This window comes from Lacerta agilis, chromosome 7, assembly GCF_009819535.1.
Source record: "Lacerta agilis isolate rLacAgi1 chromosome 7, rLacAgi1.pri, whole genome shotgun sequence".
Lineage (NCBI taxonomy): Eukaryota > Metazoa > Chordata > Lepidosauria > Squamata > Lacertidae > Lacerta > Lacerta agilis.
Genome location: NC_046318.1, coordinates 45,572,608 through 45,627,800, shown reverse-complemented (window position 1 = coordinate 45,627,800; position 55,193 = coordinate 45,572,608). Strand labels below are relative to the sequence as shown.

The 55,193-nt window shown below is 40.1% G+C and overlaps 1 protein-coding gene across 1 annotated transcript; it reads left to right on the top strand.

The window, feature by feature from the left end:
• Nucleotides 1-34,247: 34,247 nt before the first annotated feature.
• Nucleotides 34,248-54,453, top strand: LOC117049814 (desmocollin-1-like). The gene is made up of 17 exons (XM_033154787.1): nucleotides 34,248-34,328; nucleotides 39,115-39,199; nucleotides 39,588-39,790; nucleotides 40,339-40,464; nucleotides 41,458-41,613; nucleotides 43,221-43,365; nucleotides 44,447-44,622; nucleotides 45,040-45,174; nucleotides 46,100-46,285; nucleotides 46,895-47,151; nucleotides 47,280-47,419; nucleotides 48,585-48,797; nucleotides 48,899-49,171; nucleotides 50,147-50,298; nucleotides 51,037-51,558; nucleotides 52,943-53,261; nucleotides 54,377-54,453. Exons 1-17 carry the CDS (start codon nucleotides 34,248-34,250, stop codon nucleotides 54,451-54,453), a joined length of 3,246 nt encoding a protein of 1,081 aa, XP_033010678.1.
• The last annotated feature ends 740 nt before the right edge of the window (nucleotides 54,454-55,193 follow it).

The window sequence follows — 55,193 nt, the reverse complement described above, 5'->3', positions numbered from 1 at the left end:
CACCTTCTCCATCATTTATGAGTCTTATCTTCTGCATGAAGTTTCAGAAACTGGGTGTGGAGAGTGTGCACAGCAACCCCTGGGGTGTCATTAGGTACATCAAGGAAATTTTAATAAATGAAAACTCAAAAGCTATCAGTTATGCTCATCTTATAGCTAAATAAGGATAATAATGAGCTACTATTAGAATAAGCTGTTCCTCCTTCCGTTAACGTATGACCTTTAATCTTGAACAAGAACTACACCCAGATAAAAATCAATGTGCTAGGACTACCTAGGTGAAAATGACTTCTTTCTTTCCCATATGACTTTTGTTCCTTACAAATCTCCTTGTTTACATTTCAAGAAGTTTTAGCACCTGATGCATTTAAATTTGCTTATGAATGCATTATTGCCTTCTTCCTTTCCAGAAGCCAACTGTTAATAATGTGCAGGAGTATTTGTGGTAGATGGACTCCTGCCATATGTATGTATTGCCACTAGAGAGTTATTTGTGTTGATGGATTAAAGATTTGCCAAACAGAGAGAATGTCAGGGATGTGGCTGAATCGAATGCCTGGGAAGAGTCTGACTCAGGAGATGAAGGTTTGCCAGTACAAAGAGAGCCAGAGTCTGATTCTGGAGACGAAAGAATGCAGACGGAACAGGAGTGAGTGAGCTCAACCCCCTTTCACAAAGAGTTCCTAGACTCAGCCAGAGCAGCAGACTTGGACAGGAAGCGGGAGGGGGAGAGAGAGAGAGAGAGAGAGACGGCATTCAGGGGGTTGATAGGCAACCAGCAGAGAAACAGCATGCAGAGAGTTCTTCTTTTGAGAGTGGGAAGGGGGGGGGGGAACTCCACCCGCTTTCTCCCTGAGCCAGAAGAGCTGAAAGGGTTAAAATGCAACAGAAGTGCAAAAGAGGAAGGACTGGACATTGGCACCCTTCTTGCTGTGACAGGCGTGGAGACTTAGAATGACCAACTCGTATCAAAGAGCGGCAGGCTAGGAGCCACACTCTGGGTGTAATTTGTAAATAAACGTAACATAAAACTGCTGGAGAACTGTTAATTCTTATCGGGACTTGCCTGCTTGCCTGAGATCATTACAGAGAAGCTGCTTTGGAAAAAAAAATATCCTTGTCAATAAAGGACTCAGTTAGGAATAGCTCCACAGCATATTGCTCCATTGTTTCCTTCAGCAAACATGTGTGTTGTGGATGACATACTGGTGTGCACTGTGTGCCTTGTGGCACTGTCTAACCAAACATTTTTCCATACTAGAAAGAATGCCCCATATTGTGGGTCTGGTCCATTCCATCCCTTTGTGCAAGACTAGCAGTGCTCCCTTAGGGAGCAGGCAGGTAAGTTTGTCCTGTCACATAGGTTCCCAGGGTGCCACTCCTGCCCTCAGAAGCCTCCACTGCCCCAAATATTATATAATTAAGTCTTCATAAGCTTTAAATTCAAAACACTCAAAGGCCTCAAGACTATAGGCTTATTTATTTATTTAGTAAAGTACTTACATTGTTGGAGGCCAGCTACTATGATACACCCAAATTACAGATGGAAAAAATACAGTGCATAAACATTAGGGCCTACGTCATAGCCACTTTCAAACTGTACAAGGAGTTGATTAAAGTAAGTAACTCAGTGCTCATCAGCCACTTTTTCATTCAAGTTAGAATAATAAAAATATGAACATCTCACAAAGGAAGCAATCTACCAAGGAATGCTGCTCTGCAACCACTGCTGATTTCAGGGACAAAACTGGCCTCAGGGCCAAAGTAAACAATGGCTTGGTTTTCATGACCAATGGTGCTGGCTCCTGAAGAGGAGCTCAAAGCGGCTTTGTTCCTCCGCAGTCCTTTTTTGCTCTTGCGCTGAGCTAAGCCATGGTGTTGTCTGAACCCGGGCTTGTGGTTAAGCTCTTTCTTCACTAGCCACAAGCTGCAGCCAAGTGAGAAGACACAAGTCCCTGTTTGGGTGATGCAGTTATGCCACACCTTAGCTAAGCTGAAGGACTGGGGAGAAGCAAAACAGCTGTGACCTCCTCTCTGGGAGCCTGTGAGTTTGTGCAGTCTTGGTAAGCCATAATTTGGCTTACCATATTGTGTGAACCGGGCCTATATATGCAACGTTTGATTGCATTATGCACATCTGTCTTGCTGTTGATTGTCAAAACAGCAGCTCTGAAGTTACAGTGCATCCAAGTTGTAATTCACCTCAGGAGGAAAGCCTGCAAATGGTAGCATTCCTTCCAAGGTATGTAGCAGTTGGTGGGGAGGATTTGTATTGGAACTGCACAACTGATGGTTGTGCTTGGTAGATCACACCCTTACTTATACTGTATATAATTGAGGTCTCTTTTAGATGTCTTCTGACAGTAGGTCATCTACTTTTACAGCGTCCAACCTGAGACACAGCAGATTAGTAATAATTATTTCAGTACTTTGCATGGACAATTTCTAAATATATCTCATGGCTGCTACTTATATCAAGTGTACACCAGGAGCATAATAATTATTCAAACTGAGAGTGTTTGATGTGGATTTTGAACATTACAGTTTCCTGCCCATAAAGAACAGTGATGCTTTAAGCATTAAATACCTTTACATTATAAATATATGTACTCACAAATAAGTATACATGAACTGTATTCTATAAGAGTACAAGGCTCTAGTATGGCTAATTTGGAACCTATGTACAAGAAATATGTAGTCAAGTCTATCCATTAAGTCAGCTGAACAAATGCTTCAGAACAAGTTGTATCCTTGGCATCTTTACATTATGTTACCTGGAAAATCTTGAGTACCTATGATGCCCCAGATCAACGGAGAAATTATGTCACATTCCCAGTCATTTAGGCATCCCAACAATTCAATGTTAAGTACCCTTAACAAACCACAGTTCCTGGCATGGCCTGGGGGAAACTGAGGTTGCAAGAACTGGGGTGGTGTCAGCAGAATCATCCCTGCTCTCCCCTCACATGCAACTGCAGTTAGGTAGAGGGGAATGCCAGATATGGCTATTTAGTCTTGAGCTTCTTGGCAGAGAGAGATTGGGTCTCTGTACAGTTTACCTGTTGTGCTACTCCAAATCAGCATCCAATTTTTAATGTCACATTAAAAAACAACAATACACACCATCCTTGTGGTAAAACACCACAGTATTACTATAAGAGGAAAAATATACTTGGACAGTTACTACGAAGTAGTGTCTGACCTCACCACAGGATGATTCATTGTTCCTCTGCCAGAAAATGAATGGGATGTGAGGATGCATTCTGAGGAGCATCTCCCTCTTGAGCCGACAAGAAACATCACCTTGACTCACTGGGGATCTCAGAGTGCAACCATATTACTTTTATCCTACATGGAGGGAGGAGGTCAGCAGAGGGTGCACCCTGGGTTTGTGGAAGTAGAAGGCATCCTCATTCTATAGCTGACAACAGGCCAGCAAGTCTGATCAGTGCAATTTCATGACTAATTGTGACAAACTCTTCAAGACAGCTTGTAGAACCGAAGTTGTTACCAGCTGCCTCTGAAGGTTCACGTCAAGATCAGTGGCTTTGTCAAACAATGGATCTGTATTCCAGATTTTATTCCGCTTTAATATACCTTCAGCTTTGCTTCCCTCATCCTTTAAGTCACTGCTTGAGATTTTATCAAAGTCTTTCTGGAACTAGAACTACTCCAATAAGCTATACCTGCTCTTTTATTGCCTACCTTATCTTGCCTATCCCTGTTATTCATGTGTTATTGTCTGCTTCATCCTGGTTTTCTCTCTTGCTTAATAGATCTGACTTAACATACCATCAGCAGACTCAGACTGCGCACACACCAGCCCTTCTATAGCACAAAAACGTAGTTCATGCTGATCCTCAACATACTTCTTTTGATCTAGATCAGGCATGGCCAGACTTGGCCCTCCAGATGTTTTGGGACTACAATTCCCATCATCCCTGACCACTGGTCCTGTTAGCTAGGGATGATGGGAGTTGTAGTCCCAAAACATCAGGAGGGCCAAGTTTGGCCATGTCTGACCTAGATTGATTTTAGATCCTGCTATCCACCAGAGTGGGTATGGTTACTTGATATGTGTTTTAAACCCCCTCCCCTTTGATTAGTTTATCCATGCCTTTTCCTCCCTGCCCATGCCCAAGGCGCATGAAGCAAGAAATGATCATAATTTTTATATATACCCACCTACAACAGGTATGGATGCAGCTCCATTGACAGGACCAGTGATATCTGCTTTCACCTGCATTACACTGTAGAGTAATGCAGAATCAATCTGCAAGGAGCTTTGGGACAAGAAGCTACAGTTAGAACTGGATATGGAATAACTGATTGGTTCAAAATTGGGAAAGGAGTACAACAAGGCTATATATTGTCTCCCTGCTTATTTAACTTAAATGAAGAATTCATAATGCGAAAGGCTGGACTGGATGAATCCCAAGCCGGAATTAAGATTGCTGGAAGAAATATCAACAACTCAGATATGCTGATGACACAACCTTGATGGCAGAAAGTGAGGAGGAATTAAAGAACCTTTTAATGAGGGTGAAAGAGGAGAGCGAAAAATATGGTCTGAAACTCAACATAAAAAAACTACGATCATGGCCACTGGTCCCATCACCTCCTGGTAAACAGAAGAGGAAGAAATGGAGGCAGTGAGAGATTTTACTTTCTTGGGTTCCATGATCACTGCAGATGGTGACAGCAGTCACAAAATTAAAAGACGCCTGCTTCTTGGGAGAAAAGCAATGACAAACCTAGACAGCATCTTAAAAAGCAGAGACATCACCTTGCCAACAAAGGTCCGTATAGTTAAAGCTATGGTTTTTCCAGAAGTAATGTATGGAAGTGAGAGCTGAACTATAAAGAAGGCTGATTGATGAAGAATTGATGCTTTTGAATTATGGTGCTGGAGGAGACTCTTGAGAGTCCCATGGACTGCAAGAAGATCAAACCTATCCATTCTTAAGGAAATCAGTCCTGAGTGCTCACTGGAAGGACAGATCCTGAAGCTGAGGCTCTAATACTATGGCCACCTCATGAGAAGAGAAGACTCCCTAGAAAAGACTCTGATGTTGGGAAAGATGGAGGGCACAAGGAGAAGGGGACGACAGAGGATGAGATGGTTGGACAGTGTGCTTGAAGCTACCAACATGTGTCTGACCAAACTGTGGGAGGCAGTGGAAGACAGGCGTGCCTGGCATGCTCTGGTCCATGGGGTCACAAAGAGTCGGACATGACTAAACGACTAAACAACAACAACAACAACAACAACATCTGAGGGGCCACAGGTTTGCCACTCCTGGCCTGAATGCGTTGAAATAAAATGGACAGAACCACAGACAAACTATTTAAGGCACAGGAGAAAAGAAAACAGCTGGCCTTGAACTATTCAGAAATGACAGATTCCCCCCCTTGAATCATAGTCTGGGAGGTTGTTACATCTTGTAGTTGGATCTGTAGCTATTTCAGCTCAAGTCAGCAGTGAGTCATGAATTTGAAGAGAACCTGTAGAAATCAAATTTCTTAGGCCTGACCTTTTTCTGGGAAATTGTGCAAGACAGAAATAAATAAATGAAAATGGGAAAATGGATGTGATAAACCTCTGACCGTAAACTTTTACATTCCTCCTCCAGAATGCACATGCTTTGGCTGGTGAGTAGGGCCTCCGTGCATGCGTTCAATTGACACAATGAGTGAAAGCCTGAAAAAGCTATTACCGGTACTTTGTTTATACACAATTACTGATTCATACATCCAATTTGTATCTGCTTAATATAGTAGGTTCTCTAAGCAATTTACATAAAATATGCAAAATATAAGCCATAGGTAAATATTAGGGAAAATACCAATATCATTTATTTATTGTTATTTATTTATTGTATTTGTCAGTCACTTTATCCTGTCCAGCGAAACCCAAAACGACTTGCATACAACAAAACAAATAGACAATAAACCCCATTTACTGGTAGATACATTAAAGCCAAGAGCAAAGAGAAATACATTAAAACATTCCACCCACTTAAATATGAATACAATACTGTACTTAATACAATAAGATTCGGTAAAAATTATATAGACTGAGTAAAAAGAAATAAATCCAATGAGACTATATGAAATTTAATGAAGTTGAACAATGGAAAAACAAACAAACAAACAAACAAACAAAGAATTAAGAGGAGTGTGGGACAGCCTAGGTAAGCATACATAATTTTAAGAAGTGTTTAAAGCTCTTTGTTGCCTATGCCTCCTGAATTACTCGAGGAGGGCATTCCAAAGCTAAATTTATTTACATAGTTATCTGAGAATAAGATACATGTCATTATACATTTTCTCAATTCTTAGGCCTGCAATAAAGTGCAGTTACAGAAAAATTGTATGCTCAAATACATTGTGGACATCTTCAGGGAGAGAGCTTTAGCACATCCCCATGAGCCATTGGGGTCTTAGATCATGTGGAAACCTTCACGGCCACAGTTGTACATGTGAAGGCTCCCCTTCTTGCAGAGGCATGTGCTGTAACATATGGACTCCCAGAAAATGGTACTAGTTTCAGCACATGATGTCAAAGGCGGGGCTAGTTGGCACAGATAGCATGTAAGCAGTAAGGTAGGGGGAAAGCAGACTCCAGTTCCCCTCTTACACATGCATGCTTTATTGTAAAAATTATACCAGCACCACTAGCTAAGGTATAACGTATAAAAAACACTAGTTTTATATATAAATGGCACAGCCGTGTGAATAACAAATGGTATTGGGCCTGAGAATGATTGCATTCAAAATGCAGGAACATCAGAATACCAGAACATCCCTGCTGGATCAGGCCAGTGGACCGCCAGTATCCTGTTCTCACAGTGACCAACCAGATGCCCACAAGCAGGATCTGATTGCAACAGGGAGCTGCCTTCCTGACATTTTCAGCAACTGGTATTGAGAAGCGTATTGCCTCTCTTAATTTGTCTAATCCTCTTTTGTTGTTGTTGTTCAGTCGTTCAGTCGTGTCCGACTCTTCGTGACCCCATGGACCAGAGCACGCCAGGCACGCCTATCCTTCACTGCCTCTCGCAGTTTGGCCAAACTCATGTTAGTAGCTTCGAGAACACTGTCCAACCATCTCATCCTCTGTCGTCCCCTTCTCCTTGTGCCCTCCATCTTTCCCAACATCAGGGTCTTTTCTAGGGAGTCTTCTCTTCTCATGAGGTGGCCAAAGTACTGGAGCCTCAACTTCAGGATCTGTCCTTCTAGTGAGCACTCAGGGCTGATTTCTTTGAGAATGGATAGGTTTGATCTTCTTGCAGTCCATGGGACTCTCAAGAGTCTCCTCCAGCACCATAATTCAAAAGCATCAATTCTTCGGCGATCAGCCTTCTTGATGGTCCAGCTCTCACTTCCGTACATTACTACTGGGAAGACCATAGCTTTAACTATACGGACCTTTGTTGGCAAGGTGATGTCTCTGCTTTTTAAGATGCTGTCTAGGTTTGTCATTGCTTTTCTCCCAAGAAGCAGGCGTCTTCTAATTTCGTGACTGCTGTCACCATCTGCAGTGATCATGGAACCCAAGAAAGTGAAATCTCTCACTGCCTCCATTTCTTCCCCTTCTATTTGCCAGGAGGTGATGGGACCAGTGGCCATGGTCTTAGTTTTTTTGATGTTGAGCTTCAGACCATATCTTGCGCTTTCCTCTTTCACCCTCATTAAAAGGTTCTTTAATTCCTCCTCACTTTCTGCCATCAAGGTAGTATCATCAGCATATCTGAGGTTGTTGATTTTTTTTCCGGCAATCTTAATTCCGGTTTGGGATTCATCCAGTCCAGCCTTTCGCATGATGAATTCTGCATATAAGTTAAATAAGCAGGGAGACAATATACAGCCTTGTCGTACTCCTTTCCCAATTTTGAACCAATCAGTTGTTCCATATCCAGTTCTAACTGTAGCTTCTTGTCCCCCATAGAGATTTCTCAGGAGACAAATGAGGTGATCAGGCACTCCCATTTCTTTAAGAACTTGCCATAGTTTGCTGTGGTCGACACAGTCAAATGCTTTTGCGTAGTCAATGAAGCAGAAGTAGATGTTTTTCTGGAACTCTCTAGCTTTCTCCATAATCCAGCGCATGTTTGCAATTTGGTCTCTGGTTCCTCTGCCCCTTCGAAATCCAGCTTGCACTTCTGGGAGTTCTCGGTCCACATACTGCTTAAGCCTGCCTTGTAGAATTTTAAGCATAACCTTGCTAGCATGTGAAATGAGTGCAATTGTGCGGTAGTTGGAGTATTCTTTGGCACTGCCCTTCTTTGGGATTGGGATGTAGACTGATCTTCTCCAATCCTCTGGCCACTGCTGAGTTTTCCAAACTTGTTGGCATATTGAGTGTAGCACCTTAACAGCATCATCTTTTAAAATTTTAAATAGTTCAGCTGGAATATCATCACTTCCACTGGCCTTGTTGTTAGCGAGGCTTTCTAAGGCCCATTTGACTTCACTCTTCAGGATGTCTGGCTCAAGGTCAGCAACCACATTACCTGGGGTGTATGAGATCTCCATATCTTTCTGGTATAATTCTTCTGTGTATTCTTGCCACCTCTTCTTGATGTCTTCTGCTTCTGTTAGGTCCTTTCCACTTTTGTCCTTAATTGTGGTAATCTTTGTACGAAATGTTCCTTTCATATCTCCAATTTTCTTGAACAAATCTCTGGTTTTTCCCATTCTGTTATTTTCCTCTATTTCTTTGCATTGCTCGTTTAGAAAGGCCCTCTTGTCTCTCCTTGCTATTCTTTGGAAATCTGCATTCAATTTCCTGTATCTTTCACGATCTCCCTCACATTTTGCTTGCCTTCTCTCCCCCGCTATTTGTAAGGCCTCCTTGGACAGCCACTGTGTTTTCTTGCATTTCTTTTTCATTGGGATGGTTTTCGTTGCTGTCTCCTGTATAATGTTACGAGCCTCCATCCACAGTTCTTCAGGCACTCTATCCACCAAATCTAAATCCTTAAACCTGTTCTTCACTTCAACTGTGTATTCATAAGGAATTTGATTTAGATTGTATCTTACTGGCCCAGTGGTTTTTCCTACTTTCTTCAGTTTAAGCTGGAATTTTGCTATAAGAAGCTGATGATCTGAGCCACAGTCAGCTCCAGGTCTTGTTTTTGCTGACTGTATAGAGCTTCTCCATCTTTGGCTGCAGAGAATATAATCAATCTGATTTCGATGTTGCCCATCTGGTGATGTCCATGTGTAGAGTCGTCTCTTGTGTTGTTGGAAAAGAGTGTTTGTGATGACCAGCTTGTTCTCTTGACAGAACTCTATTAGCCTTTGCCCTGCTTCATTTGAACTCCAAGGCCAAACTTGCCAGTTGTTCCTTTTATCTCTTGACTCCCTACTTTAGCATTCCAATCCCCTATAATGAGAAGAACATCCTTCTTTGGTGTCATTTCTATAACGTGTTGTAAGTCTTCATAGAATTGATCAATTTCAGTTTCTTCAGCACTGGTAGTTGGTGCATAAACTTGGATTACTGTGATGTTAAAAGGTCTGCCTTGGATTCGCATCGAGATCATTCTATCATTTTTGAAATTACATCCCAGTACAGCTTTCGCCACTCTTTTGTTGACTATGAGGGCCACTCCATTTCTTTTACGGGATTCCTGCCCACAGTAGTAGATATGATAGTCATCCGAACTGAATTCGCCCATTCCTGTCCATTTTAGTTCACTGATGCCTAGGATGTCAATGTTTATTCTTGCCATCTCACTTTTTACCACATCCAGCTTACCAAGGTTCATGGTTCTTACATTCCAGGTTCCTATGCAATACTTTTCTTTACAGCATTGGACTTTCCTTTCGCTTCCAGGCATATCCGCAACCAAGCGTCCTTTCGGCTTTGGCCCAGCCGCTTCATCAGCTCTGGATCTACTTGTACTTGTCCTCCGCTCTTCCCCAGTAGCATGTTGGACGCCTTCCGACCTGAGGGGCTAATCTTCCAGCGTCATATCTTTTATATGCCTGTTGTCTTTGTCCATGGAGTTTTCTTGGCAGGGATACTGGAGTGGGTTGCCAGTTCCTACTCCAGGTGGATCACGTTTGGTCCAAACTCTCTACTATGACCTGTCCATCTTGACCTGTCCATAGCTTCCCTGAGTAATTCAAGCCCCTTCGCCACGACAAGGCAGTGATCCATGAAGGGGAATCCTCTTTTAGAGCCATCCAAGCCAGTGGCCAGCACTGCCTCTTGTGGGAGCAATTTCCACAGTTTATGTGCTGTGTGATTTGCAACAGGGACATTGGGTTGCAGAGGCTTTTTACTGGTTGCAGAGGACTGCAGGGGGGAGAGACGGATGAAGAGAGAACTCCATTGCATGAACTTGCATGTGTTTGGAATTTTATTATATGGCATTGCAAAGGAGAGGCAGTGCAAAGAAGGCAGGTTTCTTCTTGTATAAGCTTCCTGAGAAGTTTTACAAGAAGGTGGAAGTGTTGACGTACATTGTCAGTGTCGATGTCGTTAGCTGAAGGCAAGCAGCAACCTTGTATCATTTGAGCAATGGGTGGAACATGCTATTTCCCAAATGCTATCAGATTGTTCACAACAAGACAAAGTAATTGGTGTCATTATCTGAAATAATAAAGCTTCTGTTTTCTGCTTGTCCGAAAGGTTTTGTCGCCATGATCAAAGAGGGCAGGGAGAAGACAGGAAATGTCAAAAGGTGCTAATTGCCTATTGTAAATACATAACCCAGATTGTCAGACTGGTTAAAGGTAGTAGTGCAAAGACCAAATTTGTGCTCACACTTACTGCAACAGCATGGACAAATTAGATAAGGATGGTGCATTATCACAGGGACAGATAAGTTTGCATATACAGTTTCCAGGTTACCTCCCACACTAATAAATAAATAAATAAATAAATAAATAATGTGTGACTTCCCACATACAAAAACCAGCTGTGCCTTTTGCAGAGCTAAATGTGTGAGTTGAAAATCTGTCACATTTACAGCCAGTAAGGTGTGAATAATATGCTAGACTTGGACTGCAGAGACATGAGCTCAGATCCATGCTCAGGCACAAAGCTCAGTGGGTGAACTTGCAACAATTGGGTCTCTTTTTAAGGGTCATGGAGAATTCAGGGACTTTTGGTTTGTTAAGAGTGCTGTAGGTCTGTGAGGCCAGCACCCTTAACAAACTATAGTTCCTAGGTTTCTTTGGGAAGAAACAGGACTGGTAAAGGGGTATAAGAGTGGATGGTATGGATGTGATACCTCATACGATTGCTCTGTGGATAAATTGGTCCATGGAGGAAAAAGCGTTATTTTTGTGAAGACTAATGCATAAGAATGGGGAGTGCTACAAAGAACGTGGGTGCTACAAAGTCTACTTCCTCTGGCCAGGGCTTGGGCAGCAGAATCTTGTGGGGCAGTGAGTGCCCCGCCCTCCCCTGTTCATCAAACCCCCGCCCCCAACTTTTGCAGTTCTAGGTAGGAAGTCAGGATGTATGGGGTGTTAGGGGAAGGGTAGTACCTCTGGTGTGGAGCACATCATGCTCCTTCTGGGGTAGTTCGTCCACCTTTGGTCCCTGCATGCAGTTCTCAGCTGTGGCTCCTAGAAGCATGTGACAGCGGCCACATCCCAGGAATGGCTCTGACTGGCCAACTAAACCAGGTGAGGGTAACTAATGGGTCTCAAACTCTTGGTAAGTTAAGGACTTCCTCTGCATGCAAAGACAAGCTCTGGCAGATTGAGCAGACAAGACCAATACTGGGTCCAATGGTCAAGGAGGCACTTTCTGCACATACGCTAGAGGGAAATGAGGGGCTGATGGGGCTCATCAGCCTGGGAAAGTAGCCCATTTAGGAGAAGGATAATTCTGCTCCTCTGTTGCCTTCCACAATATATTCAGGAGAATAAAAGACTAAGGAATAAATACCACACAAATCTGGATTGGAGTCGCTAAAATGGTTGGATGGTACCTTGTACACCTCCTTTCGACAACTCCAGCAGCCAAGCTGGTCCGAAATGTATTGCTCTGATTTCATTTAGTCCACATCAGTGAGGCTGTAAAGGGAAGGGGGGTCTTCTTGTCTGGGCATCCCAGGACCTCCAGTCACACTGCCCAGGCTTGCTCCCTGAGGACGTCATTTTGGTGCTGCTAATGCAGTGATTTGACTTCACCCCTGGAGGCACACTCCATTGTCTCTCAAGACATATGGATGCCAACAAGCCACAGGAGGAACAAAATAAAATAAATTCTTCCAGTAGCACCTTAGAGACCAACTAAGTTTGTTATTGGTATGAGCTTTTGTGTGCATGCACACTTCTTCAGATACATGCACACGAAAGCTCATACCAATAACAAACTTAGTTGGTATCTAAGGTGCTACTGGAAGGATTTTTTATTTTATTTTTTAGTTTGGCAGACCAACACGGCTACCTACCTGTAAAAAGCCACAGGAGGGTTATTGGTGAATTACCATATAGGGTTTGTGGGCTATGCTCAGATGGACAAGTCACAACCTTGTTTTAATTTCAACTGAAGTATGCCTACAAGATTGCATGCTGCTACAGTAGTGCCCTCAATGTATCCATGCAGTCTTCACTATCCTCAAATCTGCAGGGTATTACAGGTGTGGGTTAATTCCAACTCCTGGGCCTTTATGCTGGAGCTTTATGGAGCTTTATGTTGTTTAGTGTTTTGAGGTGGGGTTGGAAATTTAAATGTATTATTTCAAAGGATCTTGTGTCCACAAAGCAAAAAAACTAAATGGGTTTCTTCTTGCTAAGCAGCAGAGCTGAAGCTGTGTGGAGTCAGTATGAAGAGGGCTGCAGTCCACACAGTTGTGGAAAAGTAGAAAGGGCAGCTTTTCCTGGTTTCCAGTTTAGCATTAACTCATCAAACCAGCAATTTGGGAAGCTCATGAATGGACTTGCCTTGCGTTAAGCTGTTTGGTAGGGACTAAGGAGTTAACAACAGCCCATTGTTGTAGCTACCTCCCTCTTCTCTCCCTCCCTCTTCCCTTTTCCCTATGCCAGACTAGTTCAGAGGGACCTGGGGCATTTGGGACATTATATCAGACTGCCTCTTGAAAAAATGAAATAAAATGACAGGTGACATGTAGACAGTTTCTTTCTAAGGCACAAGCATGTCCTTTTCTCTTAACCGAAGCCTGGTTTCTTTATTGTTTAATCACAGGCTATGACAGAAACAGAAGGAAACCAATCTGTGTTTTCCCAGTGCCAGCTAACTAATGAGTCATGGCGTCTTAGCCAAGCAGGTGTGACATCTGATACAATATAAGTACGTACACCACCCTTCCTTGAAGCGTTTCTTTACCCAAAGGAGGGGTATCTAAATTAACTTGTAAACTCAGTACCAAGCCCTCTTTTAATTGGCAAGGTGACTGTGTGAAAATGCTGACTGAATGCTATTCCTAAGTGCTAGCATTTTAGAAGGACATACTTGTGGGTGGGGCATGTGAGGTAAGGTGAGGAGGGGGAACCTCCCATGAATATGGTTTCCCTACAGGTTTAGGATTGGCTGAAAAACTGTGCTTTGAAATTTATGTGGCCCTTTGATATCTGCCCACGGAATATAGTAATGAGAACAATGGAACCTGGAACAAACTCAGTGAGTGCAACTGAATGAAACTCCTCCTCTGACTGATATCAAGGGTGGACTCAGGTGACACAGCATTACATGACAGCCACTTGCAACCTCATTGTGCAGAGGATTCCAGAGGAGTAGCCTGTTAGTCTGGAGCAAAAGCAACAAAGAATGGGAGCCTGCAGCCACAGGGGAGCCAATTATCTTTAATGAGACCCAGCAGCGAAGAATGTGTGAATCAGCCAAGAAACACCAGCTTGTTCAGAGATATATCTATGTATGTTCGTATATATATATATATATATATATATATATATATATGTGTGTGTGTGTGTGTGTGTGTGTGTATGGAGAGAGGTACACACACAAAACACACAAAACATACCAATCACATATAAAATACATGAAGTATCCTGATCTAGACGAGCAAAGGTAAAACACACAACAACAGTTTTACAGCTCCACCAGCAACAGCAAAATAAGAACAGATTGGAATACAAATTTTTAAAGGTTTGTGTAGAAGCAACTAAATGGGGTACAAAACACACCTCCTGAGAGATGGAGGTCTATGGAGATGGGACCACCACCAATAAGGCCTGTCTCTTGTGCCTACTAATCTAATTGACCCTGATGACTAGCCTGCAACAAAGGTCTCTGTAGCTGATCTTAGGGCCTGGGCAGGTTCATTGTAGTGCAATCGAACCTTCAAATACCCAGATCACAAGCGATTTGTGGCTTTAAAGATATCCACCTGCACTTTAAATTGCACTTAAATTGGCCTGAAAGTGCACCAGTAACCAACATAGCTGATGCAGAACTGTGACTTATACTACTTGGTCCCCACAAACAGCCAGGAAGCTGTGCCTAGCTAAAACTTCTGAACCATCTTCAGAGACACTCCCATATTGTACATTACAGTGGCCTAATATATGTTAAACACTTTGAATTTTTGAAAAGTTCCTTCTGGAGGAATGGCAGGATATAAATTGAATGAATAATAACATAAATGTGTCTGACTACAGGGTGAACTGAGTCTACCAGAGCTGAAAATTATGAGGTGAGGGGAGGAGAGGAGAGGTATTAAGTACTAATTCAGGGCAGGGAAAGAAATAGTAGGCTAATTACCATTGTATATACTTTGAACCCTCAGGATGGAGCAGACTTTGTGTCCAGTAAAATAGTTTGAAAGGCTAAGTGAAGTTCATTGTATTGCTATACAAACAGAAATCATAATTTTGTCAGTTGTTTGATAATTAGCATGATGCATTCTAGCACTGCAAAGAAGAACAGCACAATTTCTACGGAAACAGTCTCACTAAAACATTAGATACCGCAGGAACTTGGCAGTGTTCCAGTGATTAGGGTTGCCATATTTCAAAAAGTAAAAACAAAGACATCCCAAAAACATGATTTTTTGATTGACTTGCCTAAAATCCAGAATAAAAATTCAGAAATCCCCCCCCCCCATCATTTTCGCCTTTGAAATCTCAGCAATGTTTGGGAAAATCTGGATGTAAGGCAGCCCTACCAGTGATGGATAAGGGGGACAGGAAACTACAGTCAGAACTGCAACCAAGGAAGATTGGTAGGGGGATTAGACATATTGTAAACTGATGGAATAGTATCATCTCAGTAGCATCTATTTATGGGATATTGTTGGAATTTAGTGAGTATGTATTTTAATCATCCAAGGCCTAAACTAAGGTTTATCTTTTGCAGACTGTTTTGAAGGAGTTGTATTATCCTAAGTACTTTCCCATGGAAGCATTTGACATGGTGAATTTTGTCACAGATAGGAGGAGGATACAAATGATTATTCGGCTTGGTTATAAATGCCAATCTCTGTGCAGTCATCATTAAATCTACACCAGTTTCATGAGAAAGCAGGAAGAGGCATGTTCTAGTGACAGATCCAAGGGTTACCATCTTCTCAAGTGGCTCTTATGAGATGAATCTATACAAAGGAAATACAAAAGTTTACAATGTGAAGGATTTATCTCGGTTTCTTCCTTTTTCTCCTTCTCTAAGCCAAATAATACATTCCACTGATGTCAGTGTATGTACATTCCTGCCCATGTGGGATTCTGTTCATGTGCATCTAGTGCCATTCTGCTCATTACCACTTTAAACACTTGTTTTGTAAGCTACGTGACTTTGGAATAGATTATAAAAGGGGTCTAATTCACAGAACCTTATTTTTGCCTTTTAAAGTCACATGGAAGTAAATTTTTGAGATTTGCATTTATTGAGATGGTTTGGTTGTGCCAACCAAGCTAAGGTATATGCCCTTAAAAATACAAACTGCATATCAGGCCACTGCATAGCCATAGGTCAACTCTTGTTCTTTTGAACTTCTGAATGAACTTCCCCCAAATACTTAGTATCAGCTGGTTTGGACAATGTGTTCTGCATCTAATAACAGTCCATGACATTTGACTGTTCCATAATTACAACTTTAAATGAGAAGATATTTCAAGGCAAATGTTGTTGGCATCTGTCTGTCTCGAGAAGCAATGGAGTGTGCCTCCAGGGATGAAGTCAAACCCTGTAGTGACCTCTCTGGGGCACAAGCTTGGGCAGTGTATATTGTGCCACTAGTTTCTGTAAGGACACATATATAGCTCACATTTGCACTTACTGGGTGTAGGATCTATGAAGTATTACATGTGTCAAAAGATGCGTAAGACTTAAATCTGCTTTCAATAAAAATGTGTATGTGGAGGGAATCTATTGCTTCAGTGGAAATGCCCATTAGTTTCACTACCTTAACACCTGTCAATTCTTTCTAAAGGACTCATAATCCATTGCCATTTCTGCATAAGATCCAAGTTAATTTCTTGAAGGGAGCTTTGTCTAGACTCTTTGCCTCCATTAAAAAAAAAAAGTAACTGCTGGCACTCAGTAGCTTGCAAGACTAGATAGTCAGGATGAAAACCTGTGCAGTAAACATAACACAGCAATTAGGAGTTAAGTTGCATTACTCCAGGGAGGAGCTTCAGTGGAATGGTGGGTGGTATGCATCTCTTTGGTAGTGCTTCTGAAAAATGCAAAAGTAAAATCTATAGATAGACAGATTGCCAGATATGTAAACTAGTAACTTTGGACACTTCAAACACCTGTGCGTCTACTCTCATGCAGTTTACAAACATTAAAAACAGTAGACTGTCTTCTTCATTATAGAACTACCATGTTGTCTATCTTCTGTCTTTGGGAAAGAAAGGTTTACTTTGAGATATCTATTTTTTTTCTATCAGATTGTATTGTTTGCCACATTAAAATGTCTGAGAAGCTTGTTCCATTGGGAGTTTTTCTTGGAAAAGGCAGGGACCAGGTGAGTGCTTGAAGATAGTCCTGTTTTCTGCAGGATGGATGGAGTGCTTGATGGATTACACATGTTCCCTCATGAAGAGGTTGACGAGTCTTAGCTAGTTCAGGCAGCTTGGCAGATAAACAATGCTGGCAACACATAGCAGAGAGGTTGGCTTAGGAGTTTGCATTGTTAAATCCTGTGTTTAGTTTTCAGTGAAATATGGTCAATAAAGCATTTAACTGTGTATTTCAACTCATATCTATCTTAAAGTGTGAACTATGTAATTTACAGGTGCTTAGCACACATGTCTTCCTTAAGAAGGACATGTGCTTTAAAATCTGGCTAATTAGGGTGGATCCGTATGCTAGGTTTGAAGAACAAGAGTGCTCAGATCAGGAGGACAGCATGAGGGTAGGAGAGCTTTAACCCTTTGCCACTGGTTGACTGGGCCCCCCACTGTCTGCTGCTAGCTTGGGGGGAAAGCTCCTTGCAACTGCAATATACTTTTAGAAAGCCACTCATGCAATCTGCTAATTGTGTGAATGGCTTTCTGACTTATTTATTTATTTACTTATATTACATTTAGATTCCACTTTAATCTTCCAAGGATCTCAAGGTGGTGTACACGGTCTCCTCCTCCCCAAATATGTAAAGAGGGCAGTGGCAGCAAGTATACTAACTCTGCCTCCCACTGCTGTTCCTGTTGTTCTCTAACTCGTGGCAACTCCCTGAAGAGAGAAGCCTCCTGTACTTGTGGATGCTCTCCACACATTTTAGAACCATGGAAAATCAGGGTTCTAAAATGTGCAGGGAATCTCCGCGAATGCAGGAGGTTCTCTGTCGTAGAAGATTGTCCTCTGCAAGTGGAAATGATGACAGGGGTGAAGCTAGTGTGTTCATCCTTGCTGCCTCCCTCGTGTATTTATAATTTAATTGTAACTGCTGAAGAAGGATTCCCCTTGAAGTCCCAAACATAATGGAAACTTGCTCTATGGTACTTTGGAGCAGGGCTTTCAGTGTGGCTGCCCCCTTTTTGTGGAACAGCATCTTTATTGAGACATGACAGGCACTTTCTGGAATCAATTAAAGACATATTCTGTGGGTTTTTTGTACTGATTTTTTTTTTTGCTGTTTTATGGTACTTCTGTAAACAGCCTTGAGACAAATATAAAAGGTGACTCACAAACAAACAAACAATTTCTTCTCTTGTGGGCATATGTTTTAGCTTTTGGGTCTGCTTTCAAAAGCCATAGAGGGCAACTAATTGTCGTTCAGTCCCAACAGAGCAGCCTTCACCAGCCTGATGCTCTCCAGATGTTTTAGACTGCAACTTGGGATGGGAGAATTTATCAATTTTAGTTTCTTTTAGTTTTTAATCTCCACATTTTTGTACCTGTTGACAATTTTTTTTTTAAAAAAAAGCTCTCATCAGTGTTTTATACACAAGTTAGTACAGTCATACCTTGGTTTTTGAACAGCTTAGTCCATGAACAGCTTGGAACTTGAATGCTGCAAACCCAGAAGTAGGTGTTCCTATTTCCAAACTCCGCCTCGGAAGCCGAACGACTGGCGTGGCTTCCGATTGGCTGCAGGATGTTCCTGCAGCCAATCGGAAGTCACGCCTTGGTTTCCAAACATTTTGGAAGTCGAACGAACTTCCGGAACGCATTCTGTTTTAAAACCAAGGTACAACTGTATGCAATTTTGCCTAATATGCACATTTCTGCAAAGTTGTTTTACCTAATATAATGCAATTTTTGTATGCTACCATATGCACACTTTACCCAGGTATATGCATTTTTGTACACATTATTTGGTTGGAGAACTGCTTTGCAAAATTCAGAGAAGTGCAAGTTTTGAAGAACCATCTCTTATTGTTTTGCAAGGTAAGCATGCTCACCTTTAAATGCAAACTGAATCCAATTTCTTCTTCATCCCTACCTACAATGTCCATCAGCTCCCAGTCTGCCCTGTTTTGTAGTCCAAAACATCTGGAGAGCCCCAGGTTGGTGAAGGCTGCGATAAAGCAATACCTGATCACCATATTGTCATAGTGTCAAATTTTCAGTGGAATCTAATTTTCAGAATCTTCAGTCCTGCAGCCAAGTGTAACATCGACAAGGAATAGGATGCTATTTATGGAAATCAGTTATTTTTCCTGTTCAACAAAAATCAAACAGCAGCAGTTACTGAACAACAACCTTCTGTGTTTTTACTGGATAAACATTAAACTTTCCTTCAGCTGCACATGCCAACACCCACATTGTGTGATGAGATAAATATTTTCACCTAGACTTTCCAAGCACAACACACACTAAAAATACCCCTACATATTTGTATCAGTCACAGATATTGACATAGCTAGAGCATTAAGGAGCTGCCAAGACCAATTTCCTGTGTTTTCAAATAAGGAATGGAGATATTCTGATTAGAAGTCAGACAACCAGATCTGGAAACAGCCATTTATCTACCGTGACAGAAATGGAAGCTTGTGCTCCGGCAGCTAACATGATATTCTACATGTTAGCAAATAGGGCTGAACCATAAAACACTCCCCTACTAACCACTGAAAAGGAATATTAAAATATTCCTTATTGGTACACGGCAATATCTCTTCCTCTTTCCATTTCCTTCTAACATTTAAATACTAACCCCTTATTATGAAGGCAATTGTGACATTAGATACACTTGGAAATGCAGGTGGTTGTGTGTTACTATGTGTGTTACTATGCCATGTAGTGCCTCTCTTCCAGCCTCTGTTGGCAAAGAGGGATGCCATGACAGCTTCAAACCCCAGCTTTGCCCACTTGGGTAGAAATCCTCTGCTGGTGGTAGTGCTGCTGGCAGTAACTGACAGAAAGGCTTGGAACAGGGTATTTCAGGATAGGGTAGTGTGGTGATGACTTTAGATAACTGGATCCTGTAGATCAGGGGTGGCCAACTCCCAAGAGACTGTGATCTACTCACAGAGTTAAAAACTGGCAGTGATCTACCCCCTTTTGGGGGGTTCAGGTCAAAGTTGTTCAGCTTTTTTTAGGAAGGAAAGCCCTGTTTTGGGGGGTTCACGTAAAAGTTGTTGAGCATCTTTAGGGAGGAGGAAAGCAACATTGAGCTTTTTTTTAGGAAGGAAAGCCCTGTTTTGGTGGTTCAGGTCATTTTAGGGGTGCAGGGCAAAGATGTTAAGGTTTTTTTTTTTTAGGGGAGCCAAAGTTTTTTAGCTTCTTTGGGGGAGCCACTGATCTACCGATGATCTACCACAGGCGTCCAGTGATCTACCTGTTGGACATGCCTGCTGTAGATTATCTGAGGGGACCTATCCTTGGGCACTTGGACTATGCTAGCCTGGAGGTGGTGTGGCAAAACTGCCTCCACTTTCTATATTATCTAATGAGAACCAGCAGGACTTGGGGTCTAGCACTCTACTACTTCCCATCCCATTAGGATTGCTCTGCCTGAGATCTGAACCTTCTCATGCTTAGAGTAGTCTCATTTATTTCACTGGGATTACTCTAAGCTTCCATCCAATATGTTACTTGGTTTTTTTTTAATAGAAAACACTAAGTTGTGGTCAAGGCACAATTCATTCTTGTTCTCACCGTGTGAAACAATTGTTTTAACACAGGTGGGGTTTTGTCCTTACTTTTGAAGGTAAGTGTAGCGGTTCGCTCAACCTGCACAGGACCCCCAGACGTTTAACGGTCCGTTGATACTTGCGCTCACCACTTTGTCAATTAACCGCTACCACCAACCAGTCTGTCTGGTATTTACTTCACTCTGTTCAGTCAAGGAGAATATTGGAACAAAACTATTTTATTTGAAGTTTAGTACATAAGCATGTGGTTTCTGAATAAACAGTTCTTTCTTGGTTGTGTTCTTGTTAACAACAGTGCCCAACGATTTCTCCCGCCCTTGTTCCTACTCCTTCCCTTGCCATCCTCCTTCCAGCCTCTCATTACCCACAACAAGCCCCAAGACAAAGACAAAGACCAAGACCCCGACAAAAGACCTCCTTCTTTCCCCGGGAGGGGTTTATATAGCCCACATAACTCTGCCCCCTAAAGGTTCTTACTGGTTATTCCTTTTAACTCCTTTTATGCCAATCCTAAGTTTGGGTGATCATCACAGTAAGGTATTGTTTTGTTTGCTTGCTTATAAATGCACAGATGGAAACAGTTTAGCAGCTCTTTTGTACTGTGGTTTCCTCATAAAGTAACTATGATGATCAGCTGCTTAGCTCAGGTACCCAGGTTCCTCCTCTTCTTTCCCTTCCTCCACCTGAATTTTACAGCACATTACTAATTTTAATGAAAGATTATGTGAACTATGCAAACCTTGATAAGCTGGTAAATGTACTGTTGCTATGGCCATTCATTTTTGGTTTTTGATGACATATACCTTTGATAAATTTATTACAAACTAGCTGGTAATAAAAATAATATTGGTTAGTAGAAATGACAATTGGGTTTTTAATTATATAAATCTGATTCATATGGAACTAGGAACTCTTGGCAGCCTATGATAGTTGGACCACACCTATAGAAGGAATGGTAGTTGCCACTGTACTGGTTTTATTTTGGGGTGTGCATGATGGTAATATGGACCTCCATGTTTTCTTCTTAATGCCCATCATTTATTCATTATGTACCAATTATTTAGATACATCAAATAGTTTGCTGGTTTAGAGGTAACTGTATGCCTTTGCTCTTTATGCTTTTGAAATTCCTCAGAAACCACATCACTGGTGAGGTCCAAGCTTTCAAATTGGCATGACCTGACTTGCTATGTGGAACTCATCATAAAGAGTATCATTTAACACATTATTCATAAGGCTGATATAAAAATTAATACAGCGGTATGTGATCAAATGCTGAGTGCCCAGCAATTAAAATTGAGCACTATACAATTGGTTATTATAGGACAATTTTATTAGCTGGTAGGAGGAGTGTTTTGTATGCTTGTGAAGCTTTTTTGGGGCATGATCAAGGAAGGGGATTGAACTATTTTGCCACACAGCCTTTGGGTACTAAATGAATCACTGTGATAGAAGCTGGGAATGCTTCCTACTAAGGCTACATCATTCATGTGGTTACTATGACAAAATACATTTTCCACCCATTGCATCACTCCATGTACCTCCACTGCTGTCCCACTGCCACTGATGTAAAGGAAAGAGATCATATGGTGGGCATAGCATGGCTGATTTTTGAGTATGAATGAGAGAAATGGAGATATACAGATTCTTATTTCTGAGAAGTTAAGAAACCCCTTGGTTATACTTTGGATTGTGCCCAACTAAGTTACATTCAGAGCAGACCTATCGAAATAAAGATTCCTAAATTATTCATGTCCATTTATTTCAATGGGTGATTAGGATTAAGACTGGATACAACCCTTTGTACCTTGCTGTTTTGTTCTTTCTAGCAGTATGCAGCATAGAGCAGAGGCATCACATCCAAAAAACCCACACAAACCATTCCAACTTCACACATTCAAACAAGCAGTGTTTGCAGGAATGGGGGAGAAATTCTATTAAGTTTGCCATTAAAGGTGACCTTATCTAACTTGCATTTTCTGAAACGAAATGTGAATGGAAACACAGTAATCCTTTGAAATTTGCTATTCTTTGTTTTTATAGTGCAGTTGTGAGTCGAGGCCCTGTCCCTCGCTTTATGATGAAATAAGACACATGGACACCAGTATTTTAGGTTAATTTGCTAAAAAAAGGCCACAACTTTATTGGTAACAGAATGTGAGTGGTATTGACTTAAGCATTGGAACCGAACAGACTATACTTGACTCCTGCCCGCCCTGCAGGAAGTCACACAAGGGTTAACAACCTGTAGGGGGAGCCTGTTGATGCAAGTCAACTGGAAGCTCTCCCCTAGAGTCACCAGAGGGTCGTGCCATGGCCCTAGCCACCGCCTGGGCTTCGGACAGGAACAACCACTGGATTCCTTTAACGCAACACATTTTCCAATGCCTAACCACCAAACCTTACAAAGTTGTGATGATTTGCTACAAGGTAGCTGAAAAACCAAATGGCTGGTGCCAATCTGCCAAGTGGGGAAAAAATCCTACCAGGCCCCTTCGACAGGCGACCAACTGAGGTTCATAGCAAGGTCAGGTGTGGAATGCACGAGAATAGAGGGAGGGAGGGAGATCTGTGCATGCTGGAAAGAAACAGACTGAGCCACGATCATTTGTCTGGCTGTGGGCATGATGCAGGCCAGAGACTCTCTGTGACGCAGTGAGCCATCCATGCCCACTGCGAAGCATGGGAAGTGAGACCCGCTCAAAACCCCTCCCCTCAGGGAAGAGGAGGCTTTCTCCAACCAAGCAATGTGTACAAAAATACATATAATAGTGCAAAGTGTGCATGTAAATGTGAAAATATGCACTCTATTAGGAAAAAAAATGTTTTGCAAATATGTATACTAGGCAAAATCGCACATAAATTAGTATATTAAGAAAAGTTTGCACTGATGATGATTTTTTCATGAGAACCCTTAAAAAACCCAGACTGCAAGCTTATGTGGAAATGTGGAAAACTGAATGTAAGTTTCAAAAAATGAGAAACTTAGAGAAACCGAAATTGACATATTCATCCATCCCCAGTGACCTACCTATCTTGTTTTCATACTTCCTGCACAGAATGTGCCATGGTGAATCAAACATCTCCCCTGTGTTGAAATGTGTTCGGAGTGCATGTAGAACCTGCTCATCTCATGAGGCATGAATTGATACTCCACACATTACACATTATTCAGGAATTTCAAGCAAGCCATAAGCACTTTTCTGTTGCTTAAGGATTGGAAGTGACTCCAAAAGTGGAGCTACATAGCAATAAGGTACACAGTGGTGTGGAGGGACTCAAGTCTGCTAAGAAGCTATATCCTTTGACCAGCAAGAACTAGCCACAGATGACTGGGAAATGGATGATGGGACCAGTGGCCATGAACTTAGTTTTTTTCATGTTGAGTTTCAGACCATATTTTTCGCTCTCCTCTTTCACCCTTATTAAAAGGTTCTTTAATTCCTCCTCACTTTCTGCCATCAAGGTTGTGTCATCAGCATATCTGAGGTTGTTGATATTTCTTCCAGCAATCTTAATTCCGGCTTGGGATTCATCCAGTCCAGCCTTTCGCATGATGAATTCTGCATATAAGTTAAATAAGCAGGGAGACAATATATAGCCTTGTCGTACTCCTTTCCCAATTTTGAACCAATCAGTTATTCCATATCCAGTTCTAACTGTAGCTTCTTGTCCCACATAGAGATTTCTCAGGAGACGGATGAGGTGATCAGGCACTCCCATTTCTTTAAGAACTTGCCATAGTTTGCTGTGGTCAACACAGTCAAATGCTTTTGCGTAGTCAATGAAGCAGAAGTAGATGTTTTTTCTGGAACTCTCTAGCTTTCTCTCTAGCTTTTCTCTCTAGCTTTCTCTCTAGCAGGACCACAGAGAACTGATAATTCGCTTTTCATTGCCAGTGAGAACCACAATTGCCAAGCATTGGGAAGATTTACAAATTAATGACATTGAATATTGATATAAAAAATTGTGGCACATTGCCCTGGTAGAGAAACTCTCACAAAAGGTGATAATTGCCAGGGTACAAAGCACACAGTGAACACAGGATAAGTTCATTGCTGTATGGCTTTGCTTTATTGAACATACAGGCGTTGGTTGTCCCCGGCCTGCAGCATATGTTTGTTTGTGGTTATGGTAATAACTGTTGGTTTGGGAGGAAGTAAAGGGTAATCTGGAAGCTGTAAGTAAGATGCTTATTAATTTGAAATTGTCAACAAGCTATATTCTATATATTTAGCGATGCCTTGTTAAAATGTCCGTGTAAGTTGCCGTGTAAGTTCACCTAGGGTGGCCTTATGCTGGTTGTAATCCATTGATGCCTGAAGACCTAAGGCAAGGGAATGGTGAGCTGGGGTTTTTTTTAGATGTATCAGAGTGCAAGCATTAACATATAGAAGAAGAAGAAGAGTTTGGATTTGATATCCCGCTTTATCACTACCCGAAGGAGTCTCAAAGCGGCGAACATTCTCCTTTCCCTTCCTCCCCCACAACAAACACTCTGTGAGGTGAGTGGGGCTAAGAGACTTCAGAGAAGTGCGACTAGTCCAAGGTCACCCAGCAGCTGCATGTGGAGGAGCGGAGACGCGAACCCGGTTCCCCAGATTACAAGTCTACCGCTCTTAACCACTATACCACACTGGCTCATTATATTGTATTTTTAGACCACCCTTCATCCCAAGGGATTCCAAGGTGGTATGCAACAGTACAGCATCTCATAACACATGTAGTTAAACCATAAACACTACCATCTCAGAAGTTCAAAAACAAACAAACAATCCTGATGTGATCCAAACAGAATTTAAGTCACCCTTCCCAGAAGGGACAAGTATGCCTTTGCTTGGCAATAAAAAGATGATGAAGGGGACAAATGGGAAGGAGTTCTACAATCAGAGTGCCATGACAAAGAAGGCTACCATTTCACATTGCTTTTTGGGGAAGGGCCATAGCTCAGTTGCAATGCATCTATCTGCCTTTCATGTAAAAGCTCTTGGATTTAATCCGTGCCATCTCCAGGTAAAGTCTGGGAATGTCCCCTGCCTGAAATCCTGGAATATCACTGCCAGTCAGTGCAGACTATGAGGCCCTGTACCATGTGGGTTGCAAGGCAACACTATTTGGGTCACAGTAAAGCTTCCACAGCCACATTGGATTCCAGCTGACCAGACCAAAGGAGCATTGCATATGGGACTGGACTAAGATGCACTCATTTTATCAATGTCCACAAGTGCTGCAATGTGGCAGCAGAAAGGCATGAGCCATTTTAAAATAAAATACATATTTCTGGCCAACTACATGCTCGTTCCTTTCCGTTGCCACATTGCAGCACTGTTTTTCATTTAGTAGCTTTGCTAAGGTATATTGCTTTGTGATTTGCCATTTTAGTATTAATAATATGTATTATTAGCACTATTATCTATAAAGAAAATGTGAAAGTCTCATGTTGCAGTTTGGGAGTGAGAAGTGGGTTTTGGGTCTAGACTGAAGGCCACTCTTCTAACACAATACTGAGCTACATAGACCAATGGCCTGATTGAGCATAACATAGCTTCTCGTGTTCATTCAGGGCTGTAGTTGCTATAGGATGTGTTGAATTGTGGGGCACATGTGCTTCTGGTATTTCTTTAACTCAAAGGACACTCACCCTCTGTAAATCATGGAAGGACAGGATGCTGCACACACAAAAAGAATACAGTATGAAAACAGGCAGAGTAGAGCCTTCAGGCATGTTATGAGGAGAGTTGGCTGTTCAGCAGCAATTATTCATATAATGGTGCTCCAGGTGTGTCACTGTTTCCCTATTTGAAGTGTTGGAGGGTTATGATTCAATGATCTAAAATGGCTACCAATGATAAAGTTCTAATGCCCTGAATCAAATTTTACAGGTTCCACAATCAAATTCACTCATCATATGAAGTTCTAACAACCTAAAGGCAATCTTCATGCAGAATTGAGGCAGCTGCCCCTTGATTCCAACGAACACAGGGTGTGTTGGATACCATGCAAGTCTCTCTTTTCCTTTGCAGCCACGCCAAAATATCACTACCTTCTTTTCTTAGACATCATTTTCTGAGTCATGAGGTTGGCCTTCTCAAGCTTTGACACTACCAACATGAAAGTCGTGGTCCTTCAAAGCAAGGTAGTCTAAAAAGCACCCCTTCTTGCTTATGCTGCTTCTTTAGAAATGTTTCTACTGGATGGAATGAGGCACACCCATCTCCTTAAGGGCTGAGTTATCCAAACACACCCAGTAGATGAAACAAATCCAGATTAGGAAAAGAAGCAGCAACTCTCTGGGCAGGCCTAACCTGCTCTTCTGCTCTTTGCTTAACCTAAAGCCTATTTTATTTTTTAAAATTATTATTATTAACTGTCATGTTTCTGTATTGCCGTGTCCCCATCCTCTTATTCTAAAAATACATAAATCTCCATGTTCATGTAATGTTATGTTTGGAAGGTTAGCTGACAGTTATTGGTTGCTGTTATAGTTTTGCTTTAGTTTTCTTTGCTCCTTTTAGGTACATTCTTCAGTTTCAAAATCCATAGGGACAAGCCAGGGTGAGACAGGTGTTTAAGAAAAAGGGCAGTTCTATAATCCCTCTGGGTTAATGTTAATTTACACGGAGTTCATGTAAATGAGCTCCCTTTCCAAAAGGAACTGCATTATGCTGTAGTAGAGTGGTTCTGGATCACATAAGCCATGAACCCAGATGATGAAACTGCAGTAATGCTGTGCCTGTTTCATCATCCTTGAACTTTACCTTAAAAGAATTGTAAATCACAATACTAAGCCAATGCACTGCTGCAAAATGCAAGTTAATGCATTGCTGTTGCTACTGCTGTTATTTTAGGGGGACATTCTAAAGGAATTGTATTACCGTACTTTTAAAAGTACTGTATTACTCCTATTACAGAAGTAGCTTTTTTACATGAATGACCTAATGATGAAGCATGACCTAATGATGGGTACCAGTTTTATAGCTAACTTTCTTTCTTCCCTGAATAGGCTCATGTGCTCATTTTTTTTTATCTCAAGCACAGAGTAAACCTATGCATATTCACTTAGAAAAAAGTCCCTCAGGTAAGTGTGTATAGGATTGCAGGCTCAATCACACAGAAAAGTGAATATAAATATTATAGCTACAGGTGGGTAGCCGTGTTGGTCTGCCATAGTCGAAACAAAATAGAAAATTCTTTCCAGTAGCACCTTAGAGACCAACTGAGTTTGTTCTTGGTATGAGCTTTCGTGTGCATGCACACTTCTTCAGATACACAGTTGGTCAGTTGGTCCAAACAAACTCAGTTGGTCTCTAAGCTGCTACTGGAAAGAATTTTCTATTTTGTTATAAATATTATATTTAGCAAATGCCCTTAATAGTGATGGCTCGGTGCTTTAATTTCACCCAGCATTTGCTCCAAAGGCTCTTGAGCGGAGGTGATTAACCTGTGGCCTTCCAGATGTTGTTGGACTCCAATGTCATCTGCCCTAGCCAGAAATGCCAAGTGGTTAAGGATGATGGGAGTTGAAGTCCAGCAAAACCTGGAGGGCAAAGGTTAGCCACACATGCTCTAGAGACTCATAGAGAAAGCAAGAAAAAAGTTCCAGTGTTGAACTTGGTCAGACATTTAGACCTACTAAAGTTAGTGGTACTAGATTTGCTTTATTCCTAATATATCAGTGTTGATGGATTATTGATTGAGTTGTGTGCATCCTACCACCTTACAGACCAGCCCTGCTGGTGCTATGCAAGGGTCTTCTTTGATTGTTGCTGATCCCCCCCCTTCCCATAAGCTGCACCCCCCTGTGCTGCATTGCATGCCATTCTGTCTTTTCAGACAGACCTGCACCAGAGAGGTGGAAAAGACCCATTGCATAAGTAGAATTGTGCCTGTAGTTGTCCAAGCCCCTACATATTCATTACTATAAAATGACTGTTTATCATGGGTAAAATTATGCATGTCTTCTTGCATTTATTTTGTAGACACAAAACAGAAGGTCACAGAAAACAGATTTCTAGTGACACCCAGTTATCTCAGTTATCTAAGGCTCTCCTGGCAGAAGGCTCCAAATCAATCATTTCCTGATGTGAAGTCTTCTGGAACATGGCCCTGCAAATCACTTTCATTTAGTTTGCTCAGAATCCTAAAATCAATATTGTGGTTTTTTTCAGTCCAAAACACACACACACACACACACACACACACACACGTCAATGGTACTTGTTTAGAAATAGATATGCTTATGAGTGGAATGTCAGTGTACTGTGTATGGACTATGAAGATTTACTGGACAATAAGAAATGAAATATGATAATAAGAGCAACCAACTATTCTTTTAATGATGATAAAGACTGTCCACAAGAGATGTATTATCTATATGTATAACACCAATCCCCAGTATTCCACCAGTATAGAACAGGGGTCAGCAACCTTTTCCAGCTGTGGGCCAGTTTACTATATATATATATATATAGGAATGAACGAATTCCTATGCCCCACAAATAAGCCAGAGATGCATTTTAAATAAAAGCGCACATTCTATTCATGTAAAAACACACTGTCCGCGGGCTGGATTTAGAAGGCGATTGGGCCGCATCCGGTCCACGGGCCTTAGGTTGCCTACCCCTGCTCTAGAAGTATCACCATTCTAGTATCCTATGATGAAGAATCATAGCCCATAATATGGCTATGTAGAACCAAGAATAGGGCTATGCAGACAGGAACATATGATAATAGCTGGGATCCCCAGGAAGCAAGGAGCAAATTTGGCCTCTTTCACCAGTGTACCCCATACATTCTTCCTGTTGCAAGAAGGAAGCGCTATTTTCTCCAGTCTTAAGCACTGGGAATCGGAAATTAAGCACTGTGCCCAGGAGCGCTGAAGTAAAGGTTAAAAAACCACATCTGACAGTAGGTGATGAGTTCTCACTAGAGAGAATCTGGGGCAGGGAACTTCAGGCAAATACCTCCCATATTTCTTGTCATAATGGCAGGAATGTTGCTGTTGTTGCTAGTATCATATAAATGATAGTAAGCAAGAATCATTATCAAACAATTAGGAATTATTAGAATTCAAGGCACAAACTATGTATCATAATGATTTCAGAAAGCATTTAAATGAATAAATATGAAATCTGTGCTGAAACCAACATGCACAGGCAAGTTTGAGCTTAGGATATGGATCACTTGCAAAGAACATGTCAAAGAATGTAGTAAAATAATATACACAGAACCTCACCTTTTTTGGAGTGTCAGATACAGATGACATACATGGTACTTAGTTCTATGTAAGTCATAAGCACAGTATTTCCAGTGAATAAATTAATATTGGGAGAGAAGCTCAACCTCCTTCTCTTCTTCTTCAAACAATGAATCGAAAGAACCAGCTTATCTAGCGGGTTGTAATACAAATAAAGAATGTCTGTTCAAGATGCCTTGGATGATCAAGATTCACCTCCAGGCTGGATTACTGCAGTGTGCTGTATGTGGGGCTGCTTTGAAGACTGTTCAGGAACTTAGAATCATAGAAGACTGTTCAGCAACTTAGAATCATAGTTGAAAGAGACCCAAGGGTCATCTAGTCCAACCCCCTGCAATGCAGCAATCCCAACTAAAGCATCCATGACAGGTGGTCATCCAACTTCTGCTTTAAAACTTCCAATAAAGTCCACAACCTCCCGAGGGAGCCCATTCCACTGTCTAACAGCTCTTACTGTTAGACTTACTACTTAGTCAGAATCTCCTTTCTTGTAACTTGGAGCCATTGATTCAGGTCCTACCCTCTGGAGCAGGAGAAAACAAGCTTGCTCCATCTTCCACCTGACAGCCATTAAGATATTTTAAGATGGCCATCATCTCTTTTCTCAGTCTCCTTCTTTTCCAGGCTAAACATACCCAACTCTCTCAAGGGTTCTTCATAAGGCTTGGTTTCCTTGATCTTCCTGATTGCCCTTCTCTGCACATGTTCCAGCTTGTCAATATCCTTCCTCAATTGTGCCTAGAACTGGAAGCAGTGCTCCAGGTGTGGTCTGAGGCAGAATAGAGCGTTATTTTACTTTCCTTGATCTGGACACTATACTTCTCTTGATGCAGCCTAGGATAGCATTAGCGTTTTCTGCTGCTGTACCACACTGTTGACTCATGTTATACTTGTGGTCTATTAAGACCCTTAGATCCTTTTCACATGTGCTACTGGCAAACCAGGTGTCTCTCATCTTATATTTGTACAGATGGTTATTCCCACCTAAGTGTAGAACCTTACATTCGTCTCTATTAAATTTCATTTTGTTAGTTTTAGCCCAGTTCTCCAATCTGTTAAGGTCATATTGAATCCCAATTCTGCCTTCTGTGGCATTCACTACCCTTCCCTGTTTGGTGTCATCTGCAAATTTCATGAGCACCCCCTCAATACCTTCATTCAAGCCATTTATAAAGATGTTGAACCACCACGAGCCCCGGACAGAACCCTGCAGCACCTCACTTGTTTGCAGCACTCTTTGGATTTGGTCAGTTAAACAGCTACAAATCAACATAACAGTTATCTCATCTAGTCCAGATTTTACCAGCTCCTCTGCAATTTTATTATGGGGGACTTTGTCAAAAGTCTTACTGAAATCAAGATACACTACATCCACACCATCCCCCTGATTCACCAAGCTTGTAACTCTACCAGAAAAAGAAATGAGCTTCAACTGGCATGACTTTTTTTTTTGAGAAAACCAAGTTGGATCTTAGTAATTACAGCATCCTTTTCTAAGTGCTCACAGACTGACTGTGGAATTATCTGTTCTAGGATCTTTCCTAGTATCAATGTTAAGCTTACCAGTCGGTAGTTACCTGGGTCTTCTTTCACTCCCCTTTTGAAGATGAGGACAACATTTGCCCCTCTCCAGGCTGCAGGGACCTCACTTGTCCTCCAATAAATTCCCAAGATTATAGACAGTTCTGCTTTTGATCTTTGAAAACCATATATCACTCAGGTTGCTTGCACCATCAGTAGAGCATGAGACTGTTAATCTCAGGGTTGTGGGTTCAAACTCCATGATGCGCAAAAGATTCCTGCATTGCAGGGGGTTGGACCAGATCTCCTTATTTGTGAATGGCAAGTTAACCAAGTAATTTTCAGAGATATATGCCTTTCTTTTTCACATAACTCTTGCAAAATAAGCAAATGGGTGTGTTTTAAATGAAAAATATGTGATGGTAATTGAGCTTCTTGGTCTATCAAGTGTATTCTACATATTTTTCCAAATGACTTGGAAAATTTGCATGAAATCTGCCTTAGATGAATCACATCTCTTGCATTTATCAGTGCTAGTTGAGTAAAGCTTAGTTGGATTGTGCACCATTTGCTTATAAGATTAATTAAGTTAGGGCATGTAATTAACAGCTCAAATGATATACATTCATTCTATTCTTTACTGTCTCATACAATATCACATATTTTTCCATCACCAAATTTTGCAATTAAGTTAAAGGTTAAAGTTAAAGGTTAACTGAAAGTTAAAGTTATAGACCTACTGGACATCTGATAAATCTTGTAATTTACAAGTTTGTTTTAGCTATAATTCTTTCCTCAAAATGTAAAAAATTTGCATAACTTATTTACTTTATGTTGATGTTAAACTAACTTTTGTCCCTCTTTAGCTTCCTTGTACAACTTTAATTTTTTTTTAAAGTAGGCAAGATATGTAAGCCACAAAGAGAGTATTTAATATAAGCAAGTTATCTGTGCAAGTAATTAAGTAATATTTTTCTGTGCAAATCCCATGGGAGTGAAGAAACATCAAGTGCCATCACCCCTAGTGGGACTTGTTCTATGTTCATTCAAGGCATGTGGGGATAAGAAGCCATGTATGTAAGCTGCTCACTCTATTCCAAAAGTTTTAAAGAAAAAATGGAGGAGGGATGAAGGATGCATGCATATAAGCTTTCGGCCACCACTTAAGTACTTTTAAATGTTTTTTCCCAGGCAGATTTTTAAGGATGTGACATCAAAAATCTGCCTGGAAACAGGTTGAGGCAGACTATATTCTATCCCCTCTGAGATCTGAGAAGGACCAGACTTTAATGGGTCTGGTGGTTTACAGGTGGTTTATTCTCTAGTATTCTAATGTTAATGCTCTTGTCTAAAACTATTTGAACCATGATTGTTTTGCCAAGTGTATGTACGTATAGTAGCTTTTAATTTCAGAGCAGTCAGTCATTTTTTTTATTAAGTGTTTGTTCCTTCTCCAGTTCTTAAAGCAATTATCTGAATCTACATAATCCAACACAGGTTATAAAGGAGATATGTGCATGCTTAATAACCACTTATTATAGTGCCATACCTTTAATCAATGTGAAATTAAACAGTTTTTGTTAATTTTGGTAAATTGGTTCTATCCCCTCACAGTGTTTCATGCAATGGAGATTTTAGGGGTTCTCCTAAAATTGCAATACTGAGGAATCTGGAGTCCATGTCCAGTGTACTAAAGTAGCATTCATGGCTCATAGAAGAAGTTCACATTTAGAACCAACAACCCACCCCTATTTCTTCAGCATGAAAATCCTTTGCTTGTTTTTTTTCTTATTTTAGATATGCTTTTATATAAGATACTGCCCCTTTTTGATTTGCTGGTTTGTTATCCTAACTGAAAGAATCTGATTCTTGATTTTTTAAAAAAAACCCAATATTGGTAGTAATACCATTTTTACCATAGTTATTCTTCCTGGAAAGTAGTTTCCCCATGTGTATTATAAAACCTTCACACTCATTATAAAAGGATTCATAATTATTTGCATGGCGACCACAAATTCAAGATCATTCAATTGAAAAGTGGGATATATGTGCATTTATAAAAATGAATAAAATTTCATTTTCCTCTTACATTTATAACAAATGGAATTGGAAATATTTCATGCTTTGATAGTATAACTGCCAAATGCAAAGTCCCTTTACAATGGCCAGGTATGATAGGAGTTGTTATCCAAAGTATCTGGAAAGACCACCAAGGTTGATTTAATTAGTGCTCTGAAGCTCCTCTTTTCTGAAGCAAGGAACACCCACTATCATTTACAAATCAACAGGTTTATAAGGATGGTATTTAAATTAATCAATGTTCTTTGAATAAAGGACATCTGAAAACCATCGATGATGAAAAGGAAGGCTAGAGCTTCTTCTATAAATAGAAAAGAATTGTTTTATATTAATTTAATTGGGATCCCGGCAATCAAGAAAGGTAAGGTAGATGAGGCAAAGTGGCATGGCTGACTGGGGAGCATGGTCCTTGAATGGGGAGGCCAGAATCTTTGCACTGGTGTTGGCTGAAAGCTCATTGCTTCAGCCTCTAGCTTAAGATTCTATGAAACCAAGAATTATCTATGTGAAACCAAAAACAATTTAGTCCTAAGCAATTGGGAAGGGAAGGGCAAGCCCAGGAGCCCAATCCATCCAACTTCTCCCTCTCCCCCAGCATTTCACCAGGGCAAGGAAAGTCAGAAATGAGATAGAGCACGTTCCACAAGTCTCTTTCAGGACAAGCCCCATGACATTTAGCAAGAGAGCTGAATTAACAACCCGGCCCTTCTTAGACAGCAAAAGCTTTAAGTGAAAGGGAAGAAAGTTGCATTCACTTTTTGTACCATATACTCGCTGCTGCTGCCTTGCAGTGCTAGGCATCACTGTTTCCTTTCACCCTGACTCCTCTGGGAACTATCACCAGACGCAGCGAGTCAGTAGCCAGAAAAGCCCTGCAGCCTATTGAATTTCTATACTGGAAATGGTGCTACTAGCTGCAAGATGGTGTAAAGGCAGCATCTTATGTAGAACTATCTGGCTACAGCTTCTCTTCAGTCTACTGGTGAGTAGAACAGAATGTTGAATTGGTTGTATATCAATAGTAACTAGCCAGAATTCATCATGAAATAAAGGGACTAAATAAAATCTATGTAGATATTTGTATTTAACTATTCTGTGCCAAAGACTACGGACATTATAGAGTTGTTCTCTGGATTATGGTGAGAATAGTATGTGCTAAAATAAAGAACATCTGCTTTATTTTATGTAGCTGATGTATTTTTAAATATGTTGCATGTCTTAGTATAGGAGACATCCCTTACACTGACTTGGCAATGCTGAATACGAAACAGTCGCTATTATTATTTAAACTTCTTGTAACAATTCCAGTATGCCTTTCTAATTGTCAAAATAACACTGAAAGTCTAAAGATCATAGTGGGGTCCTATTTATTGTTTTTAAAAAGGTATGCTAATAAGCTGATTACATTTAAAGTAATTGATGCATGGAACTGTTTGGTACAGTTTAGTGGAATCACTGTGTTCCAACATCAGGTATATTAATTTTGATTTAAAGAACTTTAATATTCTGATATCAACAAACTTTTGAGAGTTCTAGAAACCATCACAGAAAATGTCTAAGACTGATTATATTAATTTCTTTGCATCAGGTATTGGCTCTCTTTAGAATTTTTTTAGAAGGGGAAATACTCAGTGACAGATAATATCAGCAGGATTGTTTCTGCATTTGTACTGAAATATTATAATAAGGTTTATGCTAAAATAAATGAGTTTTTATTTGATTCTTTGGGCAAAGTCCTAGTTAAATGTGTGTGTGGGGGGACAATTTCTGTTTTTGTTAAATTCTCTTGTATTTATTTCTTGTGGGAATTTATGGTCAGTAAATTATTGCTGAGATCCTATCCTGGCTATGTATTGGAAGTGGTTTGTAATATTTAATAAGAATAGGATTGCAGAGACACTGCTCTAGAGCTATTTATGGTCATTCTGAACAAGGAGTCTGTTTTGTTACTCTGCTTACATAAAATTTAAAAAAGGAGCAGATAAAGCAGAGAGGGTGGCTCCAGTTCCCATCAGCCCCAGTATGCATGGCCAATTGTCAGAAATGATGGGAGTTGTAACCAAATAAAGGCCACAGGTTTTCTACCCCTGAGGCAAAGGAAATGAGACTGGGCCAGACCACAAATCAGGAGAAATTTGGTTCAGTGTTAGAACTTGTACAAAACAAAACAAAACAAAACAAAAAGATGGAGATAAGGAATTTATGGAAAACCTGGCCATGTCAGAGTCACAACAGGAGTGCAATTTGTAACACACATCATCACATTTAGGAACTTCCAAGAAAACACTCGCATCCTCACTTCAGTCAGTTCAAACCATTAGCAAGGCAAATCCACACCATGATCAACTCCCACCTGGAAACCAATGCCCCACTGTGTAAGGATGTGTGGATCCAAAATTGGCGTCCACAGTCAACGGACTCATTGTTAAAACCGTATTTATGGAAGACAATCTTAACTGGGTACGAGTGATCACCAAAGAAGAAGATAGTTCATATATGACTGTACCACTTCTGAATGAATGTGGGGCAGGGGTTGCTTGTTTTTAGTTTTGGTTGAGCTCTGCAGGTTTGTGTCTGACTCTTACACCTTGTTTGGGCCTTTGGATTGGAACAATTATTGATCAGTTGCAAATACCCCCTTTTGGGAGAAGGTGGTAGAAGCTGTGGTGGAGTAGCTGCACATTCTTGCAGGACACAGATTATCTAGGCCACAGAACTGAGTCGCTCTTGGTCGTCTTAATGGATGACCTCTCCAGAGAGTGTGACCTTGCTCCTGCTTCTTGATCTCTCAACAGCATTTGATACCATCAACCATGGTATCCTCCTGGAATGACTCCATGAAATGGGAATTGGAGGCACCATATTACAGTGGTACCTTGGTTCTCAAACTTAATCCGTTCCAGAAGTCTGTTCCAAAGCCAAAGCATTCCAAAACCAAGGCGCACTTTCCCATATAAAGTAATGCAAAATGGATTAATCTGTTCCAGACTTTTAAAAACAACCCCTAAAACAGCAATTTAACATGAATTTTACGATCTAACAAGACCATTGATTCATAAAATGAAAGCAATAAACAATGTGCTGCAGTCAATCAATCAATCAGTAGCTGAACTGGGTTCCACACAGTCACAGAACGAAAAAGAAAAAGAAAAACGCAAAATAAATAGCAAAAACAGACAGACCTCAGCATAACACTCAAAACAGAAGTGTGGCACTCAAATTGGAAGTATAACACTCAAAACGGAGCATGTTTGGCTTCTAAAAAATGTTCGCAAACTGGAACACCTACTTCCGGGTTTGCAGTGTTTGGATTCCAAGTTGTTTGAGTACCAAGGTGTTTGAGAACCAAGGTACCACTGTACAATGGTTCTGATCCTACCTTTGGGACTGAGTTCTTATCTTCATTGCTATTTAACATCTACATGAAGTCACTGTGAGCAGTCATTAGGAGTTTTAGAGTGAGTTGCCATCAGCATGCTGACGACACTCAGCTCTACTTCTTAGTATCATCTGAATCAGGAAAGACCATGCAGTTCCTGGGCTACTGCCTTGAATCCTGGCAACATGGAGGCACTGTGGGTAAGTAGTTCCCGTGTCTGAGAAATTGGCCAACAGCCTACCTTGGAAGGGGTTTCACTCCCCCTTAACAAGAGGTAAGGGGGTGGCAGAATCTACAGATCTGGTCTCCGAGGAATGCATTACCTATTGCTGCTGCTATAGTGCCACTGGCAGCTGCAGCATACTCATTGGAAGCTGGATATTCCTCCTCCTCAGCAGTCCCCCCCTGGCTCCACAGTGGCCCCTCTAGGAGGCACTGCTGGTCTCCTTCCACCATGCTCCCAATGTTGTTATTTATTTCACCCTTGTTCCTGATGTAGATCTTCACTCCCTCTCCTTCCCTGGTGATGGGAGGGGGGCACCATTTTGTGATTTGCCTCAGGTGCCAAAATGACTTGGGCTGGCCTTAAAGCAGCAGGTTCACAGTTTGGGGATGCTTCTAGATCCAGCTCTGTCACTGGAGGCTCAGATAGCCGCAGTGGCTAGAAGTGCCTTTTACCAAGTACAGCTGGTTCAACAGTGGCGGCCATTCCTGGACCAGGAAAGCATTGCCACAGTATTTCATGCATTGGTAACTTCAAGAATGGACTACTACAATGTGCTCTATGTGGGGGCTTCCCTCACGCTTGATCCTGAAGCCGCAGCTAGTGCAGATGTTTATAAAGTTTGTAGGAGTTTTAACATTTTTAGTCTATTTTATTGCAGTTTTAACCTTCTTTTAGTGATAATTCTATTGTTTTATCCTTTTTGTAAACCACTTTGAGGTTTTTTTTTCCTACAAGCAAGCGGCATATAAATATTATGAAATAAATAAATAAAACAAAGGGAAACTTTGTAACACATGGTTTGCAATATATCCCCCCAATCCATTCACACATTTTGAATGTGATTAGATGCTGAATGATACATCATTTACTTTATACCAGAGCTAATATTCTCTTCTGCACTTGCTTGCTTTAATGATGCCACTGGTGTTTCTTGCAAGTGCAATACAAATATTGGTGGCTTGTAATATTCATCTGAAATATGATGCAAGAACAGGTAGCTAGCCGTGTTGGTCTGCCATAGTCAAAACATTGTCAAAATCTGAAGAAGTGTGCATGCACACGAAAGCTCATACCAAGAACAAACTTAGTTGGTCTCTAAGGTGCCACTGGAAGGAATTTTTAATTTTATTTTGTTTTGACGATGCAAGAAGTCTGGCTTCCAAAGTTCTTCTCTCAAGTATTACAAAATATGGTCTGGAGAATAATTTACATCCAGCTTCCTCCCAACTCCCTTACCCACTTAATTTCCTTGCAGCTTCAGAAATGGTGGAATGGAAACAGGAAGCGGGTCCCCTCTCAATTCTTCCCTGGTTCCTGACTAATGGCCATAGCAGCAAGTCAAGCATAACAGAAAGAGTGAAGAGGGAGATACACTCCTGTCACTATTGCTTCTTTCACCATAGTAGGAACACCAAACCTAGTTAGTGGGCAGATGGGAGATGGCTTGCAAACATATGGCAAATTCATGGGAAGGAGGAAGGGAATTAAGGGACTCACTGGGCTGGGGGAAACTGTTGCATTCCTGAAAATATAATTAGGGATATGAGTGATGGAGTCTGTTAATCAAGCTTAAGTTTTTTTCCCAGTTTTGAGGGAAACTGTTCCATTTTCCAAGCCCATTTTATTTATGTATTTATTTCACTACATTTATATACCACTTGACTGCAATAAAATCTCTAAGCAGTTTGCAAAATTCCAAGGACAATATACTTCATTACTAATAAGTTTAATTCTCTCTCTCTCTCTCTCTCTCTCTCTCTCTCTCTCTCTGTGTGTGTGTGTGTGTGTGTGTGTGTGTTAACTTTTAGTAGAGCCTTTTAGTAGAGTATATTATTTGGTGTAAAGGAACCTGAAGCAACATTTATTTTGAAGATATATGAGATCTATTAATGGACATTTTGCTTTTCAGCTGAACCCTTTACAATTCAGAGCTCTTTTGAATTTGGGGTCAGCAAAGAAATTTGCTGGATTGAGGAATACATGATTGGGATATGAGAACTCTACAGTTCCACTTTTGTTGTTATCAAAGCAAACTAACTGCTGAATACTTTTAGAATTTAAATAACAAGCCAATCAATACAAAGTTTGTATTGAAATAATTTTGTTGCTTCATGAAAAAAAAGAAATAATGATTTAAGGATTTGGTCTCTCTCTCTCTTTAAGGTTTTGAGTTTATCTTCTGAAGCTTGCAAGAAAGTAACTTTTAATGTCCCTCATAAACTAAAGGCAGGGGCATTTGTCGGCCAAGGTGAGAATCCAAGAATGTGTTATTGCTGTTGTTGTCAAATATCTTCTACTGTATTTGAAAACCAATAACATATAGGTAAATTAAAATTTAACCTGAGTTGTTTCCAGATTCTGGAGTTCGAATTCTAAGGTTACCTAAATTATCCTACATATTATGGGAATTGTACAGATCTTGAGGACAATAGGCTATTGGGGAGTGCCCAGACTACCTGTGGCATCAACAGCTAAGCAATTTGTTGCCAGGGCAATGGGGACTCCTTTGCCTGTATATCATAAATTTGATTTAGGCACTAAATACAGTTTTAGACACCTTTGTTTGGAATTATGTCCTTGCAAACTATTTTTCCTCCTCATTTTAACCAGTCCTTTAAATTTATATTTTCCTACAGTTAACATGAAACAATGTCTTAATCATTCTGAAATTATTTACTCAAACAATCCCAATTTCACAATTCAAGAAGATGGTTCATTGTATACAACAAGGGATGTTTCCTTGACTTCCCATGAAATCACCATCACCATATTCCTTAAAAGCAATCATGAACAGGAACAAAAGAAGATACATATTAGTTTGCTCACACATTCAAAAAAGGTAATCAGCATATCTTATCCTGCTTTTTTCTGTTCTTTTCATTTCTTCCTCATCTTTTAGTGCTGCTGTTTTACTTTGAAGGACAATTTACATGGCCATATGATCAGAATCTGAATGTGTATTGTTGGAATCTTTCCCCAAATTACTGCTAAATATTCCACTAAAAACAGAACTAATAAAGCACAGATAAAAATAAAAGTTATAATCTCGATCAATGACATTAATGCAAATTCAGCTTGGAAGAAAAAACAGAATTTAATGGACATAGCGCAAGGACAAAAATATTAGATTTGTTTCACGTGACATAAGAATGCTACTATTCCAATATGCTACAATTATTCTAGAAGCCAGGAAATCTTATTAACTGTTAATATGTTTGTAATACTAGCAGAGAGATAGACACAGAGGGACTGAAAAATAAAGTGATGCAACTTAATCAGAGGAGACCCATTGAAATCAATGGATTTAGGTGCCTTGAGTATGACTTGGTTGAATACTGCTCATGATTGCTATTGTTGTTTGCTTAGTTATCTCTCCCTTTCTTCCAGTTCCCAATAGCAAAGGCAAAACATTTACGAGATACTTTTCTTAGACGAACTAAACGGAGATGGGCTCCTGTCCCAACTATTTTAATGGAAAACTCACTTGGACCTTATCCAATGCAAATTCAGCAGGTATGTTTTAAATTCACCTCTTCATTTTTACTTTTCAAATTATCAGTCAAGGATCTTTGAGCAGCTTGGCATATGTTATAAGTGATCAGTAAGAGAACTTCAATCAATAAAAACTATGAATGAAAATAAGCAGCCTTCAGATACACAGCATACACTCTGTCCCCCCAATTCTTGCTAGGCAGCCAAGAACTTTACTGTTAAACCCATTGTTTGTGTGTATAAATGATTGCCCCATCTGGTAAACTCATCTGTCTGCTGGAATTGTTTGTTGCATCACTGTTGCTGATATATACCAGTGTTTTTCAACCTTTTTTGGGCAAAGGCACACTTGTTTCATGAAAAAAATCACGAGGCACACCACCATTAGAAAATGTTAAAAAATTTAACTCTGTGCCTATATTGACTATATATAAAGTAATTCTCTTGAATTTTTCAATTTTTCCCATGGCACACCAGGCAACATCTCGCGGCACACTAGTGTGCCACGGAACAGTGGTTGAAAAACACTGATATATACATTGCTGCAGAAATCTGGGATTAGGGAAACCAGTTTATCTCTGCTCACATCCTTTGAAGAAGCTTGTAATTGCAATGTAAATATCCAAAGTCAGCTATTTAACACCAGAGATGGAAATCCATTTAAATGCTTCAGCTTTTGCCTGGGAGTACCAAGGAAGCAACAGCTTGGGTCTGATGGGAGTTCAACACAAGGCTGTTACATTTGTAAGCTACTAACTATGTGGAACAGCCTAATCATATGAATTTTCCCTACTCTCTACAGGAACATGGTAAGCAAGTCACAAGCATTTTAGATTTTGCATGGAGCTACTATCACATTAAACATTTATATCCCATGTCCACAATATTTGAATTGATGTGTAAATATATTGTTTTTGCATCTTGGGATTCCTAATGGATTCTGAATAAATAGACAAGAAAAGAAAGATTTTGTTAATTATTATTTCTGTTTCAAATTGGTTTGCATTTATACAGCTGCTTTCTGACACATCCCTAACATATGATATCAGATACTCCATAAGTGGTCATGGTGTTGACAAGCCACCATTTAATTATTTCTACATTGAGGAAGACACTGGAAATCTCTTTGTTACCTGTCCAATTGATCGGGAAGAGTACCCAGAATTTCAGGTATGGGTTTCAGACTTCTGTTTATTTACTGATAAGTAACAATTGGACAGATCTGTGGTATTTCTTTTACTAAAAGTTTCTCTGAACAGGGCTGCCTTCAGATGTTTTCTAAAATTTTGTAATTCTTTATCTCCCTGACATCTGATGGGAGGGCATTCTATAGGGAGGGCTCCCACTGCCAAGAAGGCCCTCTGCAGTGTAGTGTCCTCAAGGTAAAGAATTAAAAATGAATGAACAGATGTAACAAATATCTGTTGCAGCTGTCTGTATGTTACTTATTTGACAGGTAACTGCATGATTGAGGGAAACACACAGGGAAATGAGTTTTCAAACATTGTATCCACTACAGAGAAACTGTTTTTGGTAGTCTCACAATGTTTACATTAGTCCTCAGTTCTTCAATAGAAGGTGAGAGGGATGTGGTTGGTGAGCAGCATGTAGAATCATCAGCAGGCCATGCACAGCATCAACTTGCCAATCAGAGCCAGATGTTCCTGTACATGTAAATAGGTGGGGGGGGGGAGAGAAGACTGATTTACTGGCTGCTAGCAGTACCAAGGCACTCAAGGCAACCTGAGAAGCCATTTGTGGGTTTTCTTGCAGATGAAAGATAGCAACCAGTCTGCCCTCATCCCGGCCTATTATCTTCCTTTACTTCACAGCTTTCTGATAACACTTTCCCACTCATACTAGTGAAACAGTTCAGGAAAAGGTGAACAGGCAAGCAGACACAAAGAACATGATGCTTTAACCAGGCATTTGACTGACTAGATGTCTTCCCTCCTCCTAAACTGTTTTTCTGTGCTGCTGTGTTGATATTTTGTCATTGGCTGTATTGTGGTTTTATTTTATGATTTCAATGAAAATTGTACTTCCTATAACCATTCAGTAAAGAGGAGACTACAATATAATAAATAAATAAATAAATAAATACTAACACTCAAAGTGAAAACTTGTCCATAAAGATGGATTATAGTTGAGCCAGCAAAAAAGTGCTTTCCCCACCTTCCCTTCACTGTTCCCATGTGGTCTTTCCCATCTTTCCCATATCTCCTTCTTCCTTCATCTCTCCCTTCCATAGGCCAAATGGCTGTGCCTAGTCCCTTATTTGTTTCCTTGCCTCAGGCCCCTGTTCCAACAAACAATTGCCTTGCACAAGTCCTTCTTTCCCAGGCCATTCAATGGACTATTTTATCTGACCATTGCTTCCTCTGCACTTCATTTTGTATGACGCACAACTCCTTTGTACCTCCTTCACATGGCTCTTGGACTCTGTCCATTTCCTCTTATGCCCCTTTACCTCATGTCCCTGCGTCCTTTCTCTCTTCTTCTTAGTCCAACTCAACTGTAGCCTATCCTTATGTCTGTTTTTAAATGCATATTCTCTGGGTAATCACGGAGACACAATGTCCCATGCTTTTCTGGATGTACAGGCGGACTGCTCACCACAACCGTCACACACAGCTTATAGCAGCCTGTTCACCTTGGCAGATTCCTGTATAGAAACTTGGACTGAAGTAATTGTGTCCTGATTTGTTAAAAATATTTTTTCCTGCTTCAGATCAACTAGCAAATAAAAGTTTGTTTGTTTGCTCTCTTTTATACAGTTGATTTGCTATGCAATGACAGCAGATGGATATACGCCAGAGATACCACTTGTGCATATAATTAGAATAGAGGATGATAATGATAATGCTCCAGTGTTTGAGCAGGACGTTTATACTTTTCATGTCTTTGAAAACTGTGGAATTGGTAATTTTAAAAATCTTTTCTATTTTTTTAAAAAACAAATGCTTAGTTTAGACAGCAATATTTTAAAGTACAGTACTAATTAAAAACTGAGTTGCTGTGAATTGTATGTAAGCTCCATATCATTTTTATTGCTGTAATTGTGAGCTTATATCTGAGTTCAGAAAAATAATAATCTACATATAGCCCTTTTCAAGGATTCTGATTCTGGTTGGAGTAATCATGTGACAGTCCCCCTCCTCAGTCACACGGAGATGAGAGGCCTACCTCCATCTCCATAGCCATCATTCTTGTTACTCTCCATGGGAGCCAACTCCTAGTGGCTGGGGTGTGTGTGTGTCTTTGCTCCCCCAGTAAAATATTTGAGGGGGTCAGGGGCCTCTAAAGTTTATGGGTATTGCCATACAAATGGCTTCCATGCAACGCATCATGTGAAACGATTATGCAGGGCAGGGCTTACATGCCCACCAGAATCAAGTTGGCACCACATGTTGCTCTCCATGGGTTAAAGGGCAACTGTGTGAAATGGGGAGTCTTCTATACTTGTGGAGCCTCCCCATGCATTTTAAAATACTGATTTTCCAGGTGTCTATAAGCCCTACAAATACAGTTGGTTCCCTGCTTCCCACAATTGCTCTCTAACTGATGAGAATGATGATGAATAAGCGCATGACACTGGTAAATTCATCTCCAGAGAATACCTTCCCCCCAAATAAGTTCCTATAACCAGCAGGAGAACTTTGGTTTATTATCAAATAAAGGGTCCACTATTTATGCAGTAGGAAGTCCCCAACAGCAGGGAAAACCAATCTGTTTCAAATAAGAATATAGAAAGATGCATAGACAGATAGACAGATATATCTGTTTCATTGATCAAATGTTCAGAACTGTTATATTTCTCTACAGATGGTTTAAAATAGGTATACTTAGGTATACGAAAATGATTTTTAAAAAAAGCATTCTGACATATATGCCTGGATTTATATGTTTAGATTTAGTGAAAAATCACCACATCTAAATAATTATTTAAAAACTATCTTATGAAGGAAAGCTGGAAATTTAAAAAGATGTCTTGTACATGCAGGGACGCTAGTTGGACAAGTGACTGCAACAGACAATGATGAGCCATACACCTTACATACTGAAGTGAAATACAGAATTGTGTCCCAGGATCTTCAAAGTTATCAGAATTCAAGGGTATTTGCTATAAATCCAGATTCAGGTTCTATTACGGTGATAACATCACATCTGGACAGAGAGGTAAATTTCCTGTGCACCTAGCCTTCATTCACATGCCAAAACTCTGTCAAGAAGGGTAACTTGGAGCTTTTTAGAGGAAAGGTAGATTATAAGTGTAATAAATGGGTACATCACTATGCAATTGTTGTTTAGGATCAGAATGTGAAGTCATTCTTGCTCCCTTTTTAAGGAGATATGTGTTTGATGTTGCAAACAGATCATTTAAAGCATATATTTCTCATAATGCTATTTTGTAGGGTCAAACAATGGCAACCTGTTTTTTTCAATGCGGCATCCACCATCTTGGCCAATATTATACAAACGTGTAACTATCTGAAGAACTGGGCAGTCCCATGGTCTCTGGTTTTCCTTTTCATACAATCCTGGTGATTTTAATCAGAACAGGGAAATTATGTTTATATATTCCTTTTAATGCAGACAACACCAGAGTATAAGCTACAAATTGAAGCAAGAGATATGGGAGGCCAGGAATTCGGTCTTTGCACTACAGCAAAAGTTATAATTACAGTTGGAGATGTAAATGACAATGCTCCACAATTAGAACAAAATGTGGTAAGTTCGTTATTGTTAAAATTCAACAGAGTTTTTTAAAAATGTGGGTACCTCCTAAGCAGTCAGTATTTCCTATGGTGTAAGTGTAATCATAATAAATGTTAAATTGAGGAAAAATATAATTATTTTCATTTTAACTATAGAGAATTCCTTCCCTGGCTATCAGGATGGAACACGTATTTACAGAATCATTACCCAGACTATTCTATTTCTCTTCAAAATTTTGTTATGGCATTTATTGTCAGTCTCCATCTACATGCACAGATTTGTATATTTATAATCTTTCAAAAGTACAGCTGTGTTATAGTGCAATTCTACAGATATCTGCCCAGAAGTATGGCCTATTAAATTCAATTGGGCTTACTCGCAGGTACATAAATATATGATTGTAGCCCAGGTCCCAAGTAGCAGAAGTATGTGTCAGAGTCTACTATGTTAGATGCATGAAGTGTTAACCTCAGTTTGCAGCTATATAGACATGTGGGTTAAAAAGAAGAGGTGGGAGTGGAATGCTATTACCATGTGTTGCCAGGAGGCCACCAAATCAAGAGATATGTGTGCCCCATATTATTATGGTAACTAAAATACAGATTTAAACAAGGCATAGATGCAAACGAATTCCGATCCAAGGGGTAAAGTATCAACTCAAGAGTGGATGTGGTCTAATCTCCAAAGATAATGAACAGGAAAAACAAAATGAATAATATATGTAAACACCAAGGGACAATCACATCCTGTAGTGAGCTAGCCATTCCCAATTGCAGCTCAGTTCAAGTCTGGTAGTGTCAGATCTGCACAAGGCTTGAAACTCTGCAGCTTTGCCATTGGAGTTAAAATATTTTATTGTTGTCTTTGGGAAATCATTTCACTGTTCTAGAAGTGTTTGAAGTGTTTATTAATTGCTTATTTGAAAACTTCATTTCAGTATGAAGTGAAAATATATGAAAACGAAGAAAACATAGAAATATTGTGCATTCCTGTAAGAGATAATGATGAACCTGGAACTCCTTCATGGTTGGCTGCATTCACAATTATAAAAGGAAATGAAGATAATGCTTTTTCTATTAATATTGATCAAGAGAGGAATGTCGGGTGTTTAGTTGCTTTAAAGGTAAATGCAGATGGGGGAAAATTACCTATGGTACAAAGGTATATTACTAATGGGAATCATCTAGAGTTTTTTGGAAATTATTTGATGGTATGCAACACAATTTTAAGTCCTGAAAGGCTGTTCTTGAAATGTTATATTTGTAACTATTTTCCAAGGGTTACCAAGCTTGAAATGTTTCCCTAAAGGAAATTTACCCATGGCATATGCAATTTGGGGGAAATAAGCAAGCATGAGGAAAAGGAACGGTGGCAAGAGACGTAATGGAATTGCAAAATTTCATTGTGTGGAATCCAAAAGGTGTCATTCCATTAATGGAAGGAATCCACTATACCAATAGGGAGGCAATTTTTGAAGACTCCCTCTGCAGCCCACATCCCACTAATCTGCTCTGCAGGGTCCCTGGCCAGAGGAAAGGAGGAATGACACACACACACACACAAACAAACAAACAAAAATTCCCCTCCCTGTTCTGCTTATGCATATCTTCTCTCAGCAGAGTGACACCCATTGGATTCCACACATTATTTTTACCACATTTGTTCAAAGTTTGTAACAGCAATCCAGTAATAAATATTGTGTTAATTTTAACAGAAATGTGTTTGTTTCCAGGGACTGGACTATGAAACTTCCAAGGAGAGAAGATTAGAAATTGTTGTAAATAATGAAGCAGCTTATGTCCTAGCACCAAATTCAAGAGCCCCATCAAGAAGCCCCACCACAATTGTGATTCAAATTATGGATGTGGATGAGGGGCCAACATTTGCCACTGAATATATTGTAACTTTAAGGGAATCTTTCCCAAAAGGAACAGTGGTTGGAATCTATCAAGCATATGACCCAGAAACTGGAGATAGCACAGGCATAAGGTACACTTTCAATTATAACACATTAATCTGGTTTATAGATTGTGGTTAAAAACAGGGAACAATTAAAACTGATTTATATTATCACATTGTACTAATGGTATACAACCCTCCTAAAATGTTCTTAATAGTTACGGAATAATAAATGACCCATGCAACTGGATCACCATTGATGAAACAGGACAGCTGATAACCACTACAATTTTAGACAGAGATATATTAAATGAAGAATACAGTCAATGCATTGTAACAGTCTCTGCAACTGACCAAAGTGAGTAACAAATGCTTGTAAACTGCTGATTATGCCATCTACATATTTGCAGTAGTATTTTGTATCTTTCTTTTAAACCACAGTGTTAAAGGAACTCTAATCTTATGACATCAACGAGCTCACAATATGGATATAAATCATGGTTCCATCTGTATTTTATATATAATAAGCTTGCTACCCTGAAGAAAATGAAACAACAGAGAAACCCAGTAAACTGAATCATAAAAAGGTTAAATTAAATAATTCCAAATCCACATATTTTGTACTTGTTTTATGAATGCAGTTTTATCAATTTTATGCTGCTTATTTTTTCTGAATGGCAATACAAACATTTTTGCGAATAAATATTTTGGAATCTTGTTGATAATACAGTAAGTGTTTAAAAAGAGCACTAAATGGTAAAAGGTAAAGGTCCCCTGGATGGCTAAGTCCAGTCGAATTCAACTATGGGGTACGGCGTTCATCTCTGCTTTCAGGCCGAGTGAGCCAGTGTTTCTCTGAAGACAGCTTTCCGGGTCATGTGGCCAGCATAACTAAACTGCTTCTGGCGCAATGGGACACTGTGACGGAAGCCAGATCACATGGAAATGCTGTTCACCTTCCCGCCACAGCGGTACCTATTTATCTACTCACCCTTGTATACTTTTGAACTGCTAGGTTTGCAGCAGCTGGGACAGAGCAATGGGAGCTCATCCCGTCATACAGATTAGAGCTGCCGACCTTATGATCTGTAAACTCAAGAAGCTCAGTGGTTTAGACCACAGTGCCACTGTATTCCCTTAAAAAAGCACTGTTCCCCTCCTAGCCCTGGTTTTTGCTGTTTGTTTAAGTGTAGACCCGAACAGGAAAAAACTTAATTCAGATGCTTTTTTTCTAAGCTTATTCACTTGAGAAATTGATACCAGAAAGGTTGCATTTTCCATGCCAAACTCCATCTTCTCTTGCTGAACTGAATTCCTAGTTTGTTGCCCTGTTGCCACAGAAATAAGTCTAAAAGCTAGATTTAATCCATGAGAGAGAGAGATAAAAATTCTTATAATTTTGTATATTTGGGGCAGAACTTTCCCCCCACTACTACATATTTGCACAGATTAGCTGGAGCCTGCTACTGTGACAGTGTGTGACTACTTACAGCATTAAATCATGAAAAACTTCCATTTTCCAGGTGGTAAAACAGGTGTAGGGAAAATTGTGATAAACATCATAGATGAGAATGACAATTTCCCAGTGATTACGACAAAGAATTACACCATGTGTAAGGACAAAACGCCGATTTGTATTACGGCCTTTGATGCCGATCTGCCTCCTTACACTGGACCTTTCCATTTTGAAATAGAGACTCGAATGGGCTTAACATGGAGGTTAACACCAAATGACGGTATGTACATGGTTTTTCCTGTCCCACTTCTGTAAGAATAACTGTAGCTAACGGAACAAATAATGTAAAAAATGTTCATCATTGCACAATTTGTTTTACAGATGAATCAGCATTGCTTTCACCCATGGAAGATATTGACTATGGCTATTATATAATACCTGTTAGGATATATGATAATGAGGGTAACAGTGGAATAAGTGAAATCACAGTTCACTACTGTGACTGTGATATTCCAAGTAATTGTTCTGAACGCAGCACAGTCGCTGCTATGGAGCATGGAGCAATCCCTGTAGATCGCGTTCCGTATCAAGCAGAATCTGCTTTTGGTCCCTGGGGCATTGCTGCAACAGTCATTGGATCCGTATTATCACTGTGTAAGTATATATCTGTCTTATAGATGATATACAAAATGAGCCATTAACTCCAGTCTATTGCAAAACTGATTCTCCCTTGACTCTTCCTTGGCGTTCTAAATGTTTGCTTAAGGTGGTTTAGTCCCATGTTTGTGTATATAGGTATGTTTTATGGAAAATGCACATACCGGTAGCAATTGGCCACTGTGCACATTTACCAGGTGTTATGGAAAATGTGCACATATCCACGAAGACGGACTTCTGCACATTTCCCAATCAATTTGTACAATCCACAACAAGCTTCGGGCATTGTGCATATATCAACTACATTAGGTATGTTCTCTGGCCAATATGCATTATCTCCAACAGGCCTTGAGAAATGTGCATATCTCAACTGCATTCTGTACATACATGCTGACTGTTTGCTGTTTGGGAGAACTAGGCCTCTTTTCCAGAGCTATCAAATCTTCCAAAGGAAGAAAAGGGGGGGGGGAATGCCCTGAAATGAAAAATCATGTGTAGCATTTTAGTATTATTAGTATATTCATTAGATTTGTACACCACCCTTCATCCGTAGATCTCAGGGTAGCTCACAGCATAAAAATATAAGCTAAAGACACAAATAAACATAATAAGAACAAGAACAAACCAAACCAATAACCTCCCCCTGCTCCCCTAAAAACATTTAAAAGGCTATAGGATGTTAATCAGCCACAGGCTTAGTTGAAGAGGAATGTTTTCACCTGGTGCCTAATGGTGTATGATGAAGGTGCCAGCTGAACATCCCTGGAGAGAGCATTTCATAAATGGGGAGCCACCCTTTATGTTGAGTATTGTATTTACTTCACCAGCCCCCTACTTCCTGAGGTACATGCCTGCCTCTGATGCTATTTGCTTTATAGAAAATATGTAACAATTTACTTATTGAATTTAGTTCCCTTCATGACTCACATAATTAAAAACTAAAGCTCAGATTATGTGTATTTCTTTCTACAGCGGGCATGATGGTACCCTGTGGTTATTGGCTCCATAAAAGAAATTCCAATACTGAAGAAGCGCCTGGAGAAGCAGCTGGAGAAGCGTCTAATAATGCAGCTTTTGAGAACTTAATGATGTCAAACACAGAGGCACCAGGTGAAGAAATGACAGTAAGTAGCATTTTTTTGGCTAAAAGTTATGAAGTTCCGTATTGCATTTGCTTTCTAAAAAGTGGTGTGTGTGTGTGCAATAAAGATCAGAGCTGCTGTGTTACTATAAAAAGGGAAATACATGCTTGCAATGTTTTATCTTTTTAGCGTGTGTACTTTTGAGCTAACTCCTGCACTGTGGGTGTGAGAGAGTGTGTGAGTGAGAGACAGAGAAAGGTGAGGGATCAGTGAGAAGACTGCTGAGCACTCAAAAAATTCCAAAACATAAGGTGGTATTCAACTTAGTTTTATTCAGAATATACACATGGAAATTAATGAACATGGCTACGTTTCTGGGTTCAGAAAAGTTTGGGATTCATTTTCTTGGGTTTGGAGGTCAAGTTAAGCCAACTCTACTTGCCAAATAAGATGGTGGGCAGTAAGTTAGCTGCAGCAGTTTATCATGGTTATAAGAGGACCTACAGGTTGTTATGTGGACTGGTGCTGCAAAATGTACCGGTATTTCTGGATCCTGGAATGGCATGCAGGCAAGAGAGCTGCAGAGTTATGGAGATGGTAAGGCCCACAAGTTGCTGCTTTGAGTTGGTATGGGATATGTATGCATAATGGAAAAAATAAGTTGGTTTGGGTTCAGGCCCTGTTTTTCTTAGAGTTCAGGAATCTTATCTCCCAAACTATAGATGGTAAAGAGAAACTGCTGCTTCTTTTACAAAATTCTGCTGTTATCTTTCTTTTCAGGTTCTAAATATACTTCCAGTGAGCACACTGAATACAGCTGTAAGCATGAGCACAGTTGCAGAGAAAACTGGAAAGCAGGAAAGCTTGGAAGTGATAAAAGGAGCAGGCCATCACCCACCAGAATTGGTCAAAGGTGGAGGAAATAAACTGGCAGCATCTTTACAGGATATCAGAGGGCATTGCAAACCAGAATTAGTCAAAGGAGGAGGAAAACCCTTTTCATCATCTTTACATGATATTACAGGACATCACAAACCAGAACTAGTCAAAGGCGGAGGAAATATTGTAGCAGCATCTTTACATGATATTAGAGGGCATCGCAAAACAGAATTAGTAAAAGGCGGAGGAACTCTATTAGCAGCATCTTTACATGATATCAGAGGGTATCGCAAACCAGAATTATTCAAAGGTGGAGGAAATCACTTGGCAGCATCTTCACACAATATCAAGCAACCCTTACGAAGTTCCTCCAGAGATTTGTGCTCACAATGGCAGGAATTTACCAATCCTCATTTAGCTAAAGTAAGCATTCTGATACAGATTTCCCATGGTTTATGTTTGGATTAATGTTAAGACTATCCACTGCAGTGTGATATATTTCAGTTAAGTAGCTACAGTTAGTTCATATTCTGGATTTTAGTATTGGCTGTAGCTCTCTAGTTTGATACACTTGGGCTTAATTTGTGGGTTATGCTGTTTTACATGAATGATCCATATTGTTTGTGCTTATGAGGTGTTTGTGTGGCCCACAATTATTAATTTATTCCCAAAAAAGAATCCAAGTTCACTCACAGCATAGCATACCATTAAAACAATATAATAAAAAGCTAAAAATTCAGTTATAATACTAAATAGCATAAAGCAGTGAGATAAAACATAATCCATAAAGATGACAGCAGAGAACAAGTCAATACCATCAATTAACACCTCATATAAGCAGTATAAAATAGTATCAGTCACTTATCAAGCAAGACAACATAGCTCAAAGAGTGGGGAAGACCAGACCACCTTCCTTTGGGATGGCGTTTCAGAGCTTTGGTGCAACTACTGAGAAAGTCCTAGAAGAAGAAGAAGAAGAGTTTGGACTTGATATCCCACTTTTCACTCCCCTTAATGAGTCTCAAAGCGGGTAATGATCTCCTTTCCCTACTTCCCCCACAACAAACACTCTGTGAGGTGAGTGAGGCTGAGAGACTTCAGAGAAGCGTGACTAGCCCAAGGTCACCCAGCAGCTTGCATGTGAAGGAGCAGGGAAGCAAACCCGGTTCACCAGATTACGAGTCCACTACTCTTAACCACTACACCACGCTGGCTCCTACCTATTCAAATGCTTCCATTATTTGAATGCAGAGCCTAAAGGTATCCCACAGTGTGACATGGCTACTAAGAAAAGGTAATGCAATCTTAGGTTGCATTTATAACAGCACAGTGCCCAGATCACAAGATGAAAGTAATCCACTCTGGTCTGCACTAGTCAGGTCAAATGTGGAGTCCTGTGTCTACTTCTTGCCATCAAAATTTTAAAAGGAAATTGAGAAAAGAAAGCAAGCCCACAGATCCTGTACTGACCATGAAGGGGGTATTTTGTTCACTGCCCAGGGATTCTGTTGAATTAAGAGTGACATAAAAGCGCAATAAATAATAATAAATAGGTGGCCAGAAAATCCCTTTCAACCCAATGATTCTATCCTGCATAGTATGGGATAGACTGACACAAGAAGCTGATCATTGCCTTCAATGAACAGTATGCAAACTGCATTGCTATGCTTTATAGAAAGGGACTTAAATAGTATGAATCATATACGTGAATTATATTCATCTTTGTATGCAGGAACCAGTTAGAAGCTCTGATTTATGTTTAGGTGCATTTAAGAAAATGGTTAACGTGTACTTTCTTTGTGTGCAGAAGGTGTTTTTGTGTGAACAGGAGGAAGAACGTAAACGTGTCGGAGAATATGTACATTCATATAAATATGAAGGAAAAGGATCACTGGTTGGTTCCCTAAGCTCCTGTACTGGCGAGTCATCATCAGAAGAACTTGCATTTTTGAATGAGCCAGAGCCTGCTTTTAAGACATTGGTTGAAGTCTTTGCAATGAAGAAGCACGCTTCCATTGGTTCTGAAACCCACCTGCATAATCCTCCAGGAAGCTATGTGCTAACTTCCACAGCTGGAGGCAGCAATGCTTCTGAATACCAGCTGGTGGAAACCACAGGACAAAAGAGTACTCTTATGCCCAGAACGTGCTTGCTCGTTTCCCAAAGGCAATTTATTGGCCACTGTGATAACAGGATGCCGGATCAGATGGGCCATTGGCCTGATCCAGCAGGCTCGTCTTATGTTCTTAACTCCATTGAAATGAATTAATGTTCTTGTACCCCCCCCCCTAGTTCATTCCAGTAGGATTTGAGCAGGAAAGCATGGCCTACTGTAGGCTGTCCCCATTCACATGTCTCCCCCCATTTTTTTTAAAATTTAAGTAGACTCTAAAAGAGCTGATTTAGTGGTTTTTTCAATTTTTTTAAAATTGAGATTCTGAAACGTGTTACAGAATTTGACCCAACTGCACAAAACAGTTTTAAGCTCAGGTGCCTAATTATACATTTTTAACAAAATGCAGTTTCATTCTTTTCTTTAAAAACACCCTTTGGAAACAGTAACATTCTATTATTTCAATTTCAATATTATCTGTCACATGTCTGGTAAATAGAAAGTATTACTTGGTTTAGCTTCTCTTTTCAAAGACTTCTAGTAATAACTATGAAATGCTATTGGTGTGCATGTTCGGGGACAGTCCCCGGATTTACAAATCTGCTCCCTGACAAAATCCATCTATTTAATAGGAATTTGAAAAGTGTCCCCGGATTCATTGAAAAAAAAATCTGGTAACCTTATATTAAAGTATTTTCTTAGTTTCTTACTTATACTAATTACTTGTTTATATTCTTTTAATTTCTTACATATCACCTGTGTGCTGGGTTCTGAATGTATAGCCACAAACCAGCGCATAGTTGCTTAGGAAGTCCAACTGAAATCAACACAACTTATGTGTGCATAACAGTGTACTGGATACAACCTTTAGATTTTATAGCCTGAACTGTGGAAATAAGATTAAATTGGAAAGCAGCACTAGTCCACTAGCAAATAAATGCCATTAAAAGACCTCCATACTTTATCTCTGTCCATACAGCAGTTGTAATAAATGGCTTCTCCATTTATTTTTCTGTAGCTCCTCCTGCAATGAAATAAAAAAATAAAGCCCTCATGCCATGTGTGTATGAGAGCAAGCATGTGCAAACTGCTGCCAGACCCATACGTCACATGCTATTTGCCTTTCAGATCCTTTTCCACTCTTGCGTCTGGCTTCTGTCCACCCAGCAGAGCTGATCAATATATTGAAACTTCATATTGATTAGATTATACAGCTTGGGGCAAGTGCTTGAAGAATCATAGCAATAACAAGGACTATTCATATGTCTAACATTTGCCTGGTGCTATATATGGTATCCTGCCCACAAGGTAATTGAACTTGAGTATAAAATGAAGATCAGCTAACCAAGCAAAAAACTAAAATTCAGATGCATTACATATTTTCTAACACACACACACACACACACACACACACACACACCATTGTAAACAGTGAGGTCAAGAGGCCATGAAATCAAATTCAAAAAGTTTTGTATGCAAAGCTCAGGTCAGTGAATACACCAGTCTTTGTAGGGCACCAAGTTGGCAAAGATAAGTATGCAAGACTGGCATAGCAACCTTTCAGAAATAATCTTTCTTACTATTCCAATATTCTCAATTTTATCTAAGCTTTACCAAAATGCATTAAGGCTGTTTCAATACACTTATTCCAGAGATTCCAGTGCTATTCTGGATTGAAATTAAAGAGAGTTATTGATATTTCATCAACAAGGTTACTTTTGAGAACTGCCCAGTTGCTAGCTTTTTCAGACCTTTAACCTAAACATGCATTTGGAGGCCCATTTATTAATTTTATACAGTGTATTTATGTGGTGATGGTAGTGCTGCTGTTGTGACCCAACAGTGAGTCCTGACCCACTGGATGAAGACAAATGGCCTACTTGAATATATATATATATATATATATATATATATATATATATATATATATATATAATCCTTGCTG

What these genes read in the sequence shown, in the direction of transcription:
- LOC117049814 (XM_033154787.1), top strand. Translation starts at nt 34,248, where the DNA reads ATGGTGCTACTAGCTGCAAGATGGTGTAAAGGCAGCATCTTATGTAGA. An exon ending in GGAGATAGCACAGGCATAAG is followed by an intron (nt 47,152 to 47,279) that starts GTACACTTTCAA and finishes TGTTCTTAATAG; the next exon opens with TTACGGAATAATAAATGACC. An exon ending in GAGGTTAACACCAAATGACG is followed by an intron (nt 48,798 to 48,898) that starts GTATGTACATGG and finishes TTTGTTTTACAG; the next exon opens with ATGAATCAGCATTGCTTTCA.